Raw genomic sequence first — 61,265 nt, 5'->3', positions numbered from 1 at the left:
TTATTTTGTTATAGTAAATGTAAAAAATGATATATTTATTGAAATGATAAAAATGCCCTCAAAATTTAACGGTGTTAGTGGTCAGGGTATCAAAATGCTAACGGAATGAAACTTCTGGTACAAAAATGCAAGTTTTTGATAATTAGGTATGAAAATGAAAATAACATCATAGTTCAGGTGATGTTTTGTAATTAATCCTATGTAATGCTTTACTTTATCAAGCATAAAGTTCACTAAAATTCAGTACCAGTTGAGCAATGATGAAGGCTACTACAAGCAAAAGCCCTGGTCTTTCTGTGAATGACCATCCCCTGGACCGAGTAACAAATATCAACGCCTGGCTGATGGTGCTGATTTGGAGATACAAAGCAGAAGACAGCTTTTCTTTTACTGGAGTAGAAATAGAAGGATTTTTCATATCAAGCTTATGTTGATTGAAGTTTTCCACACCAAAATGTTTCTGCAAGGGAGAACGTCTGTGTCATAGATCAATAAAGTAACAGAAAACTTATCCAACCAATACAACTATGTCTGCATTAGTCTGAAAGGGCACCCTGCATTTTGTCGGCCAACGACAAAAATTAGAAGTCGATTTCTTTCTCTGTCAGGATCATTCTTGGTTTAAATTAGAAGCCATCTTTCTGTATGTTCTGCATGATTCTGCAAGACATGCCGGTTATAAACTTGTACACATAAATATCAAAGAATCTTCTTTCTTTTTCTTCTTAAAAAAAATAGTAATATTAATACAGACCACTGAGAGAACTTTTGCATAGAAAAGCAAAACAATACCATGTTTGAAATCTACTAAGTAAAGAAAGAAGAAAATTCACTGTCTATGTTTATTAATCAAACTAATATTTTGGTAACAAAAAGATATCTGTGCTTTTTTGAGTATATCGTGGAATTTCATTCTGTGCTAAAAAGCTATTCGGGGCCGGCTGCTTTGTGGAGTTGTATATGGTGAGACCTGAGCACTGAGCAGAAGGCTAATGTAAATCAGAATCCAAGACATGATCTCTCTGTTTGCCGCTACTGCTTCGAGTCGTATTCATAGGCATCGGACTCGTATTCATATTCAGAGTCATGGGATGCCTCGGGCTCATATTCATATTCATAGGATGCCTGGGGCTCATACAACTCAGTGGTGGACTGGTCTTGTTAGTCTTTGAACTGCGACCAAATGAGCTTTTTGGCGTGTGAACTTTCGAGGGTTGGGGTTTTGCTGATGGAAGTTTCGGGGAATAGAGTCTTGGTGATGAGAGCTTTGGTGTTGGAAGTTTAGGCAATGAAATTCTTGCTGTTGTTTGTGCATCTGATGAACCTGTGTGACCTGATCAACAAGTTACTCTGTCAGAATTGTTATTTGCAGAAGTACAGAACAGAAATGAACATGGGGAAAGCCATTGTTTACTGACCTGAGGCTTTTCTACCCCTCACTTCTGAACGCTTCTTTGCAGCTAGACTTCTCTTGGTTGGCGCCTCGGAGAAAACTGATCTCACATCATAAAGTGACCTTGCATCAGAGCAGAAAGACCTTGTATCATCTATAACGGTGAGACTGTCACTCATGGAAATATTGGCTTCTGCTTCAGCCTTACACATCGAAGCTGTTTCAGTCACAGAATCCAAACTCTTGACCCTGATCAGGCCTGGAGTCTTCTCCTTCTCTCCAAGTCTATAAGAAAACATTTGGAATGGAATTTGTGATACGGAGGCTGCATCAGCATGGCCTCCTGCCTTATACTGCTTCTGGAACCATGCCTCTATTTCACAATAGTCCGTGGGAGGGGACTGCAGTATTGGCTGATCAACATCAGGATTCATGGATAGGAATTTCTTGATGTAGCGCAAGATCCTGCAAATGGATGCGAAACTCAGGCGCTGAGAAGGGTCAGTCTGCCAGCACCTCTTGGTTAGATTTACAAGGTACTTTGGTGAAGGGAAGGGAAATAGAGGCCTCCCTCCTGCTCTTATAGTCTGACTCATCTTGTCCCCTTGGAGATGTGAATCTTCGAAAGGAATCTTCCCAGTCAAGAGCTCAAAGCAAAGCATCCCAAAGCTGTATACATCTGCGTTCTCTGTGAATTTGGAGCGGACATTGGTATTTCCTGTTTGTTCTTGCTCAGCTAGGACTTCCGGGGCACACCAAATCAGAGGGTCAATTTCATTTTTCTGCTGCTGTTGTTGCTGTGAGTTTCGATAGGTAGGTTTGTTTTGTAAAGATGACAAACCAAAACCTGAGACTTTTGCTTGAAAGAAACCTTCTGTGGAGCTCCTTGCCTTGAGAAAGATATTGAAGGGGTTCAAGTCTCCATGGTAGATCTTCCTGGAGTGGAGGTACTCCATGCCTCTTGCAATCTGAAGCATGATATCAACAACTACTGGGAGAGAGAACAAGATCTGCCTTCTTGCGCCGCAATTCTCCTTCATATAGCAGCGGAGATCCTTACTCATCAACTCCATAACAAGAAAGCATTCCTTCTTATCTTCGTCATAAAAGCCGCAAAGGTATTGCAGTACATTGGGGTGGGAGAGTGAGAGGAGAGTCGAAATCTCAGACCTCATAGGTTCAAGTTCCCCAAAGAAGTGTCTCATGGCAAAGTTGTGCCCCAACCAGTGGATTTCCTTGTACTGCCGTCCATTTCCTAACCGCCGCTTGATGTTGTACTCCTCAGCTCCTACTAATATTGAGCTCGGAAACAGTTTCCCACTTGAAAACTCTGCGCCGTGTAGTTTCTTGAGCAGCAAGTCTCCAAGCTGCTGCTCATTCTTTGTCAAACCACCTGCAATTTTCTTCTCATTTAGAGCTTCAACGAGCCTCCATCTATCTTCCCTGTAAGCACTCTCCAACCTTTTGCACATCGTCTTCGGCACCAAATACTGCTTCCCAAATCTCCACTGGAACAGTGTCGGATCATTCCACTCCGTATCATACTTCCTCTTAAGCACAATCCTCTTCTTCTTCATCTCATCCTGATCGAGCCCCGCAATCTCTCCAGCGTTCTCAATCGCCTCAATCACAGCCGGGAAGTAGCAGAACAAGTTGTGTATGTGAAATTCGACACAGTCCTTGTTCTGATAGAGGGCAATTGCTTTGCCCCACCAGTCTTTGGTATCCATGCAGTTCCTGATGTAAATCTCGCCTTCTCTGAAAACTGTGTAGAGCTCCCTCAAAGGCTGATCTAGACCCTTCCATTTGGTCTTTTTCTCCTCCAGTTTCAGGTTCATCCTGATCTCCTCCCCTATCGTCTCAAACGCCGACGTGAAAATATCAAGCAATAAACAGCACTGCCCTTGATTGATCTTGATACCATCTTGTAAGACCATCAGGGCCTTAATACTACCCAAAACCTCTCCAATATGCCGGAATTGTTCCATTCCGGCTCAAATATTGAAGTTTCTCTATCCCGTTACGTGTATAAATCAAGCACACAAATGCAACAATCGAAACGCTCAAGACAAAACGTCTGCCGAAACAACAAAAACAAAGCCTACATTAAGGAACGAGATCACACAACCTTGCTTCAATACACAAACTTCATTTGAAAACTTGGTTTCTTATGCCATAAATGAATGAACTTCATTGAAGGCATATTCACAAATAAAACAAACACATACCTGAAACGAAAATAAGATCTCAAAGATCCCAAGTGGCCACCCTATGACATTAACAAGAACACAGATCGATTCTCTTGCAACCTTTCACCAATCCTATCAGGATCAAGCTGCAGAAGTTCCAATATAGCCGACACAAACACACATCGATCAACAAAAGCAAAACAGAAGATGGAACAAAAATGAAATGTAGGTTTGACCAAAAACCAACAAAACAGAAACACCAGAAGAAACGAATGAAAGGTGGGTTTGACCAAAAAGGCATAATTTAAACCAGATGAAGATAGATGAAGAAGAAGAAGAAGAATAACATACCGGTATTCTGGAAGTAGAAGCTAGCTAGCTCCTCCTCCTCCTGGTCAGGTGGTTTATTACCTCCAGACACACACGTACAAAAACTGAAAAACGAATATGAAAAACTGAATTTACGAGGCAACGGTTTCGTCACCTTGTTGCATTATACACACATATTTTAATTTTAGCAAAAACTGAAGCGAATAATTGCCAACATCTAAGACAAACCAAGATGTGAAACAGTACGTTTCAATCTTGTTTTTCTTTTTAAGAAATGGAAAACAATTGTTACATGAATTAAACGATGGGGTGTCGGAAATGGAAACCAAAGCTGTTGAACAGCTCCGGTTTCTTTGGACTCTATTTATACTCAGTACCGCGATTTTCGTCCTAGTGAGATAGACCAAAAGAGACAACACAGAATATAGCTGGTTTTGAAATATACTGGGCAATAGGCTAATATATATAGCTGGACTGGGATGGACTATGATCATGAATTCTACATTTGTCTTATGTTTAGAAGCAACTTAGTTAGCAAATTAAGCCGGCTTTAGCAGATTAAACAGTTTGGATTCAAGAGAAAGTGAGTTGTGGTTTCTTATTAGCCTATTTGGTGTTCTAAGCATGCTCGAGCCAATTCCATGCATGGTTTAGGGATATGTCATGGCATGGGTTCGCGATCGAAATCATTATAGGAATACATGACTCCAATTAATATGCCATTTTTATTTAACTCATCCGTGTCCTTGGAATCAATGGAATGTTTCTCACGTTAAATCGACATTTCATCTCATTTGTGGAACTCTCTAACTTTACCAAATGACAAATCATCTCATTTATATTAATGTGATTTTTGACGTTCAAGGTTCAACATACCTACTACCTTCATACTTACTGATGATATGTACAAAAGTTTGACCCAAACTTTTCTCTTGAAGCTTTGATTGTAATTTGTATCTCTTTCACTTTCCTCCAAATAAACTAAATACATTGCATTCTCAAAAATAAAAATAAAAAATAAAAATAAAAATACATACATTCACCACAAGGTAATGACTTCTTAAAAACAATGTAGTTTTCTATGTTTAGAGGCATGTCAACAAGTTCCTTTTAAATATATGAGCACATTGAATTGAATGTTTCAAATTAATGATCAAACCATACTTTAATTAGGACAAGGGTGTGTACATCTTCAAGAACTTAATTAGGACATAAATTTCTCCTAGTTATTTCTTTCTTTCCTTTGTCTATCCGTCATCTTCAAGAAAATGTATGTCTCACATTATGAAAAAGACTCGAATTCGACATTGTCTATGTATCTTTCTTTGCCAAACATCCAAGTGGCTTCATGTGCATGACAATAACAAGTTTCTAAATTATAGGTGCTCGAGTTTTGACGGCAAATATATCAAACCAATATGGGCTTATGGGCTCATATGGATGTGGGCTGAATGGTCAGAGTTGGAAAAACCGACCCGGATCCATAGAAAGCACAGGGTAGGAAAATCAAGGAAGAAAAGCCAGTGCCTTTAGATTTCAGTCCGTAAAATCTGAACTGGTTTTGATTATAGTGAATGTAAATGGCGACCCAGCTACACAGTAATGCCCAAATCACTGTGCTACTTGTTCACTAAATCCCAATAAAGTCAGAGCCTTTATGCGACCCGAGTCACTTTGAAGAAGACGAAGACGACGATGCAGTGGTACTTTGTTGCCGCGCTACTCACAGTCCTCACCAGCTCTCAGGTTAGAAGAAGATTACCCTTTTGCAAATTTATGGTCTTTTTGTTGTTTTGAGTTTACATTAGATCTTTGTATGCTTTTAAAGTATGAATCCCGGTTCTAGTGTGATTGGATTTTTTGGACCCATGTTCTGAATTTGGAAAAGTTTTGATCTTTTAGCTTAAATTGATTCAGTGAAGCATTTGTGTAGTGACCCAGATAGTGCTTTACGGTTTTGGGTTACTGTTTATGGCGTATGTGACTTGCCCACAATAGGAAATGTGTGTAGGAGTGTCATAGTGTGTCGATTACATGTATTGATTCTGAATGAAAATGATGGAGAGAGGTCATTGGGTTGTAGTTTTGATTGTTTGTGTTGACTGATAGTGGCAAAGAGCTGGGGATGTAAAATGTGGCTAATGTACTTGAGCTGTGAAAAGTACAGTCATGGACATTATGTTTTTCGAGCTTTTGTTGGAAATAAGAAAATGTGAAGGGAAATGTTGTGCTTTCTCAGATTCCAAGTACTTGATAATATGATTAAATTGGAGAAAAAACTTACTGCTACCGACCCGTGTGTAGGTGACTTCTTTTCTTGAGTATTATGGATGGATACAATTGATGTTCAATTTAAGGCAATCTGTTGAATCCTCAAAAGTTGGAAACAAGATAATATGGGAGGAAATGTTGTGCTTTCTCGAATTCCAAGTACTTGATAGTATGACTAATTTAGAGCAAAAACATAATGCTAACTCATTGGTAAGACAATCGATGGAAGCCTTAAAAGTTGGTATTGTGAAGATCAGTAAAGGGTCTATGGTGTCTGATCTTGAAGCTACTATGTAACAAGCTACATCTATTAGTAACAAAAGGCAAGTTTCTGTTTTACAAAGTAATAACTGATCTCTTCTGGGCAGTGGTTGAACTAGTTCTAAATTGAAACCTGAGGCAATGCTTATTTGGTGATTTTTGATACACATTGATATCAATTTTTCCACTTCCTATGATGACCGGAAATTATGAACGTATATATATTGGGACTGTATTCCATTGCCTTTTGTATTTTAATGAGCGTTCTCTAAATAAAATTTTCTAGACACATTTCCCAGTTTATACATATCTGATCTTGTAATTGGAATTTCTGGTGGGGAAGAACTTTTGTTGTAAGTTTGTCTTATTCATGTTCTACTGGCGGAGGCCGATAGAATTGCTTTGTCAAGCATGTCAACTGATATCTATTTTGTAGTCTCCTAGCAGAAAATATTCATTCCTTCATGTTGTATTGTGCCAGGGTATCTTGACAACTCTCTCTCAAAGTAATGGCAAATATAAGTATGACTATGCAACTGTTCCGTTTCTTGCTGAAGTATTCAAGGTACTTCTTTTGAGCTCATTTGGCTTCTAACTCAACACTGATTTACCTAACTAAACCATCAAATAAAGACATTTGTCCACAATAATATTGACTATTATTTTCCAATAATATTTAGTGCCCTTTAAATTGTACTGATATGTTTCAGAATTTTTTCTTTACATTGCAGCTAGCAGTTTCCTGTGTACTTCTTTGGCGAGAGTGTCGCACATCCCCTTCTGTACGAATGACTACAGAATGGAAGAGCGTGCGCTTATATCCTATTCCTTCAATCATATATCTAGTTCATAACAATGTTCAGTTTGCAACTCTTGTTTATGTGGATACTTCCACATATCAGATAATGGGTAATCTGAAAATTGTTACCACAGGCATATTATTCAGGTGCCTACTATTTTTAGATTTCCTGGTCATAAAAACTTGAATTGTTTCATTTGGTTTTTGTTGTCTCTCTAAAACTTTATCCAATGCTATTTGATTCCTAACTGGTTGATTCATTTGTTCTTTGGAATGCTTTAGGCTATTTCTAAGAAGAAAGCTTTCTAATCTGCAATGGATGGCAATTGTTCTATTAGCTGTTGGAACGACGACAAGCCAGGTGATAATAAAAAAAAAATTATTCTGAAAGCTATATTTGTTCTAGTTAAAAAATAAAAATGGCTTGAACATAGATACGTGAAATGATATTAGCCTATTACCAAGTAGAATGGTTCAAAAGTTTGTCTATTTTAGGAAATTAATGGCCATTATATGATGGGTTTTTGTTCAAAAGATAATGTTGTCTGTAACCATTTTACTCCAGAAATATGAGACCTTTATCTGACCTCACAGGTTCAAGATAAAACTAGTTCGAGCTGTATGCTTATCTCCAGTGTGTTTATAATGGTTTATAATGGTCGTATGTTAATTTATTTGCTTTTAATCTTGTAGGTTAAAGGTTGTGGAGAAGCATCATGTGATTCATTGTTCTCAGCACCAATCCAAGGATATGTGCTGGGGATCCTATCTGCTTGTATGTCAGCATTAGCAGGTGTTTACACAGAGTTTCTTATGAAGAAGAACAATGATAGCTTATACTGGCAGAATGTACAATTGTATACGTAGGTATCTTTTTACCAAACCATGCCTTCATTTCTACGACAAGCATTTACTTGCTATGTATTATGTTTTCATTATCACTGCTTATGTGTCAAGGCCGGTTGAGGCACTTGCCATTTGTAGTTACTCAAAAGATTTGGTCACGCATATTAGATGCAGTTTTTTGCCTTTATTATGTATTACAATTTTCAACTTCTAATTAAGTAGTCATGCACTTCTGCTTCATCTTCTTATCTTTACCTCTGTCGAGTCATTTATTCATACAACATTAACAGTGTCTGTGATACTTCATTAATTACAATCTTCTTTTATGAGATAAATATCATGATAACCATAAGTTTTCTAAATATTACCAACTTACATTGGTGTAATGTTAATCCTTTTCAGGTTTGGTGTGATTTTCAATATGGCACGACTTGTCTTCGATGACTTCAGGGGTGGATTTGAGAATGGACCTTGGTGGCAACGCATTTTCAATGGATATAGTGTTACAACTTGGTTGGTGGTGTTAAATCTTGGGTCTACAGGCTTGCTAGTCTCATGGTTGATGAAGTATGCTGACAATATTGTGAAGGTAATGATTTAGACTAGTACCCATAGTTTCCTGGTGTAGATCTGAAAATACAAATCGTTTCAGAATCGATGCAACATGAATGATATTAGAATGATGTATGGAGGGTTGTATATAAGGTTTAGCATCAACTTAGTTCTATTTCCTCTGTAGAACATTAACTCTTTTGCTCTCTGATCACTCTTTTGGGCCTTTCAACTTCCTCTCTCATTTATTTGCTCTTTCAGGTGTATTCTACTTCAATGGCAATGCTGCTGACAATGGTCTTATCTGTATACCTTTTCACTTTCAAGCCCACAGTGCAGGTATGTTTTGGTGCACTTAGAAAAGTAGTTCTCTTTCACTCTGGAAGCCTAGTGAATAAAGATTAAATGATTTGTGAAATTGATATTCTCTTTCTTTATGTTCTTGCAGCTCTTTTTAGGTATTATTATCTGTATGATGTCACTACACATGTACTTTGCCCCTCCAAACACACTGGTAGACTTACCATTGCCTATAAAAGCTACCCCTGAGAGTATGAAAGAGGTTGCTGTTGTTGAATGAAGATCAGAGTCTCGATGCTTCTCTTGTTCAGGAAAACTAATGCTTTCGCAAGTTGCAGCTAATTGAAGAAACTAGAACATAGTACAATTGGCTCATAGACAAGTCTGAAACGAGAGCCTAGATTCTTCTTTGAACCAGCAATAGCTGTCAGAGAGGACAACTAAGTCTAGATGGGATTTTGCTGTTGACGTAGAAGTTGGAGAGAAACTGATTCGACCAGTTACTTAAACAAATTGATCATGTAGCTGAAATTTGTGTTATTTGTGCTGGATATACCTTATAGAAGCATGTATCTATTAGTAAATTTGAAATTCTTGTTCAATTGATTGTCTTCTCCTGATAAATGGGGATTGATATTACATATTAGCAAGGGAATGAAATTTACCACGCTATATTTACTGGTTGTGTTATATACTTGGGTTCTTATTAACCTTTTGTTTGAAACAGTATATATACATGCCAGATTGCCAGCATAGGAAAGCAATCTTCTCACTCAAGTTTCCCTTGTAGCGACTCAACTTGTTTGGACTTTGGACCCCAAAATATGAAAATTGGCGGTACAATATCGCCAACACTAGGAGTCGGATTGAATTGTTAGACTTCTGCTACAGGCCTATAACACTAAGCTAAAGACTTTTGCTGTATCATTACTGAACAGAGCTTTACCTCCCTATTCTGCAATGGAAAAGAGAAAGTACCCAGTTGGACATTATTTCTCAACTTTGCATTGAATTATCAATTGAAAGATCCAGAGAAATGGGTGGCTGATGATTCTTTTAGCTCAATTATAGAATCCTAATCATTCTACACATCTTTTGTGCATTTATATTAGGATAGATATGTTTCACTGTAAGATTTGTAGTACTGTGCATTGAATTGTAACTCTCCAACTCCAAGCTTGCCCACATAATCTGGTATGGGAACCATCATTAAATTCATAAAAAAAAAAACCTTCACTTTCAACACATTAAATTGCCTCTCATAACCTCTTGTCTTCGAGCACATACTGGAAAATTCCAACTCCTCTCTCTTGCTCTATAAAAGCCCTACTTTGCAACACCAAATAGCAGCAACTTTGCATGAAGATCATGAGTACTGCAAGCCATTTTTTCACTATGCCCCGGATGGGATCGAACAACCAGACGAGCAACAACAGCAAGATGTGTAGTTTCCAGATGCCGCTACACTACCCAAGGTACCAGAAGAGTGACTATGAGACCATGCCTGAGTGGAAGCTGGACTGCCTCTTGAAACAGTATGGCCTCCCAGTCATTGGAGATGTCAACCAAAAGAGGAAGTTTGCAATGGGGGCCTTCCTTTGGCCTTCACAGTATGAATGATCTGGTCTAGTACTGAGCTAAAGCATCATGTCATAACCTTCAGTGTCTGTATTCAGCTATGTATAATTTACTTTGTCTTTCGCCTTTTCTCAATGTAAACAAATAAGAGATGTAGCTAATAAAGTTTGTGTTATTATCTATTATGTTTGCTGCAGAAATATTCTCATTACACTTGACTTGTTTCATTTAAAAGACCAAAAAGAAAAGGGGCTACAAAGAAAGATTCTAAAGTTTATTTAAGAAGCTCAAATGGTTAGACACATCAATTAGAGATTTAGCTGCAAATCTCTATCATATTGGCTGCAAATAATTTGACTGCACTATATGCAACTTAAAGAAACTCTGCAACTGTCATCATTCTGCAAGTGATGTGCACTCTCTATAACACAGAAACACACCTCAGTATGCCTTTCTATCCTAGTATTGGCCTAGATCACTAAGTTATCTACACAGCATATATGAAATATTTAGCGAATTAGAAGATTATTGGAACAAAAGATTAGCTTCAAAACTAGCCATCCCCGGATGCAAAATAGTTTGACAGATGAGTTCTTCTGTTTATCCATCTGTAAATGATTATCATTTCTGTCACTTGCATTCAGTAATAGTAATATTGTTCAGTTATTATTATATAAGGGTTTATGCCTTGGCATCTTGATCCTTAGGAACAGACTCAATCAACGGCAAGATCTTTGGTCTTGATTAGAGAAAATTAAAGTTCTCACTCCTCATCATTGGATGTTAATTTGATGCCTACATCCTATATGGATAAAAGTTCTAGGACCTAAATAACATGGATAGCAGAAGTTATTAAAAAGAATTTAAGAAAACGGTCCTCTTCATCAATATGAATATGAAGAAGAATGTAAGAAATTAAATCTGATACAGGGTGTGCAATGAATTGTGTTTGCAGTTTGCTTCGTAGTAGGTCTCTCATAAATATGAAAACAACTCATGACCTCTCATCCAGGGCATACACAGTTCTGACAGAAGACAATGGGGAATTGAATTCCTTTATGTAGGCAGTACTATTAATCTTCCTACAATGTGACTAGCAATGCTTTGTTGAGATATTAATCCCACATCGGGAATATAGACCTTGCATATGAGTTTATAAGGGTTTGAGATACTCCATCCATTGTCAATTGGTTTTGGATCTAAACCCCATATTACTTTATCATGATATCAGAGCGGATTACTCACGTTCACGTGTGAAGCCCAAATGGCCACACGAACTTCACGTCACCCAAAAAAGTTGTCTACAAATTAGGCTTGAAAATTCGCCACACATGAGGCGTGTTAAGATATCAATCCCACATCGGGAATATGAGACCTTGCTTGTAGGTTTTTAAGAGTTTAGGCTACTCCATCCATTGTCAATGAGAACCCCAGACTACTTTATCATGCTACACCATGCATGTTTAACACCACACCTCCAAATCAAAGATGAACGATAAGACAATCGCTCGACACCAAAAACCACGTCCTTAGCTTCTAATTTAAAGGCAATTCGTCAAACATCTTGTCTTAATATGTTTGCACTTCCCTACCTATGTGTTATGCTTCAGCCTCTTTCACACATTTTCGCAAATATCTTGCATCCAAGCATATGAAGTAATCTCCCCTTAGTTTAATAGATTACCTGGTAAATGAGTCCCATCGATTCAACCCTAAACAATATATGTCAAGCTAACATCGTAGCTCTACTGCCACTTCTAAAACAATAGAGAAGTGAAAAATGGGATTAATTAGAAGTTTCAAAGTTGGCTTCCACAAGTTTAGGCTGCTAAAAATGAGTCAACATTGTATGCTATTAAGCTAATATATGATCCATAACCCTCTCCATGAGTACTAGAAAGTTCCAGCTGCATAATTTCGTGCCTAGAAACCCGTCTTTTCTTGTCTGATAGGCATAAATTAGTAGGGTCGATCTTTCTAAGGAACTCAACATGTCATCTAGTTCACTAAATATCTTGACTTTATTGTACTACTAAGTCTCGATCCCCACTTGTATTAGCATTATTTTGAATTAGTATCGTTCCGAGTTTTCTAGTGACAGACGATTCTCGATTCTGCGCAGCTTATCCTCGGCTCAAGTTGTTTTAAGATTGAGACAAATCCAGAAACGTAAAATCATATGAGCAACAAGAAACAAGAGGATGCAGATTATGGCTGTAAGGCCTCGAAGTCTATAATGAAATGAATGCAGATGGCTAAGACTAAGATGCATGGATGTGTTGTAATATGAGTTGCCGTTGCGCTTCATTTATTGTTTTGGGGTTCATAAGATGTTTGATCCACAAGTGTTGCACAGCATTAGCATCACTTTTATTGTTCACCTAAGTAGCTAGGCAAGCCATGGCAATCTTATCATTAAGCAACACATCCATCACCGCAGATCGATGAATCGATGGTGCGTGAGGACACACTCGACGACTCGAATTCTAGCCACAAAGAAAGGTAAGGGGCAAAGTGTTTTCACATCAGCACATAGCCAGACCTTATCTGATCAAACTTAGAGCCAAAACGTCTAGTATTTCGCTTGAAACGAGAAGGAATACTATTATTACGCTATGTACAAGTTGTCCAAAACGTCGATGGAATTGAAACGAGAAGGAATCAAGGTGAGAATGCATTGGTCTTGTTAAGCTGTTTACTAATTGTTTGTCAAAACAAGTTTTACCAACGAAGATGGATTTACTAATACACAATGGAAATTACCGGCATTACCGATATCCTCTCCAGACCTCAATATAGCATTTGTACATAAAACACACGTATATAGGACTGTGAAGTGCCGTAGCCCTCGTCGGTTCTTCCCTTGCCCCCAATCCCACAGACGCCTCTCAGGAGCCATTTTGCGGTGACTCCAGGAGAGACAGACGTGGGACTGTCTATTCTCATAACCCTTTCTTTACGTTTTGATTTGTCTTTGGTTAAAACCAAAGCCAAAGCTTAACAAGAGAGAAACAATAATGGCGTTTCCCAGGCTCAGGCTTTCTCAACGTCTTGTGGTTGTGGTTATTGTGGCTCTGTTTTGTGCTTTGGCCATTGATTACGTTGAGGGTAAGGAGTCTACACCAAAGGAAAAGAATTCAGCTTCTCCATCTCCATCATCATCTCCCTCTCCTGATAAAGCTCCGGCACCCGGCCCCAGCAGCGACGGTAATAACCTAACTCACCTTGAATCCTGTACTCTAAATGTAACTATGTTGGTGTACATATAGAATCAAAATAGGTTCGAACAAAAACCCATTTGGTCGGAGAGTAGAAGTTGATATTCATTTTGGTCACCAATGAGTTGTTTTCACTTTCTTTCTCTTCAGGGATTTTGATTGATCAAGGGATTGCATGTGTGCTGATGTTGCTAGCCTTGGTGCTTACATACCTCATCCATGATTCAGATCTTCCCAAGATAGAATGGATGAAGGAATAGATGCCAGTGAGGATCAGGAGATTTTGTTGATCGAAGCTGATGCCAGTTATAGCATTCTGACTATGGCTGTATCACCATGTTTCACTTAAAAGTCTAAAGCAAACATACCTTATTTTTGTTTTCAGGGCTTTACATTGCTGAATAAAACATTGCTAGTCATAATGCCAACTTCAGAAATTGCTTTCTATGGCATGATTGAAAACCGGGATTTCCTTTCAAAGGAGATCATAATAATACCACACCCTTCATTTCACGGGGTTGGAAGGGAATAATACCATCACTCTAATAATATCATCACTTTACCTTAAGGATATAAACTTAAGGCAAAGTTATACTGATATTCGAAAAAGCCAGCAATCCATCTAAACTGTGCCCAAGTACTTTACAAATAATATTGATATGGCCAGGGTTTCCAAATATCAGATACAAAAGGAGCAATTATGTAGTTATATTACCTCAACAGTTGTTAAACCACATCAATGGGCAGGATAACGAACGGATGTAGAGTCATTCATAGGAAAATACTTGGCCAAACAATCCTCTCAACACAAAATTCAATCAAGCTTTCTTGTAAGCTGGCTTTGCATCCTTTTTTTCCTGATCAGCTAGCGAAAACTTCTTCACCTTCTGCAAAAGAAAAAAAAATTCATAAGAATCATGCAAATGTTCGACTGCAGATTTAAGTGTTTGCTTGATTAGCTAGCTGAAATATGAATGAAAAATAGGCATAGAATAAGGACAAACATAACTAGGCCAAGGTTAGAGCCACATGGTCAAGATATGAGTAGCTTGAAATGAAGTTCCGTAATGAGGAGCTTCAATACCATAAGAAGCATAGGTAAATGTACAACTGAACATATACGTCTTTGCACGCTTAGTATCTTATATTAAAGAGAAACATCAGGGAAGGCCACACACTAATTCGCATAAGAGATTCATAATGAGAAGCTTGAACAAAATCAAAGTTTTCATGATCAATTCAACTTGGGAGATTTAACTGATCAATATAGATTAAAGAGCATTTGTAGGTTTGAGTTCTCAACATTTTCCATAACCTTAAAACGCAACAGAATCCAGGAAGCTCATTGCCTCTTTAGACACAGGATACCAAGTATGCATCCAAAGATCAATCAATTCACTGAATGAGAGAAATTATATCAATCAATTCACTAAACGAGAGAATTGTATCGCATTGGAACCAATAGTGTGAAGTCCTAGAGTTAAACTCGGTTGCCTATAAGACAGCATCAAGTCCATGTTAAGTTGTTAACATTGTTGACAACAGTTAAACATAGCTTCACCAAAATTAAGTACGAAAGAAACTGCCTTGAAGATCCATAATCCAAGTTAAGCAGCACATTAGACAGTAACAAACCGAAACCATTAAGCAATTGGTTTTAATCAGTATGGCAATACGCATATGTCTCATCAACTTCAAGAATCTAAACCAAGATTCAAACTTTCCAAGCATATAAAGCTGGCCTTAACCAAATCCCAATCTGGGTTTCACTCATATCACTTCTACAATCAAACTACACTAAATATATAAAAAGAAACCCAAGAACATACCCAATTCTGAGTCACTGGTTTCATCAAATTACTGGGTTTCTCATATAAACCAAGCCACATATTGCACGAAAGAACAAGAGTGGGGATTGAGAGAGAAAGAGGGAGTGGGTGACCTTGTTGAGGACGCATTCTCGCAGTGAAGTCATGAGGCGGAGGCATTTGTCTTGATCGTATGGAGATTGAGCGATGCAATTGAGCAGATCAAGAGCCTCCTGACCACACACCGCTTGACCTCGACCTCCCTCCATTGATTGATCTTGAAGCTTCTCTCAATGGTTTAGGGTTTTAGAGTCAAAAAGGTTAAACCTTCACCACTTTGTTTGGTTTCAGAAACGAATAGCAGCCCCCCGGATTAGGAAAACAGCGGCTTGTGTAAGAAAAGTCTGTTACTTTGTGCAACTGTGGACTGTGGTAGTGTCAAAGTTGGGTGAAGGTTTTTAATGACAAGTTTTTTTTTTTTTGGTTACAAAAAAATTTGGACCATTTCTCGATTTATGCGTGTCATCCTTGCGCAGGGGCCATGTTAATCTTCTTTGTATCGTTCCAATTTTATCGGATGTCCCCGAAGAGACTTGTCTCACTAATTTTGTACCTCGTAAATAAAATCTCTAATTTGTGATGACAAAATACCGAAAATTTCATGTCTTTTCGTTGAATTTATACATATGCACGATTAGACTATTACCTGTTAAAGTAGTAATGTGTATGCGCTGTAACATTATAGTCTTAGGAAATGCATCATTCCGACCAAATTTGTATCACATTTTAATAGTCATTTTCATAAATTACGTAGAAGACTTACACACGAAAAATCAAACGTGACAAGTTTGTTAGGTATCGAATGACTAGATTATTGATAATTATTAGTTAGAGAAAAGGTTTAGTGTGTCTATCATTAAAATACACGCTCACCCTAGAAGTCGAGTGTAGAAACCTATGAAAGTATGAAAACGTTGTTTAATATTGTTGATAAGTTTTTTTTCCACTCTGCATCACGTATAGTCCTTAAAATCAAGATGAAATCAACCATGCATATGCATTTTTTTTTTTCATTTTGAACAGTTGAATTTAAGTGTAGAGAACATGCGTAATTAAGAATATTTGGTGCAGGCTACTATGAAATCTAATCATAATGCTAAGTAAAAGAAAATTCCTTTGAACAATCGAGGGCTAATAATAGACACCGTCTAAAGAGCCTATGCCTTTCACATTTCAATCGGAAGTGAAATTTGTATTGTATTGGTCATGGTACAACACTTGAGTATTCATGAATATATGAACTTTGAAACTTGCTTAATATTGCTCTGTATATCAATTATCAAGGTTGGGAAAATGCTGTTTTGAACTAAAACACAGTAATCCGCACAATTCATAACAAAAACAGAACTCTCTTTTTTTGGGTTATTTAGGGAATGATTGGCTGTTTCCAATCTTACAATACTGAAACAAATTTCAAGTTCCATGACTCCAATAGATTAACGAATTTTAGGCTAAATAGAAAAAATAGATCAGCAAATCAGCTGTTACTTTCTTAAAATAGCCGAGACACTTCATATTTGATTGTGTGTTTCCACCTCAAAATTCCATGCCCGTTCTTCCTTGCGTGCTGAAATCACTCTTCTCCTTTGGAACACAGAGGTATAAAAATACCCATCACCTATTTCAAACCACAATAAACTAGCTGACCTTTTCAAAACCTAAAACTACCAAGCATTTCTCCCGGCCAAAACCAAAGCACATCCAAACACGTACCACCCCCTTCCAAGCCCAAAGCAATTTAATCGCAGGAACCACCTGCAGTGTCCAGCCTCGTGTGTTGAAGGAATAGAGAAGAAAACCCATAAAAAACCTAAGAGCACCTAATTAAAAGGCCATCCTTCAACACAGGGTCAAAGAGTTCTAGGGGAGCAACAAGGTGAGAATACGAGCAAAAGAGAAAGAATAAGAAAGTAAAACTATGACAATGGCTCGGGTCAGAATGTTGCTGTTTGCAGCAGCCACCTGCTGCTTCTGCTTGTTGATGGGATCAGCCAGTGCTCATGAAAATGCCACCGTCCCAATCAACCACATTGTTGGAGGAAGTTTCGGATGGCAATTACCTGAGAATAACAAAACCTTATACGAAGATTGGACAAGGAATAGAGTATTTGGCGTTGGCGATACCCTTAGTAAGTGCTTCCTTCCTTCCCCTTCAATTCGATTCGATTCTCTCTTCGTTCAAAACTATTGTATGTGTCAATATTCTCATGATATGGATGTGAGAGACCATTGTTATGTGATCAACTAATATTCTGCTAGTTAAATGTATGTTGTTATATGAAATAGTCACGCTAGGTGAACCACATTTTGCCATTCATATCTTAGGTATTTCGACGATCACTTATTGGCTGGTTACGTTTTGCAATTGCAGCGTTCCCATACAGGACCGGTGGCACTCTGATGCAGGTGGACAGGGAAAGCTACCATTCCTGCAAACTGCACAAAGTGCTGTGGATGTTCTTCAAAGGACCATCAAACTTCACCCTCAGAGGACCAGGAAGCTACTACTTTATTAACGCGTTGGGCAGGCACTGCGAGCAAGGCCAAAAGCTCCACGTCAGAGCTGAAGCAGGAAAGCAGGGATCTAGCGGAACGCATTTTTCATTCAAGATCACTCTCGGTGTTGACAGAAAGTCTACTCCCGGAGCTACTCTCGGAGCTGCTGCCGCCCCGAAGGCTGTGTCGCCAGCACCTACGGATGCAACTGCTGCTCCTGCTCCTGCTCCCAAGTCAGCTGCCACTAGCATTCAAAATGTTGGCATCGCTTCTGGCCTTTTCGCCATCCTATTTTCTTTGTTCATATAAATGTGTGAAGACTAATGATGGCCTTGCAATTGTATTCTTATGAGTATGTTATACACAATCAAAGGAGAAAAACCTGAGCTTATTTACACTATGATCTGTAACTATATTGGCCTGGTGATTTATAAGGCATTGTAAAAATAATATTAATATTGCACTAATATTTACGCATGTTTTGCTTACTGATAGTGAATTTGCATTCAAATTTGGAAAATCTTGGATTACAATTGAAGAATTTAATAGGTAGCTTGTTTGCCTTGGACAGGTTTTGGTATCTTTGGAAATTGATCAAAGTAAACAAACGTAGGATTCCATGTTTCAAAGGCGAAAGACGGCCAAGTTGAACCCAATCCAAACCATCAAATAACTAGGCGGAAAACTTCTAAAATTTTGCGGTAGAGGGCCTTCTATATGCACCCGAGTACCCAACAATTTAATCACTACACCCATTCCAGCACCTAGTATTTCTGTTTGAAATGTGATATAAAAAATACAAAATAAATAAATAAAGGAGACGGTCTACATGACCATACTGAATCTCAAGAGTTAGGTAGCGCGCAATGTTCTTGATGAATAAATCTAAACATCAAACTTAAAATCAATCGACAATAAACGCGTAGAAGTTCAAACTCAATGTAGTATTAGAATCCGATCCCAAATTTGAGATCTAAGCTGGGAACCCCAGCCTCGAATATCAACTAATTGCGAGCTTGAATCCCCTAGGGGACAGCAAGTTTCAAAATTTTGCTAGAGAAGATACAAACTAGACGTTGGGTGTGTACACTGTACAGTGCAGAATGGGACACTACTATTCAAAGATAAACCCAGCATGGAAGAATGTATGGCACAAATTAATCTCTACTTGCTAGGGAACCCCCAAAAACTGAGATTCAACAAGATTTTGCAGCCAATATTCACACACACACCTTGCGTGGATGAGAATGGAGCCTGATGTATTAAATTGTTCCGGCAAAATATTCATGAGAGATATCAATATCTGTAACTATCTCCCCAGAATCCGTATCTAACTGGAGACCCACAGCAAATAAGAGAAAATCTCACTCGATTTTATTTTTGGTGCGATTATTCATCATCGGTTTATCACTTTGCTGTCGGGTTGTTGCTCCCAACTTGACGCCCTCATCGACCCTACCTGCCGCTGCCTCATATATACTTTGCCACCCAGATTTCATGACTAGTGTTTAATGCGCGCACTCATCCTCTCCGGCAATTACTACGGCGCTGCTAATTGGTATGGAGTCGATTTGCTTCTGCTAGGTTGGGGATGGCTCTAGAATTTCAGTTCATCAGGACCAGCCTTGTCATGGTTACCAGGTACGCATCAGTCTCACCTCACTCCTGCGCCGACGGAATGAGATTTGCACCCGATCGGGTGTTGTAGCTAGCGCTAAGATAATGATGGGTTTCTTCTATTGATCAGTAGCTAGCTATCTAACTAACGAGGAAACAGTACGTAGTATCAAATAATGGCAACCCTAGAAGCTTTGAGCTGCACTCATTAGAACTCCATTGTCAAATGGCATCAGATAGAGAATGTTATAACATGGTTAGCTAATTGTGTTTAAAGCTCAAACACAAACATGTTCCTTTAATTACACGAGTAAATATATATAATCGTTCCTTCACATACTTCAGTGTACATACAACTCGCAGCATTAGATGTGTTATATATGAACTAATTATTAATATGTGAACAAGATCGAACACTAATTTCATTTTATTTTCAACAAAGTAATCGTTTAGTGTTTCAAAATGATAGTCACTTCATAATCGTTTAGTATTTCAAGATGATCGTCACATCATAGTCGTTTATTATTTTGAAATGATTGATATTAAAAGAATTAAATGTACGCGTTCTTATATTGCACTCCGCAAATGTAAAACTAAAATTATCTCTTTCTTTTAAATATAGAGGATGGGGCAATGGCATGATTCAAGTCACCCTAAACCCAAAAAGAGTACGTATCAAATATCCATCATGATCAAGCACACTCCTTGATCTTCCCCGACATGAAGCATCAAGCTAGATTATTTGAACTGCAAATAATAGAAAAACAACGACGGATAACATGAAAAATGTGAGGATGGCAATGGAAGCAACTCATACCACAGACAGTGGCGTAGCCACAATAGGGCCAAAGGGGTCAATTGACCCTTCTCAATTTTTTACCATGTTTCTCATTGGTTGAATTTTTTACATCTTATTATACATATTATCATAACACTATATATTTGACCCCTATGACACAAAGACAAAGATAGAAATATAAGCCAATCTATATTTATTTTCTTAAAACACTGAACTCAAAAATAATAGATGTCTTCTGCCAAACACTTACAAATCTAACCTAAAAGGCTAAACCCTATCATGTTATTTATTTTCTTTTCTTCATTTTTATTTTCAACTATCTATTTCTTATTTTTCTGTCTTAATATTCCAAGACTACGTACATCGTCGTCGCATGTCAGCCTTCGTCTCTATTCCATTTCGGCATTTCCCATAATTTAGCATTAGCTAAAATTGTTACTACCCATGCGAAATAAACTAAGATTATGGGACTAAGTTATACATGGGTTCAAATCTACTATAAATCTCAAGCCATGTTTTCTTTGTTGTTGAAATTTTTTCAAATTCCTTCCCAATAATAGCTCTAGAATGATTATTATGCCTAAGAAACCATTATCTAGAATTTTATGCGGTATATGAAAAGTTATATATCTAAAATTTGACCCTCTTGTAAAAAGTTTCTAGCTACGCCACTGACCACAGAATCAAATAACATACGCGGAGAACAGAAATCTCACTCAACAAAATCCCTAGCCTACAAATCAAGAAGAGAACAAACCAACTCGAGTGTTTCGCCAATCTTCTTCAACTTGCAACAAGATCCAAACAAACAAAAAAACATTGCTCTTAAACCCAAAAAAAAAAAAAACCAATGTCATCGAAACGTGAATGAGAGTAGGACCGCAATCGCGATCACAATCCACATGGCTCCGGGCACAGAGAGGCCTGAGCTGGACCGGACGACGGGGGACCATCGGCGACGGGCCCAAAGGCCAAAGCAAAAGACTAGCTAGGTCAGTCGCACACTTGCACTGCTCGAGGCGGTGGAAACCGTTAGCCTGACATGACGTGTACGGCCATGATTGATCGGAGAGGCGGGGGTTGATGATGATTAGATGAAGATCTTCTCTGGGCGCCACTAGGGTGAATCTGGCCAAAGGTTTTGGAGGTTTGCATGGCTCTGGAGAACACAGTGGGGCTAACAATTCGCTTAACTTGTGCTTGTGAACTCCTTCCCTTCAATTCAATCCTCGTCCTCCTCCTCCTAAGTCAGTGCTCTCCTACATTGTTATGGTTCAGACAGTACAGACCTCCAGTTGGCCTAGCCAGTTCTGGCCAGGACTAGTCGAAATCTCAAAACAGTCCTGTGGGGTATTTTAACCTAGCAGATAAAAACCGTGCATGTCCTCTTGATGAGGTGAAAAACTTGCTCGTATTCTGGAGTCTGGACTCGGGAGTTCGTTAGTACTTGAAAGTTTGGTTAAGTTTGCATTATGTTTCATTTTTATGAGGTTGATGTATACCCGACTGCGGAAATGAAACAAGGTCCATGCATCCAGGGACTATTTATGACGGACGGAATTAGAATTGGTGAGGGATCTATTTTGTTGGATTTATTACGACAAAGATCCTGTCACATATATTTTCACAATATTATGTGATAGCAACTTTCATCGACCGACGAGATTGAGGCTTTGTTCGTATTCTTTCAACTTGGAACAAGCTGCTAATGATGTGATGCATACTTGCATTCGCTTACCGGATAAGTCGACAGACACTAGCTAGATATCGACGTCGGATTGCAATATGAACCAAAATCTTGAAGAAAAACTTAGTGCATGTCTTTACCCTTTGATATCTATAGGGTGATCGAGAGGACATACATTACTCATTACCTAACACAAATGCAAAGAAAAACATGCGTTTCTATTTCGGTTATTGCAGTACCTGTTAGTAGATCGGATTATTATGAGTGTGAAGGTGTTGGGGAACCAGCACATTCATACTCATAAGAACCAGAGGCGTGATTACAATGGTAGGGGACCGAAGATTTCAATTCCAAGAAGAAACCGAGCTTTCTGCAGCCTCTCAATTGGGCCATAAAGCTCTGGTAAAATCTCACACTAGGTCTAGCTTTGCCATGCATAGATCTGCTTCTGCTTCGTATCAGAAACCTAATCTTCACTATTCTCCATTATTACACAGAACCAGCTTCTTTAGCTTAGCTAGACTAGGTATCTGCAACACTTGAAGAACCTCATGATCTACCAGAAAATGACACCTCGGTTCTCCCCCATCAATACAATTCGATCATTCACGCAACTTCAACATGCATATGCATGCCTGGAATTCGTCACAGAAAGTTTGGCATGGTAAAATAGTAATACGAGACGAGTAGCAAACAGATGAAAGAGACATAAGCAACGAAACAGAGGATGAGACGAAGAGGGCATGTTTGTCATCACGTTAGGTATGTATGGATGAAGCAAGGTAGCAAATGCAGGCAAAACTAAGGTGGTGGTTTCTTCAGGTTCACACCAAACTTATTTAATAGTGTTTTTTGGCGCTTGTTTGAGGAATAAGGTAGAGCCCCAGGTTTGGCATCTAATATATTTGCCCATTTGGAACATAGTTTTCTTCGATCTGCTGCAGTGGGGCGCAGAGAGTCAGTGGTGTGACGAAAAATATCTTTGCTTTCCAGGTCATGTTCAGGACCACTGGATTGGATTACTCACCACCCTGACCGTTGATTATTTTGGTCAGTGATTCAGCCCCAACCAAGTCAAGTCCCTTTTGTTCCATGAATTCTGTGAGAAATTTTCACTCATCGTATGATTTTGTATGATACTGCATTGTATCTATCTATTGGTATATATAACGGTAAATCCGTCAAACAAATAACTTCAATCGTAATGTATTTAAAAAATTTGACACAAAATTAGAGAATAAAACAAACAAAAATGAAGTGTCGAACCCCAAATAAGTTTTTGGGGTTTAGTCTAGTAGAAACATGGTAGGTTGCAAATGGGGCTGATGCTGCAAATATCACTCATGGTAATAGGAGTTCCTTGGTTCGAACTCCAACTTGTGAAAAACATCTTTTAAGGAGGGGTCATACCTTAAATTGCTCAACAGTCCAGAGTGGTAGCTCATTCAGTCATCATTTTTGTAAAAATAAAATAAAATAAAATAAAAAAACGAAGTGTAAAACTCCAAAAAACAAGACTAACTGGGAGGGCTTCTTCAGTGTAGTATAGTACTAGGGATGGAAACTGGTAAGTTAATTAGCATCTTCCGACTAATGCAACTGGTGAAGGTGTGATTGAGCAACTTATAGTGTTGCCCTTAACATAATAGAAGAGCTAAACAAGAAGCAGAGTAACTGAATAAGTATCACATTTCCAACAAACAAGAGTACTACAAATCATGTTCAGTAAGGATTGAAGCTAGTGATTAAGCCAGATGCATAAAACTCGTGTAACTAGAACCGAGCCGGTCAGTAACTGATCATCAACTAAATTAACTCAGCTCATTCGATCATCACTAAACTTGATCGATCTTCCTGCATTGCATCAAAGGTAAGAATAACCATTTGTGCTTCATCCTCTTCAATCCTAATGGACTCCGCATCAAGACCAAATTTGAATATGTGAATCAGCGCCATTGAGACCAATAGTACTATTTACTTTTGTATCTTTTACTTTTACTAAATAAGTAAAGTCAATTGGAAGAGATTGACTATGAGCTGATCATATACAGTATGTACTTTTCAGAAGGACATCTCTTGGTCTCCCATTTCAAACTACATATGATGATCTTCACATTTAACAGAATTTACCAAATCTCACCAACAGACAAGCACAAAGACTGGCCCCTAAACACCATGCCAGTCACACCAGTAACACAAGAATGACCCCATACAATGGCATTCCTTCTGTAAACTGTTCAATAAACTTGTCTTTCATGTAAAAGATAGAGACTCTACAATAATTGGCTTCCTTTTGCAATCTGGCTTTTACAGCAAATTATTTTCTTTCATTGTGCCAAAATAAAGACAAGGGAAGCTTTTAAGTTTTAACCCAAGAAAGCTTTTAGTTTCCACAATGAAAAATATTCACATTCCAATTGCTGGGTTTTGGTCTCACTTGCTCCACTAGCAAATTATATGCATATATATCCAAGTGTCTATGTGTGCTAATCTTAAAGCCTCTAAATGTGCATGAAAAAATGGATAAAAAACCAAGTCACCAAAAAGAAAGACTAGGTCGCCAATTTGCAATATTGAATACTAAGTCTTCAACTAATTAAATCCTCCATAACCAATATGGCTACGAACATGGTAGTCACTCCCTCGATTCCATTAGAGCTCGCCACATGTTTATTTTTGGATTCTCTCGCAGAATTCCACTTATATTTCGAGTCATTTCATATTTTTTTCATGATAAAGTAATATTAGTATGTCATATCTTTCTTTTTTTTATCCTTGAATTAGTCTGTGTGGTTTTAAAAATTTATACACTGAAAACTAATTATTCATGCAACGATATAGGAAAGTCTAATTTCACCTCGTACATTACTGTTCATAAGTCACAAGCAGTGGCGAAACCAGGATTAAGAGTTACATCCTACGTATCGGGGGTCCAAATATGAAACTCATTTTCTTGTCATCATAAGCATAAAAATTGAAATATAAATGAACATTAAAATAAGGATCAAATTTCCATGTTTGATATATATTGTACAAAATTGAATATTAATCAAGCTTCGAAGCTAAGATGGAAGGAATTCATTTGTTTCGATATCATATTAAAAGAGAAATGATCTCCCAATTATCATATTATTACAAGAGAAAGAATCTCCCAAATTTTACTTGGGGGGGGGGGGGGGGGAATAATTAAGGTAATCAAGTTAACTAATGAATGACATATTCAAAAGCTGGCAGGGGTCTGAACCCTCACATACCCAAGCACAGTTCCGTCACTGGTCACAAGTAATGACGATATGAAAGGATACGTTTTGTAATAATAGTCAACATGAGGACTGGGTGAGGCAACCGTTTCAAGCTCGATTTGTTATTCTTTTTTGAACTGTTCACACACATAACGAACTGGGTTGGAGAAAACATTTAACCTTCGTATGGAGAGTCAACCTTCGTGAGGATGAAACAGTTTCAACTTTCAAGTTATAACTTTTTCTCTTTCGATTGAGGATCAAGACGAAATAAGGTGACCGACTTGGATTTCAGGTTTTTAAAAATTTAGTTTCAATAACTAGATTTTGGAAAGTTTTACAACATTATTCAAAAGGGTTAATTTATATCCAAAGTTCGAGTTGGAGAACCAAAATGGAACAGTTGTCCAAGATCTCAAATTTTCAAAAACTTACCCTCTTGAGGAGGATAAAAATTAAACAGCTGTTTTGAATATCAAACTTTCAGAAATAACCTTTGTAACTTAGGTACAAAATGATCACAATTGTAATGTCATTCACATCTACATGGTAATGTATAGCTGAAAATAGAAGCCCACAAAGTGATTATGAAGGGGTTCTGCTACCTGTTAATGACCTGGTTTTCGATTTAATTACAACTGTTTAAGCTAATTAAACCAATCACAATCACTAATCCTAAACACCAACCTTTTAGTTGGAGACAGAGAGCTTAACTTGGTAAACCCCTGGGAGGTTCATTATCACTTAACTTTTCGGTGAGACACCAAATTAAAGCAGTGATTAACGTCTTAAACCGGTCAAATATGATTAATGTGGTCAAAATTTAATATTCTATTTCCTTCAGAAAAAATCACCTTTATTAGAGAAAGTGATAAATTCATAGATACTACTGGGACTGACAGCACGTGTAGCGCTGTGAACGTGTCCCATAAAAATAACCGGGGAACGGTTCACGGTTTTACATTTTAAACGGACACTGTACTGTCAATCACGTGCTCGGGGCACGTGAGCAATTAAAAAGACAAAACCAAAAGAACACAGAAACACCGTACCGTTTTAGCCGAACTCGTTCTCATTTCACCGTTAATAAATATAAATAATTAATACATCCGAAATTACAAATTAATAATTTAATTAAATAAAAAGAAACCACCGATATTTTTCATTCCCGCCGATACACAAAATTTGCCGACAAACCGGCAACAACCGAGAACAGAAGAAACAGCGGTGGGAGAGGAGATAGCTATTTATTATTATTACAGACTCACAGAGCAACAAGAGGGTCGGAGGCAAAGAGGTCGCCGATGTCTTGGAAGTAGTCACAGGTTGTGCTGCCGGAGGATCCGAACCCGAAATCCATAGCTGATTCGGTGAAGATGTCGCCGAAATTTCCGAAATCGCAGAAGCTGTTGTTGTTTTCTTTGAAAACACTCGTCTCTTCGAAGAAATCTGGTATTGTAGTCTGGAAATCGAATATGTCGTCCGAGATGAAGCTCTCGAAGCTGGTGTGGTCCGAGAGCTCCGAGAAGTTCTCGGAAACACAAGAGTCTTCTTGGACATCTTGGACTTGTTGGAGTTGTTGTTCTTGTTTGGGTTGCAGGTGTTTCGGGCTCGGCGACGACGAGACGTCTTCGTTTGACGGCGAGGGACAGCGGAGCACGGAGGTTGGGGAGCAGATGGTGTTGTGTGACTCCTCGCCGGAATTGTAGCCGTAACTGATGACCGGTTTGACGTCGGACATAATGTCGGCATCGGGCTCGTCAGTGACCGCCGGAGGAGAGTGGAAGTTGGTGAGCGCGTGAGGTCCACGCAGCTGAATGGCCGCGTTGTCGTACACCATAGCTGCTTCCTCAGCCGTGTCGTACGTGCCTAACCACAGCCGTACTCGCCTGAACGGGTCTCTGATTTCGGCAGCCCATTTCCCCCACGGCCGCTGCCTCACTCCCCGGAACTTCTTCCCGGGCGCGGGCTTCAAGGTCCGGTGAGTCACCGGAGCCACGGTTTTTCCGGCGGTCTTCTTCCTCACCGTCCTGGACGTCCTGCTCTTACAAACCGCCGCCTCCTCCTCAGCCTCTCTTGAACACGACTCAATCGAAATCTCATTCACATACTTCTTCACTCTCTGCCGCCCAAAGAACGTCTCCGGCTCGTCGTCGCTGGAGGAATCGGTAGCGTCGCCGTCAGTGACAGAAATCCTCACAATCCTCGGCCGAACACCCTCGGCTTCGGAATTAGAGACCAGTTTGGTGTGGTTCCGGTGCTGCGAAAACTTAACGGCTGGATTCATGGCTCAAAGAAGTACTCTTTTCTCTTCAGATTCTCACAGTAGAGCAGCTGATTCGCATTGAAAGCGAGATGGGTGCGTCACAGAAGCCCCCAGTGGGAGCGTGAAATAGCTTGAAACTGGAAAAAGGTGGATTCTTTGGGTGAAGAGAATAAAGAAGAAGATAAAAAGGAAAGCCTGAGGGGATGACTCAGGAGGAACACGTTAAAGAGAAGCCTTGAAACGGAGAGAAGAGCTTAAAAATCTTTGAGGGAGAGGAATTAAATAGTGACCAGCAGAAAAAGCTCCATCAAAGGAAGAGAAATTTCTCGGAAAGTTTAAAGAGCGTGACCGTGAAAACCTTACCCCTTAGCAACCAGACCGAAAAGCGAGAGAGATAGGAGTGACTGAGTGGGGTGGCTTTTAACCGGAAAGGGAAAGGGAATCAATGTCCGGAATCGGCCTCCTAAAGACTACGATTTTTGGGTTTTGGCTTTTGGGTAAGGGGAGGAGGACTGAGATAGAGTACTGGGTTTTTGGTTAGTACCAAGAATGAGTGAGCGAGTGAGAGAGAAAATGTGAGAGTGAGGAGATGAGTCTTTGAAGATAGATAACACAACACACAAGGAGAAAGAGAGAGAAAGAAGCACAGTATTCGCTGGATACCAAAACTACCTACTTTTATAGGATCCCAACAGCCGAAATCGGTAAACCCGGTTCATGAGCCACATTTAAAATTTCATTTTAAAATTTCAACTATTTTTGCTTCTCTGTTTCTCTTTCTCAATTCCTATTTTACTTTCTATATTAACTAAATAAGCCGGGTGGGGGCCATCTTCCCGGTGGGGAGGTCCCTCCGGCGAGAGAGTCCGACATATTTTACAAGGCGCCGCGTAAGTCGGGCAAGCGAGTGCGACACGTGTCGGGGTGGGGTCGGTAAGAGAAGGAGTTCCAATGAGAAGCCCGGGACGGGGTTTGTTTGCTTGCTCCCTGGTGTGGGGCCGACAAGGGAGGAGCCTGGAGCTGAGTCAGCTAGTGTGAAAAATAAAAAAAGGAATGGAAAAAAAAACTGATATTTTCATTCTCGGAATCTGGGATTCAGGTCACGTGAGACGACACATGGGTAGGTTTGACTGGGGAGAGCGAGGATTTCCTTAATGAGGTAATGAGGTTAATCACCCGTTGAATGGAAACTAATTACTTCTTAACCTACCGTTATGGAAATACGTACTCGGGGTAGTTTCGTCTTTGCACTTGAATTACAACTTGGAGTGACTCTGGACTCTGAGGCTGTGGTGGGTGGTCTTGCTGGTACTGTTTGGGGGTTATTTTATTTACCATATATAAAAAAATTTCACCTCTGCTTCCTGCTTATCTTTTTACAGCTAAGTTTAACGTGGCAGGCAGCCTCGAATTTTGTGGTCATTTTTTATAATTACGTTTATATTTCCTTAACCATGCACTGCCTAGCTACTCCTCTTTCATGAATCATGACACGTGTCGCGACACGGTAGGGCCAAGTCATTGATCGTATCCCCGGGAAGGAATCATCTTTGCTTGGAGCTCAAGTAGTAGTGACCCCAAAAGAAAATCAGATTTTGATTTTTGTTTGTTTTGGGTATTTTCTTTTGGGGCGAGGCATGCGTTTCTTGGGCAGTAAATAATTGGCCCCAGCTGGAGAAATCTGGGTGCGTTGAACAATGTAGGCGTTGGATCATAAAGATGGTGTTTTTGTTTCCAAGTGTGTTAGATGGTGGAGCTTAAAAAGGATGTGGTAGAATTGAATGTGACCAAATTAAAGAGGGTAAAGGGAAGGGTCACATGTAAATTATCCCATAATGTTTTTGGCCTTTTTAGTCATGTCTTAGTTTGTGCTATTATTATGGGGGGTGTATTGCAAACAAGTTCATATTGTAGTGTAGTTTTGGTTGTTATATGGGTTCATGGTCTAAAATAATCTTTACATGTTTCATCGGAAAAAATAATCTTACATGTACAAACGACATATCATTCTAGTTTGGTATCCATATTGTATTAGGCTTAATTATCTCTTTATGATTGTCAGAGATGACTAAATAGTTAGCCGACCCACATTTTATATTGCGTGTATGAGTTTGCACAATTATTGAATTGTTTGTTCTAATATAGTAAGTAGATTTGTAATTGTGTAACTCTGGTAATCTAAGATTTTTTTTATTTATCTTTTTTTTTTCAAAGGAAAGCTCCCAATAAAGTGCGTAAGAAGAATCAGGACAAGTATTTGAAATTTTGAATGGTAGAATATATGGAATAGAAATTGGAGCAGAGCTGGCTTTGTACTAGTTTGGGAAAATCAATCATGGAGTCTGGAGAGCGTTTTATAGATCGGTAAATATTTGGTAGCTCATAAATGGCTCCGGTGTACGGTATATATGTTACTCATTAGCTAGTAGAGTGAGATATACTTTGAATAAAATGAATGTATTAGGTGAGGTGCTGTCATTTTCTATCAGAAGGTAGGCACTATAAGCATAAACATTAATGAAAATCTGTCAGCCTCTCGTGACAATTTGTTTCCTCTCATATTCCACATGCATATACAAAGAGAGTGATTTCGTATGACAAGTCTTTCTTATTTTGATTAAATTTGTAAAGTCATCACGTCTCTTCCATATTACTCTAATCTTTTTTTACTTTCACAAGTAAGTTTGTCGGGTGAAAATGATAATTTTTTCATTCATGCCAATTATGGAATGATAAAAAATAAGAAAGAAACTTGTGAAAATGTTAGTAAATTCACAAAAGTAGAAATACAATATTTACCTATTTAAATTGCATGTATAGGTAGCCTACAGTTTTACCAACTCAAATTAAGTAACTTTTGAATCATGTCGTTAATGTCTATTATCCTTACTATGTAATTTTTCAAACACACTGTCTTCTCGAAATGTATGATGTATCAAGGACAAGATGAAATTTGTGTGAAGCCACTCTGTCACATGATTGATGATCATATCCAAACACGATGCTCATTGATTTTACGGCATTATCAAGTAGACATTTTTTTTTATCAAATAAACAACTGAAATGCTACAACGAGTATATTGTGAGTCGAACTCATAACCTCTCACTTACAAATGAGAGACTCATACAGCTAGACCAGATGGTACTAGGGCATTTTAGTTAGCAAATGTTTTTTATGTATCAATATTTAAACATCTTTCTCATTTACAAAATGGAGACTGATGCCGTTACACAAAATGATACTGGGACATTTTAGTTAGCAAATGTTTTTCATGTACCAATATTTACACATCTTTTTTATTATATTATTGCTCTCAAAGTAATAATGGCTAGGCACAAGGGCAGTATAGTCATACATCCCTCACAAGAAACTGGGCTGGTAGCAGAAGTGGTAGCATGGGCCAACTAGCCCATATTGCGAGATTTTTGCTGCCACCCGGCGACCTCGAACAACGTGTCAGACAACCAGAACCGTCCTGCTTGTTTCTTTTGTAATTTTATATCCTATATTTTAATTCCAGGAAATTTAATTATTTTGGTTCTGAGTGAGGCTTCCCATGCATATTACTACTAGTTGCTCCTGCGCTGAGAACAAATTTAGCAGTCTTATTATGGGGCTTTCTTTACTATTTGTTTTTGCAACGAGTATCGTTCATGTCGGATTTAAGGTTCTGGTCGTGAGAGAGCTCCAAAATCTTATTTACTTCGGTAAAATTTAGTGATAGTAAACTTATTTACAGTGAAAGTAAGTATTTCATGAATTAACTAGAGTAGTTTTGACGGTTGCGATTAGCAAACTAGAGACATTCGAGTGTCATACATGAGTACTTGAGCTGGTTAGTTAAAGTAACTATCATGTCCGACTTTCAATTGAAACCGGTTTTCAAACACTATATCATTATATTATAAATTTGGAACATGATTAATTTTCATAATTTATAGTTTGATAACGTTATAAGTGTATGAATTGACACTCGGAAAAATAACAGTAATTACCTTTATTACATTTCAATGTACTTCGTCACTAATCATTTGATAGTTGGATCATCACAACCATCATGCGAGGCTCTTCTTCATAGATTTATGTCAAAGGAATTTCAAAGCACGAAAATGGAATGGAAATTCGTCATTTTGCAATAATTTTGCCGCTTTGTTGCACAACCAGATTTGGATTACTTCCCAACTCCTAGTGATTTAGATTTTGCCTTAATGTAGTCACTTCCAATTATGATGGATAGCAACATTGTTGTAATGATGTGATCAAAAAAAGAATACAAAATCAGTGGGTGCTAATCAGCATGAAGGAATTGAACAGGTCCAAATTTGCAATATACATTAACAAAGAAATACCTGGAAGATTGGCAACCACAGTAGGAATTTGGATTTTGGGTAACTAAGCAAAACTGTTAGGAATTTTGTCTCAACAATATAGACATAAATTTGGTGCATAAACTATGATACATATAGAGTATATACCCAACTTCACAATCAAAACAAATGTAGACGAGTTGCTATGGCGGCAGATTATTCTATACTACTATTTTTATGGTCAGGTCCCATTTTTGTCACTACTTACTTACTTAGTGATCCCATTATGCTATCTATGAAAACGATATCATGTAAAAATACTCCAGAACATGTAAAAGGAAATGTCACTAATTATGTGAACACTACTTTACTTTAGAAACCTATTTGATCCTAAAACAAATATGCATAGTTTTCATGGCAAAGAAAAATTTGTAGAACTATTTCAAGGATGATGGAAGTGAAGTTTCGTAGACTGTAGTACATGTAAATTAAGTTGTTATCTTTCATGGGGTTGTTATATAAGATAACCTCGTCACGATTGTAGAGTTCATTTGTTTAGACGTTAATTATAGAAAGTACTAGATTTTGTTATTTGATCGTACGTTTACCATGCAATTTTTCCGGCCAAAATCTGAATCAGAGTAATACTTTGTGCAGCCATTGTTATTATGAAGAATATTACTCCATCAACAAAATTTGTTTTCGATACAACATAAAGGGATTAAGGCAGCCTTTCACTACCACCCCGACGTGGTTAATTATAGTGACGATGATTGTTTTACAATTGTGAGAATATAGTGCATCTTCAACTTGCATTCTTGCAAGAGCCAGACAAGCATAGACAATATAAGAAATTTTGTACTTCAACCTCAAATACTCCTGAATTATAGGTGCATATATAGTATACAAATTAATCACACTAATGATATCTTGAAATTCGAATTCACATATATAATAAAAGGGATTCCTGTAAATCTTATTCATTTTCTTCCCACTAATATTGAAACTTGTGTTTTGAGATCCCATGGATGCTTAACATAAAAAGAGAAAATGGGGGCATTTGGATTCGCAAAAAAAGAAGCAAAAACAAAAGCTGTAGTAGCTTTCTTGGAGGGATGGCTTCAGTAGTGCCTTGGTTTAAGCTTTGCTTAATTAGGAGAAGAAGAAGGCCGTATGCAACCACTCATAAAAAAACAATTAGCAAACACTACATGGGATTCGACAAATCCATCAGAGAGGTCCTGGTCTCTGAGCTATACACATATATTAACAAAACAAAACCAAACAAAAACAAATCATATTCATGTTCTAATTTTGTTTTGGCTTCTCAAACCACTAAAATTAAACACTTTGTTATTTGATCATATTGTGCTGTTGCTTAACCTCGAGAGAGATAGACAAGTCAATCAGCATCATCGATCACCATCTCCTAGATATATATTTTCTAGCTAGTTGGGGTTGTGCTGCATTCTTTGAGCCACGAAAAACTTGGAGAGAATTCCCAGTTTTAGTATTAATGTTATCAGATTTTGGTGCATTGCGAATTAACCTATCCCTATGTTCTTATGCAAGTCAATTAATCAAGCACTTATACCTATATGCATGTACTTTTACTCGGTTTCGAGTTATTGTTATTCCACAATCATGATGTTTATGAAACATGAGAAAATATATATCAATCCCCCTCCTCCCCAAACAGAAAAGTTGATGTTTTTTAGGGATAGAAATTTCCATTACAAATTGATGTAAATTATTATTTTATTTAATTTATTACTTTTGCAATCACACAAGGTGTAAAATATTCACTAAATCTGATGGTAGTAACATAATAATTAAGGATCTAATAATCAAACATATTGTATCTGAAGCCATTTGTGACGTAGTGATAACTTGGTGTGTGGTGCTATGACTTATATATTTCTTCTTGTCGACGATTACAGGCGGCAGTTTGCAGCAATTTGTTCGGCTTGTTTTTCTTTTCTTTGGTTGTAATGCTTGTTTATGTATAATGGTATGAGGCCGTTAAGAGGATACTATCACTCTCATACTATACACAATCGATACTTTATACCGTCGCTCTAGCTTATATGTACCATATATCAGCATTAGATATCTTCACATCACCTCAAAAAATTGGCTAGCTCCCTACCATATTGTGCACCGTACCTTTTATAGCTAATGAAAAACTAAATGAGTTTTATGAGGCAAACATGGTTGTATTGAAAAAAAAAAAAAAAAAAAAAAAACTAACTAACTTGTTTGAAAAGATCGAATACTAGAAGTAAATTCCTTCTTGCTGCTATAACAATAACAGTTGGACATCAACGTCAAGTGAAAGACATTACGAGTATATTGTATTAACTAAGGATACCAACTTCCTACTCTTCCTTCGTTTCTCTTTGGAACAGCAATGTTTTAAACCCAGAAATTGAGGGTTTTAATGGTGTAGGACTGTAGGTGGGAATAAATGGAACAAAATCAGGGTTGGAAATTGAAACAATACAAGCATGGTGATCGAACTTGTGCCTTTTAGGTTTATCATAAATAAAACATCACCAACTTCACTTTTGGACCACGATTATTGACACTGTTCTTTCCTAATTTCCGACCATCCTTTCTATCCAGCCCCCGAAAGTATTAATACAAGTCGTAAGGAAACAATTTGTTGACTTAGATCGCAAGTTGTCTGTTTTATTATCGTGTCATTGTCTATATGATTACATTACATGCATCTTTGGTACCAACCATAGTTCGGAACAGAATAAGAACAATATCATCTCTTTAATGCCTGCACGTTCACTACTAAATTGCAGTGTCACGCACACTCGAGTGTTTTTGCTTTCCATGAACATGCTCTGATATATACTTTTCGTGTGTGAAGAACAACTTGCTATAGTTACGAGTTATATGTATCGATTGATTATGAGTTATTATTGGGATATAATGAGTTAAAGGAACTCTACTCTCACAAATACTTTGAATTTGAAACACCTAAATATCCAGTTTATATTTTATGATCGCTTTTAAGTTACTATTCAGATGTAACGAGTTAGAGGATTTCTAATCTCGCAAATACTTCGAATTTGAAAGACTTGATGAATATCTAGTTTATACTTTATTCTAACTTTTCCTTTATCCAGTTAATATATCTCTGCACCTTCCACATGCTTTGTATGTGTTTATAGAAGTTTCGGTTTGTATATCTATAGTTTATGACTAAGTAACTCGAAAGCGATTGATCTAGGAATGATTAGCACTACTAAAGGTTACACGATCAGACCTAAAGAATACTTGGCACTAATATATCATTAGGTGATTAGGTAACAAGCAATACAAAGTGATGTAAAGATCGAGCTGCTACTAATTATATATGTACTTAAACCAAAAATTTTACAGGTCAAGTAGTCCACTTCATCAAACGGCATGAAGTCCATGAAAATGGCGACCGAGCTCGACAATGGCCGCAACTTATGATTTGGTGGGGATCAAAGCAGGTAGAGATCATCACTCGTTGTCCTCGGTAGAGACAATTAGCCCCCAGAAAGATCACTACTATAATCACAATTATAGTAGCAATTATCGGCCAGATTTTCTGGGGCCAGGGTCCTTTACAACTCCTGTGCACGACTCACTGTTTGAAAATCTGGAAATTTTGCTTCCCTTTTCTGCATTAAGCTTTCCACGTGCAGTTCAAGTTAAATAATCTGAGTGTGACCAAGATTAAAGAAGTTGGTCAATCGCGATTTAACTAGTGCAAGTGCAAAGTTTGCTAGAGACATAGAAAAGACATGGATCACTGTGTACCATATATATAATGTAAGATGAACTATAGCCTAAGATCCAACTAATCAATCTAATTCATTTTGTTTTATGGGGAAGAAGACCTTATTGAATACGATTGTCGACAGGGGGCACAGGCCTCAGTTCTTGACTCCATGGTTTCTGGTTCTTGAGGTTTAGGTAGTAGTCGCTTTAACTTGGATATTTTCTATTTTTAATTAATTTCCTGTCACAAATTGGGTTTGAACTTTGTTGGCTTCATGCACTGCAACCTGTCTAGATAAATTGAGCTTATGACGAATTGTTATTCAAATTTATACTAATTAGTGTTGTTTCGTGAGATTATGATATATATATATATATATATATATATATTTTGTTTGAAGTATTCAATCAAATTTTTTTTATGTATCTATCCGACGTTATATCTTCTTATAATCTATTTGCATTTTTAACAGGAGAACCCATATAGTTTGGTCGTAAGCATGTTAGATCGCAAGTTTCTGTCTATCCAACACTCTATCTTCATACAACTTTCTTTTCTTAAACACGTTAATGTAGGATTAGTTTCGCTAGCAATAAGATTTGGGAAATATCTTCCATGCAACATATATGTTTCATTTTTTTTTTCTTTCTCAAATTTGTAGTTAACAAACCTACACGTATGATTTAGCTACTCATTTTTCTCTCAACCATAAGTCCTCAATAGTATAATTCGTAGTTGAACATTGTACATGAACCTTGGCATTTGGTATGGTCGACATAGTATATCTGAGACACCATTCAATAGTTTTGCAGGCCAAGTTCATCGAGCACGAGCAAACTTGATATGGTCATGTGATATGGCATATCATACGTGCCATTTCCATGCTGGCCGGTCACTGCCACCACCGCCCAAGATTTGGTCCAATAGATACTCAGATGTTCTTCAAAGCTTGCCTCTACGTTTTGACTTTGAAACCCTAAAAATTCCACATCCATATGTAAAAGCAAATTCCAAGCTTCATGTGGGAAGAAGAGGTAGAAGAAGAGCATCACAGATGACTTTTCAATACCACAAAGGGTGAAAAAAAGCCAGGCCAAGGCCAAAGCCCTAAAAGTTAAAGCTACAGATCGAACCATACATTGTCTCCGAGCAAAGAAAGCGATATCAGAGAGCCTCCGCAGCCCACCATAACAACTAGCTAAGAATATATGCCCCTGTTAAAGACACTAGCTATGGTTAAAAAGAAGCAAAGAGGTAAAAAGGTTATGGCTGTAGCTGTAGGATACTGTCTCTTTTAGGGTTCTGGCCTAGGTTTGTAGCCCTACGTTTGTTTCTTCTCCCGGAAGAGTGTTGTCTCTGTGCGAGTGGATATCAGAAATGATATACATGTCGACAAGAGCTCGATTTTTTACCCATGTCCTATTCAGCCACTTGGGTTCTGGTTCTCCCCACAGCGAGAGAGAGAGAGGGTAATTCAAAAGAGGTTCAGTTTTTTGTGGGTGGTTTTTACTTTTTACCACAGAGGCACAGACCACTTGCTATCACTTTGGCTGCAGGCCTCAGTAACTGCAGAGTCCTAAGTACTAATGGTCTGCTTCTTCCAAAGCAGCTTTTTGGGTTTCTACATACGAGATACGACTGCATGGCTATCAGAGAAAGGAGATGATGTTTTTCTTGGATAATGGAGGTGATATTGTGGTGGAAGGTTAAAAGATGTGCTAGCTAGCTTTACCACGTACTGTCATTTCTCAGTGTTTTTTCACTTTGCCAAGGAAATCTTCAAAAGGGTTCTAGACCTGTACCCCTATGAATGATATTGTTCGTGGAAAAAGTAGATCGAGATTTTGTAATCCCATCTCAACCCAGCAGTTTTCAACTCAGGACGTCTAGATCTTGAGTGTGACATGACTTACAGATGTGCAAGCATGTCTGGGTATAAGGGATTTGGACTTGGGTCCTTGCAGAGTTGCAGTGATGCCCGTTGTCACTTAATTAGACAATTAGTAGTGTATGGCCAGGAAAATCGTACAAAAGTAGGGAAGTATGGAACCGTTTAAGAATGAAATGCCGTATGGGTTTTGCACATATAACCATATATATCGGAAGTTCAGAATTGAAGTGAAACTGTGAAAGTATGAAGCTAGAAACAGATGGATCAATGAAAATTTACAAGGCGTCTGTACTTGGAAGTTTTGCAAGTTAATTTTACACTAGTAGAACCTGAAACCGAAGTTCATAAGTTCAGTTCTCGACCACCTTGACTAGGACTACACAGGTACATATCGAGTATAACATAACTTTTTGGTTTCAAGCAATGTTTTAGGTGAAATATATTTCAACCGAAGTTTTTGACTGTGAAGAAAATGTTCTTAGTCACTAGACTGAGTAGAGATACTTTTGTCTCCTCGTTCTTATGTATCTCTTCCTCACCCACACCATAATATGTATTTGGGGTTGATCAAAGGTTGCTCCAATGATTTCGATCTACTTATGATGTAACAATAAATTAAACAAACGCGACATGAACAAATGAACAAGAACAAATACAGTGCAGAATCAAAACATAAGAGTATCAAATAGATGAAGTGATTATGGCATCGTCTCCATGACACTGATCTTGCTAGTCTCCTCTTCTGATTTCTTATCTGTACATGGTTCAAAATCCTCTTCGTTTTAGAAGAAATTCAACAATTTAGTCCATGCATCATGTGTTATTCTGACCCCGAATTCAAACCTCAATGTTCCAACATATAAACCTTTCGGAGTCGTGGTTATTGGTAATTGAGAGGAACTCAATTTTCGCTGGACCTTCTCCATTGTCATTACTACACTTCCCATCTGCAGGTAGATGAAGAGGGGATATGGAAGCCACTGGAATTCCATCTGCGTGGTAAAATGTTAGTCAGGTTACGAAGTAGAGGTCAGTGACTACCATCTGCGTGGGCGTTCAAACTTTCTTCCTCTCTTTCAGCTTCATTAAGGCTAGCACCATGCCAGATTGAACGAGAGGAAGAAAGTTTGTTAACCAGTATCACCGAATGATGGCAACAAAAAAGGTAAAACTCCATGCCAGATTGTCTAAGTATTTAGACCGGAATACCACCAGCTTTAGCTCTCAATCAAATTGTTGACAGGCACCCACAAGTGAGCCCTCATTATGTAAACTGCAAAGGCCACATACGTTATCTATGTTTTACCACATTTCTATGATCATTTTGAATAGAATATCAGACAACGATAGATGTGATTTCATTTTAGAGAGTAGAGAGTATCAGACACAAGGGATGGATGTGTTTCATAGTCATAACTTAAAAATTTTGCATAACAATTCAAAGCAATTGTGTTCCGAGGGCAGAAATCTTTCCCTTTTGGTCCCATTTATGTGAAGAACAGATCACAACAATACCATTCATACGTCTGATCAAACGATCAATGCCAAAGGGAAGGAAGCCCTCCTCACACTGTCCCTAGCAGCGCACTAGCCCATGGCATACTTCTGGGTCCAGCTCCTTGCAGTGGTCTCATACTTGTTCTTGTCAGTCTTGTACATATGGGCAATCTCGGGCACCAAAGGATCATCAGGATTTGGGTCTGTCAACAGTGAGCAAATCGAAAGCAATACCTGGAGGAAAAACATAAAGAGCGAAATACTTCAGTAATACAAATAATAGCAGCACATGGTTCTGTTTCTTTTCAGTATTTACTCCATAGGAGATATTGATAATCTTGTTGTCACACACTCAAAAGAAAGAAATTAAACATTTACCTTCGATATGGTCAGGGCAGGGCTCCACTGTTCCTTCAAAATGTCAAGGCAAATGCTGCCATTGCTATTAATGTTTGGGTGAAACACCTTTGTCCTGAATGCAACCTGCATATAACATAAAAACAAGTAGAACAGACATCAGAGAAGTAGCAAAGACCATGAGAGAGACACTAGGAAACAAAATACTTAAAACTCCATGCCATATTCTTTTTAACCAGTATCACCATATGAAGGCAGACAGTATGCAGAAGTTCACTTGTTAACAATTGGCATTTTCTCGACTTCAGACTAAATCTACAAGCTAAAAGGGCAATTGCTTCTATTTAACAATGATACGTACATAGCAGGCATTCATTAAAGGTCATAACTATTACAGTAAACCAAATCAATAAGTTGTACTGTGCAAATTGTACAGTATATGCTTGAATGAGGAGTTCACAAATTGAGTAAATACTGGCCATAGCTTTTTACACCAGATCTATGGAGAGATACTTATGGGAAAAAAAGAGAGAATGTAAACACAGGAGCAATGAAGTAAGGGAGTCCTAAGTAAACAGCAAAACAATTTGAGGTGAAATTAATAGGATATTAGGATGTACCTTTGGTGGCTTAAAAGGATAGTCCGGTGGAAAGTGTATGGTGACAAGAAACACTCCACCTGCATATGGACTGTCTGCAGGACCCATGATTGTCGCCTGCCAGTGAAACATGTCTTCAGCAACTGGGCCTGAAGATACATAGAAGAAAAAGACAGTTGCATTGAATATAGAACAATTGTTATAAGATTCTTATCAGCAGTGTTTCATTGAGCATAATTCTCCGACAAAGGAAAGGCAAGCAAGTCATTAAGTTACCAATGAATTGATTCTTATCAGCAGTGTTTCATTGAGCATAATTCTCCGACAAAGGAAAGGCAAGCAAGTCATTAAGTTACCAATGAATTGACAACAATAAATAGTACAAAATTTCCTCGAGAACTTGAAGTCTTGCACTTCACATAATTTCAGTGCATACAGCATGTCTATATGCTGTTTCCATGAATAGGTGACACTTCGGTCCATATTCTCCTCCAAAGAATGCTTCTTGCAGTCATTACATAATTGTGATGCTATTCTTCATATTATAGTATTATACTGGTAATGAATAGCATTATACAGTAAACAACTAATGACATAGCACCTACAGTAGAATTTAAATTTCACATCTATTGCACCTACCCAGCCAAGTAGAGTCATCTGAAGAAGGGGAGAAACTACTACAATTTACTCCAAGGAGTAAAACAGAGTCAGATTATGCAAATTCGAGAACAAAAAGAAAACAAAGGCTTCAAACTCCACTAGCAGAGCAAGCCATTTTGAAAATCAATGAGCACAAAATAGTTGATCACGAACCTTAGAACACAAATTCTTCCTAAGGACCAGCATAAAGCAGGATATTATCTCATCGGCAGATTCCCAATTTCCCGTTTTACTCCTAGACAGCCACAACCTCCCTCATACCAACTCCCTCCCAAAATGTTAGCTTAATGTTGGCTTATCACTAGTGACTTCCAACACCCCCACTTCATTCACTCAGAATGACAATCACCTCTAGGCTAACGGGTGACTGTAATCTGAAGAGAAAGTCGTCATTGGAACTTCATGGACCCTGCTAATGGGTCCCAAAATACCTGACAATCTCCTCCAATCCAAATTCTATACTTGTTTGGCTTTGACAAAAAAAAAAAAACACCTAGTTTTGATCAGGTCTGAAGGCCCCTTTTCAATCTAAATGCCCTACTTCCCTGCCCACATTTCTTTCTTGGTCCCTCTTCTTCTACCTCAGCCGGCTTAAAATCGACACCCCATTATCCTGATTCGTCGACTCTTCCATACTATTGGGATTACACGTTTTATTGCTATTTCTGGGTATAGTCCAGAACACCGCTGGCCAAATACACCACCTTCCTTCAAAAAGGTAGCACCTTTACTAAACCATGCGATTCAATCCAACCAAAAATAACAAATACAATCTTTCATACACATAATGATCACAAATCAATACAAAATAAAACAAATCAACGCAAACCTAATCAGCCTGAAAATAAAACCCAAAATTAAGCATCAACCCAAGCTCAAATCAGACCCAAACCACGCAAAGATTCAAACTTTGAGATCAATATCCACCAAAACAAACAACCCAAATCCAAAAATCTCAACAGCAATCTGAAAACTAAAACGAAAACGAAAAGGAGGAGATCGGGAAATACCAGCGCTGCAAGAGGTAGGAGGATCTTTCTGGAGATCCTTGAGCTCCTTCAAGATCCGCTTCGACGCCATCGCCTTCAAAACCAAAAACCAACAGAAACCCTAGATTGATTGATTGATTGATCACCCCCAAAACCAAAACACACACACTCAATAATAATATGACTCCCTTTTCTTCTGCAACTAGCACAAGGCGAGAGAGGTGGAGATTTACCTGAAAGACCCTCCTGCTTTTATTACGGGCTCTGGCTTTTCGGTCTTTTCGCCTCTTGTTTCTTGTTTATGTTTTTTTGTGTGAAGGTGGGTGCAGCTCTCCTCAACCACCACTCACGAATGAGTTTTTATATTGTACGCTTCTGGAAGGATAAGATTGTAAATTTACTCCTCGCCACATGGAGTCATCATGTCGACATGTCGTTTCTTTTGTCCCCCGTTCAAGATAGGTTAAAATAGGTTCGGATAGTTACTATTGATCCTTATAGTAACAATGATTCGAGTGTTCTTGTCTACTTGGGTGTGTTAGATATTCTGATGACCTTTGTTCCGTGTTAGAGCAACTGTGTGTGACCATGGAGAGAGAGAGAGAGAGAGAGAGAGAGAGAGAGAGAGAGAGAGAGAGAGAGAGAAGAGAAGAAGAACAACGAACGAACGTAACGTAACGTNTAGTACGTACGTAACGTAACGTAACGTAACGTTAACCGCCGTCCGTACTACGTACTACGTACGTAGTACGTACGTACGTACGTACGTACGTACGTAGTAGTAGTAGTAGTAGTAGTAGTAGTACGTAGTACGTACGTACGTACGTACGTACGTACGTACGTAACGTACGTACGTAGTACGTACGTACGTAGTACGTACGTACGTACGTACGTACGTACGTACGTACGTACGTACGTAGTACGTACGTAACGTAACGTAAGTAACGTACGTACGTAGTAAGTACGTAACGTAGTTAGTAGTTAGGTAAGTAGTAAGGTAAGTAGTAGTAGTTAGGTAGTAAGTACGTAACGTAACGTACGTACGTAGANGATGATATANAGTAGAGANNAGNANGAGAGAGAGAGAGATTAAGAAAGCACCCAAAAGAGACGTCATTTGAGCATCAATAGTCACTAATACACCGATACATATGTGACCTAACTCTACCTAAATGGAATCAATTGAGTTGATAAAGTAGAAAAAGAAAAATCACAAACGTGTGTTCATTAACTGGAGCAAGACTGACATTTTGAGGTAAAATGAGATTCATGACCAGATGAGAAAAATGGCGAATGGCGAATGGCTTCACTCTTGAGAGGTTGATTGTGGAGTTCCAACTACTGGTGGTGGTGGTGTTGATCCGAGGGGTGTTGAGCTTTCTGATCTGTTTTCAGAAGATGGACGATTGTCATTGTCCATGTGCCGCACATTTTCTATCATCTTCACTACATCCAGCATCTTAGGTCTCTGATCCGGCATCCTTGCCACACAAGACATTGCTATCTGTAACATCTCCACCATTTCTTCCTCTATGCCTGGATACCTCATCAGTTCTAAGTCAAATACTTCTGCTGTCCACTCCTCACGAACAACTGAATGAACCCACCTGACCAAGTGCACAATCTCATCACCAGCAGTTGTATGGATGGGGGATTTTCCAGTGAGGAGTTCAAGTAACATAACCCCAAAGCTGTAGACATCAGCAGGCTGTGCTGCTTTCCGGGTGTCTGTCACTTCTGGTGCTCGATAACCAGAAGCACGGGAGATAGGTGCGGCCAGTGAGCTCATTATTGTTGTCAGACCAATATCAGAAACACAACCATACTGTTGTGTATTGAGAAAGATGTTTGAGGCTTTGACATTTCCATGGACAAGCTTCCCACCATTCTCTGTATGTATATGAGCAATTCCTCTTGCTGCTCCAATAGCTATTCTTAGTCGTGTATCCCAATCTAAAGGGATTCTATCCTCGCCTCTTCTACCTGAAAATGGAAAGAGCGTTTAGCAGTGCAGTATAGCAAAGGGCTGCAACCAAATTCAAATGAAATTTGTACTACAAGACATGTCAATACTAAGATATACATATTTTCTTTTTTTATAAGATTGAGTCCCACTCAATTACCAACCACAACTTGAAAAGGTTTATTGATATGAACAGGGCATGCTGGAGATAAAATGAGGGGTTCACAACAGATATTTCAGGGAATGTATTTCTGATGCAGCACATGGTTAACAAACAAGCTTGGAATGGAAAATACTGATGCCTATTTTTGGAATGGATTATTCTAGTTTCAATTCTATTTCTTGGTAAAATATATTTAAGTCTCGTATAAGTCTCAGGAAAAAAAATATTGTGTGAGTGCACATACTCATAAAGTTACTTTTTCCTTGATGGCCAAAGCAGTATGGGATACCATAAACTTCATACCGTCTGGATATGAAACAAGCGTGTGAGTTCAAAACAGAAACCACTTTCCCTTGCGGATGAGGCAAAGCATAAGACTTCATACCCTGTTGCTACCTTCTAATATTTTCATGCAGTTATGTGGACACAAAAGCAGTCCTTACTGGTTTTGCTCAAGTCATGGTTAACCTTCACAATTCAAAATTCAAGTTTGGAAAGATTCTAAGCCAGTAGAATATAGCACTTTAAGCAGGAAAGAAGTAAAGTAAATTCTAAAAAGTCTAGAGGACCAGGATCTTATCAAACCAGTAATACATCCAGACATCGAAGACAGTCATATCTGACACATCAAAAACCATTCAAAACAGCTATTGAGCAAAGCTTCATAGCATTCCTCTAGGTTTTGGGTTTGTTCCAAAGGGCATCTATCACATTCTCAAGATAGATCCGCTAAATTGTAAACCATCAAGATTCTTTTTAAGCGTTGCCTATCCAATTAATACTTCACCAAAGCTACAGCAATGTACTGATACAAAGACAACCTCTATGATGCATACCAAACTAAAATTGCAGCAATAAGCTAATTGCATTCAACAAATTTCAATAGAAAGATTCATCAACGAATGAAGACAGCAGACGTACCATGTAACATAGCGGAGAAGCTTCCCTGAGTGTGGTAGTCATATACCATCAGCTTCTCATCTTTGGAATAATAATATGCCTTAAGTTCAACCACATTTTCATGCTTGATATTGCCAACAATCTCCATATGCTGCTCAAAGTCCTTCTTCCCCACATTAACATCCTTCAACCTCTTCACCACCACAACCGTTGCATCCTCCAATATCGCCTTATAAGCTGTACCAAACGTCCCCTTCCCAAGTACCTCAGCTGAAGCCCTCAACAAATCCTCCAGATCAAATGCATAATGACAACCCTCAAAGAAAACCAGCCTATTATTCGCATCCTGACTCCTGGATATCACCTTCTCCGGTGACATTCCCCCCTTCTGCAACTTCCCCGAAACCCCATCTTCCATTTTCCTTCTTAAGCACACAACAAGTATCAGAGCCGCAAATGCCACAATCCCCAAAACAACAGCAGCAACAATAATTGCAAGCAATGCTGTCTCACCAAGCTTCCCACCATTACTAGACTTCTTAGAGGGTGGAGCAGGAACAACAGGAGGAACCTCAGCCGGAAAGTTAGCGAAAGAAAGGTTGCTGTTACCCCCAAACACTGCCCTGGAAAACCTCTGTAACGATTTCGGCACACTCCCACTCAGATTGTTGTTGCACAAATTGAGCTGCTGCAGCCTAGGCACTTCAAGATCAGGGATTTCACCCGAAAGAGAGTTGTTGGCAAGATTCAAAGCTGAAAGCTGCGTAAGATTGGAAATCGACTCAGGAATGCTGCCATTGAAATGATTGTTGGCCAGGTTGACAATGGTGAGGTTGTTCCAAGCTGAAAACTCAGGCAATGGCCCATAGAAGTTGTTGAACTGAAGATACAAAAAAGACAGGTTCTTTAGCTTGGAGAAATCAGAAGGGAACGGCCCATTAATGACATTGGATCTAAGGCTCAGAATCTCAAGCCCTGAAACCCTGCTGAGAGTATTGGGTGGTATTGGACCGCTCAATCCGATCCCGGGCAATCTGACGGCTATGACATGGGACTTGTCTGCACTGCAAGTCACTCCAGTCCAGTGGTCACAGACAGGAGTGTTGCTGTCCCAATTGAGAGAGCGAGAGTGAGGGTGGTTGTTCAGAAAGTCAAGAAGAGCTTGCTTATCTTCAACTGGGTCTGCATTTCCATGGTTCAAGAAAACCAAACCCAGCAAGAAAAACCAATGCACAATGCAAAGACCTCTCATCTCTTTTTTTCCCTCAAAAAACAAGAACCCAAAACACTCCTTATTCAAGAAGAGAATGAGCTGTTTCTTCTGCACATTGCTCTGTGGTTCTTGGCTGTGGAGATGAAGCAAAAACAAGTATAGTGAAAAAAGAGAGTGAATTTTGAGTTCAAACAAAAGACAGAATGTAAAGGGAAAAGAGAAAGGGGGGAAAACTGATCAGATTCCAAGGCAATTGTCTAGAAACAGTAGAGGTGACTGAGAGAAACCTAAGCTGTAAAAAAATTTAAGCTTGCTGGTTGCAGGCTTTGAATAATGTGTAGAGAGTCAAAAAGGTGCTTGTTTTATAAGGCAATAAAGCAAAGTCTGTAGTCTGTACTACCACCAAACCAAGCTTCTGTTTTTGTAGTTTAAATTTTCAAAATATCACAACCCAATGCCAAAATTCCTACTCAGGAAATTCCATAGTTTTTAACTCAGCAGAAATGGATAGAAAGTTAAAAAAAAAAACCAAGTACCCAGAAGAGCTCAGCTTACCTAGCTAAAGAGGAAACACCCTCCCTTCGTTCCTATCAGTTCTCCAGATCTGACCCAAGAAAGTCCTCTGGATTTGGAAGGGTATACCAACCCAAGTCTAATGACCTGTGCACAACTCTGCCTCTGTGACCAAAACAAAGCCGAAGAAAGAAGCACTATTCAGAAGCAGAGCCAAACAAAATGTGAAGCATTGAGTAAGTACTTGCACCAAAACACCAAAACTGTGTTTGGACACATTGAGCAGTAGGAAACGTACAAGTAATGATGATGGACTCAGTGAAACTGTAGCTTTGGCTAAACGAGTTACGAATCTTTTGGAAAGCGTGGTTTGAGATAGACTTTGAGATGAATGAGAAGGTTGAAGGCTGAAGCTTCTGTCTTGGGGCTTTTGCCGTGAAAACGAGGAGCCTAATATGGCGGAGGAGTTTTGGGGCGGTTATTAAGGAAAGGGAGGTCGTGACGGAGCGCCGTTACTGTGAGATAGCGACGTGGCTGCCGCCGTTTAGTGGCGGACATGTGGGGTTTGGTTATTAATTTCTTTGATAATAACGAGACGTTTTGGGGTGACGGTGACGGCGAGGGTTTGCGATTGATTGTGGCCGTTGATTTGGGCGGGGGGATTGGGTAGGTGGTAGGGGATCGTTTGATTGGATGACGGCGGATCTTTGAGTTTTTTTCTTTGTTTCAATATTCGTGTAAAAGATAAGGGGTTTAATTAAGGAGATTAGTTATGGGTTGTTAGAGATTTTCATCCTATTGATTTGTACCCTAGATTGATTACCAAAAGAAACAGTAAATTATTTTGCTACATTTAGTAGTTAGTTATCTGATATTGAATCTTGGAAGAATATGAAAGATTGATTTTGAATTTGCCGAGTAATTTAAATTTTGACTAGCTTATCGGAAAAATTTGAAATTTGCGGATTTCATTTCTTTATTTTTCAATCAAACGACTACATTTCATGTCTTTGAGATGACACGGTTAGTCGGTTACTATAACATTTTTATTGACGAAAAACAAAAGCAAAACATACCTCATGAAAAATAGTATGAATTGAAATATCAATAGAATTTCAAAGACCAACTCGATTGGGAAGTTGTTACCAATGTTACGTATGTGTAGATTAAGTTGACCCTAAACTAGTGTTATTCTTTTGTCTCAACTCTCAACCTATTGCAAATAAGATACATCTCAATCATGTGTAATACTCTAGAAGTAACTTTGTTTTGTTATCATGTGTAGAGAACAATCAACTTGTTCGTGGTCCAAATATAGTACAATTGTTTTTCTTTTCCATAGTAGCACCATACATCTATTTTCATTTGTTCTAAAACGGTCATATATACTCCATTTCCACAACTTGGTATTTTGCATCTTTTGTTTAAGGGGGAGATGATAGAAGCAATTCTCACTCTAATTTGTTTTGATTGCCAGTCACAATCCTTTTCTAAGACAAACATATGACAAACAAGAACTCTGAGAAAAAATATATTGCATTCTCCTGATTTTCTGAAAGTAATTAGCAGATCAGTTCCTTACTATAATCATTACTGGAAATGATGAACAATGTCAAAACTACAGGAATCTACTATCAACCTCTTCTTTTTCATAGAATTGGGTGTTATGTCTTATAAGTCAATGCACTCACTATGTGTGTTTCAACCAGCTAAGCTTCCATCACCCAAAAGTCCCTTCTTTGTGGTCTATCCCAGCACCTGATACTGTTACCACTCTAAGCAATGGTCCCATTTCATCATTATCAAATCATAACTGTATAATAATTACATCCACTTAAATCTATATCCACCATAGCCAACCACCACTGTGACAACCATCAGTTCCTGATGTTGAAGAAGAAGCTGAAACAATTAATCAGAAAAGCATTTAGCTAACTCTTTCCCCTTGAAAACATTAAGCAACAAAAAGAAAAAACCAGTTCACAAAGCATCAATCTCTCACTATCTTCCTGGTCTCTCTTGTTCTTATTCATTTGTTTCCTTGCTCATTTTCTTCTCATTGATTCCCACAGCTTATATTAGTTGGAATAGTATATACTAAGTTAAACACAGACCATTATTTGATTTTGAGACTTAATCTAGGTTCTTAACAGTATAATCATGTGCATATGCAGATATATAATAGTACACTCTTAAATCTGAATAATTTGATTCTGAATTTTCTACTCTAGGAACACAACCACCCTTGTCTTAATGCATGTCCTTTAAACTTAATAGCTTCAACCAACTATGAACTACCATTTCTTTTTCAATCACAAATGCTCATGTCTCCATTGGCCATTGTTAATGTCCATACTGGGTTGGTGCATAATGCTTAGTCTGTGGTTCAGTTTTAAAGCTTAGCTATAGTGTGGTGGGCACCCATTTCACTCAATGAATCATGCACCTAGATTATGCATAGTCCAAGAGCTCTGCTCTCATTTATTTGAGGCCCTTTTATCCTAAAAAAAGAGATTCCAATTATTAAAGCAAACTGGGTTCATGTAGTGATCGGAAGTTTGCATAATATGATCCAATAGTACCTAAACCTTTTGTTTGTGCTTTGATTTGGGTTGCATTCCTCTTGTAGTGTTGGGATTGCTTGAAGATATAGATCATAATTATGCAGCTGTGTAATTCATGTTTAGCCTTTTGGTTTGCTAAATCTGGCTTCATATGTGTTGGATTGGGAATATTTATGGAATATGTATATACATAACACTTATATCTAGCTATTCAGTAAGTAGAACTGTGAGAGTGAGACACTAGCTTGAGCTTCTTTGGATTAGGTTGAGTGAAATTTGACCTCTTTTAAGACTTATATAAGTTGTAGTCTTGTAGAATGCATTGATAACTTATAACTATTAATCTGGTCTCACCTGGTATATAGATTAGAGGTATTGGAAGAGAGAAAAATAATTTCCTTCTATGTTTAACCTTAAGAAAAAGAGCATACTTAAGAAAATGATGGTCAAAATGAGAGAAAATTGAAACCCTTTAACCTATTTGGGTTTATTTATCTCATTTTAGAGAAACTGAGTCATTCTTAATTTTCTTATATCAAACCAACCGAAACTCAATCAAACAATGGATGGTTTAATTTGTTCCTCTTGTCTGTTTCGTCCGAATCGATTAGACAATTGACTAAACTGCAAATACCTGTGGAGTTTTGTAACTTGGAAGACAGACAAATCAAACATTATTGTTCTCTGGCAACTTGAAACCGCACAATGCCAAGACTATCAATCACTTATGCAGTAGTCTTTCATTTTTCATTATTTGCTTAGGTCTTGGCTAAAAAAAACACTCGGGGGATTACTACGTTTTATACAAAGCAGATGATAATAGCCATGAGAGTTTCAATCGCATTAACTATCTCATGTCAATTAGAATTTCATCTTGTTTCAAATTGTTTGACAGAGTTGCAAGTTGACTAGAGCCATATATCTTTACGTCTTGATAAGACAGAATTGTTATCCCAGAGAATTCTCAGTCCCTTGGCTTTGATTCTAGGTAGTTGAAGCAAGAATAGCAGACACCGATCGACTGGGTTTGATTATGAATAGCTTAACTTTTAGGTCTTACATGGTGAATGAAATATGAAGCACACAAACAATCCCACATCGGTAAAAAGCGTCAAGCCGTGGCGTTTATATTCAAACGAATTGCTGACGTGCGTGTTGAGCCCGGTCACGTGGGCTTGTGACTCAAGAGCGGCATTAAAAGTTTGCTCCCCCACCAATTTCTCCCCACCCTTTTAGATGAATACCAAGTGTTATTTTCACTTAAAATGGTGGCGAGCAAATTTGTTTTCATGCGTGGGTACCCTGGAGCAAATTTGTTTCCATGCGTGGGGTACCCTAGGGCGTTGCAGGCCCTCCGGGATATAGGTGGGCCCCGCTGGAAGCGGTGCGTTGTGACCAGTTTAAACAGCTCGCCGGACGTGGGCTTCGCCTCTCAGCTCCGACCATCCCTTAGACAGGAAATTCTCTCAGGTTTTCGGCGATGAGCTTCAAGAAGGCTAGGGTTTCGCTTTAACTCCAAAATGAGTTTCAGGGAGGGACCTCATGGTTGTACCCTCATTGAGACCAACTTTTTTCATTGATTAAATTAGGACTGAAGTGAGTTGTTGAGGATGCTTTTCATTGTTCCTCTTAATCCCCAGACTAACACATCAAGGTTGCTTTCATCTTCATCAGAATGTTGGAGCACATCTGCACATTGTCCTCAACCATTATCCATTTTTGCGACTACATTGATTCTCTGTACGTTATTTTTTTTCCTTCTTGTTGTTGCAACTCAATTGATGATTCTAGTCGAAAGTATATAAATGAAACACAAGGTGTCTATTGTGCAATGTCATCGCAATTTCTGAGGTTGGTTTTGGTTTCTTATTTGTTTCACCGACAACTTCAGACCATCTCTTTGGTCATTGCATTTTGTTGTAGTTGCAATTTCTGGCTTTCTGCAAATGAGTTTTAACAGATATATAGGACTTTGTTAATAAAATAACCAACAAATCAGAGTGGCGCAGCGGAAGCGTGGTGGGCCCATAACCCACAGGTCCCTGGATCGAAACCAGGCTCTGATAAAAAAAATTAATTTTTTTTTCAAGGGTTTCATATTGGAATGGTGCTTGAAATAACAACATGAATAATTTTATTACTGCCCCTGCAGTTCAATATACACTTTCAATATGTAGGAATATTTCCCATGTAGGTTTTAGATTACAGCTACAATGGGGGAGAAACTAAAAACATCTCCCATTTGCTGAATATATAGCAAGCCAAGCATCACCAAATTAAAAAAGAAAGGTGATCATGCTGTTATTCACCTTCTTGTTGCAAAATCTTAACAAGAGGGTCCAGCAATTTGATGATTAACTTGAAGGCACAACAGAGAGCTCCAATCGGCCAGTCCATTCCTCACCTGGCTTCAAGGTGATTGGCTTCTCAATTGCTGCTCCATCAACACAAAGCATCTGTTTGTACTCTTCATCTCCAAGATCAACTATGGATTTGGATTTCTTATCCCAGGGGTTCCATACCGCTAAGAACAAGTAAAGTTGAAATACAAAAAAGATATTAGTTGATAAGTGGTTGTTTAAACTGTTTAAGTGCCAATTGAACTTCCTCAAACTAGTATGAAGTTAATGACAAAGAGTGTTGTAGTTCCTGCCTTCCTGGGGAACCTAAAAGTTGCAGATAACAATTCCTGAATCTAAGGCATGAATCTTACCAACATCTGGAAGTCCCTCCTTTCGTACAACAAATGTCCTCTTTTTTTCATGATCAAAAACAGCTACTGCACCTGAAGAACTAAGGTAAGCTCGGTCCACCTGTCCAAGAATGTAGACTTCATAAGGGGACCATTTGGCTTCACTAACAAGTTGAGAAGGTGTTGGAAATCATTATTTACCTCTGATTCAAATGTTAAGGCATCCCCTTGTTCTGTAAAGCGCTCCTTTTCACACAGATTGTCTAGGTAGTCAAGAGTCTCCAGGCCTTCGATCCTCACTTCACTGTCAGTTCAGATCATACTAATTTCATTACTCATTTATGTAAAATTACAATCATCTACTGCTTTCATTAGCACACAAGGTGAACAAAGCTTATGCTGTAGTTTATTCTAAATCACCCGAAAGTATGATACCACTTGCTCCTTTCTGATTGGACTGGTATCTGACATTAATCATGATGTGATCTGTATAACTTTTGTTTCTGACCTACTTGACATATATGTAACAAAGCAAAATAATGATTATCATTCCAATGTTTCATATTTTCAGATTCCTCTTCTTTCTTTGTTTGTGAAATAAGTTAGAGGAATATATCAACTGCAAGAGATTAGTTAGTACACTACCTAGTAGCTAGATGGGATAAGAGACTTACAACCAGAATAACATGGACATTGTTTAGAGCTTTAAACCAATAGTTGAACCTCATTTTGGTGTAATTGTGTGGACATAAGGCCTACTATGGTCTACCATCTACCAAATCTATAGAGGGGCAAAGATGAGATAACTAGCACTATAGCTAGTTCTGGCTTTTGGTTTGCTTATAAGTTTTAAACTCTTGATTATGTACCTGATATCAGAAATGGAGAAATATGTATGAAAGGCAATCGAAAAACTGAAAGGCTTGCAATTGATGTTCCTGATGCGTGATATCAGGGTTAGATGCCCTTCTGCTGCCAGTGAGACCCTAAGACGAAACTCGAAGCTGAAAAACATGATTTAAAAATCATCTTTTCAGAAAGAACATATATTGTTATAAAGCATATGCCAAATCTATCATACTAGGATACTTTCAGGATTCAAGCTCAAACCTATGTGGCCAAATCTTTAAATCATCCTCAGATGGTTTGAGTAGCAAGTCAATGTAGGCCTTGCCATTAGAGTCAAAAGGATTTAGAGATGGAGGTTCATTGTCGATTACCCAAATCCTGTTCCTAGCAAATCCATTCTGCTCCAATGATCCATTTCCAAACTAAAGCACAAATCTCATAAGACCGAATTTACCAAAATTTCCTATGTTATAATAGGCATAGGAAGTTAAACAGATGTGTGTGTATACCTGTGGAAAACAGATTGGAATTCCTCCTCTCACTGCTTTTGGTGGCTTAAAGATTGCCTAACATAAATCGGGGAGTTTGACAGAATTAGTCTTTTGTAATTTGCAACAAGAAAGAATAGTCCATATTGTTCCTGTTCTGTATGATACACAAATTAAACAATGAAAAGGCAGAAAACTTTGAAGATCTTTACCTTACTACTGATGAACAACAATTCTTCCCCACGCTCACTCCTCCAGGACAAAACCTGGCCTCCATGTAAGCTAACCTGGATCGAATTCACATAACATAATCAAATTGTATGTAAACAACAAGAATATAAAAAAGGTGGATCAAAGAGTCTGGTTTACCCTGGCAGAAGCTCCTCGAGGATTTTGAAGGATAACTTGATCGATTCCATTCTTGTCTTTTGTAACTTCAACTACTGCTGCTCCAGAATGACTCATTTCAAATTTTCAACAAAACAGTAAGCACATCAATTTGAATAAACAAGAAGAAGAAGAAAGAGGAAGCTCTTTCTCTATCTTTCTCAACTCAAAACAAGACCTTGAAGGCTTCAGAGAAAAGTAGTATACAAGTTGGATCAGCAAGGCATTTAATCAAACAGTTGAGGATTCACAAGAACTTTTCCATGCTCTTTTCCTGTGACAACAAACCAATCTTCCCGTGAACTTGAAAATAAATCCCAACCACCTATTCAACTAACGCAAATCTTTCTTCAGCAACAAGCTCATCACCAACAAACACAGACCCAAGAAATCTCAAATAAACTAATGAAAAACCCAACTTCAGCTTTCAAACAGATCCAACTTTTGGCGAAGAAAACCAGTACAAAGATCAAATCTTTGTGCAGCCAAAATGACCAAAAAACGTGAGAGGAGATTCCACAATTTGGACCAAGTAGTCCAAAAACACCCAAATGGCGGTTTCAAACAAGAAAACAAAAGGGATTTCTGATTGAAACAGTTCTTTGTCGACCAAAAAGAAGGAAGAAAATTTGGAACTAAAAGAACAGAAGAAGTTGACAAATGACTAGACCTTTTCCAGAAGAAAGAATCAAAGATGAATCTGTATTTGAATCAAATATAATGGTAATCAAAAAGAAAAAAAGATTGAAGGGTCAGAAATTAGAGATGGATATATAGAAGAAATAAATTAGTACCACTTGCATAGGGAAGCTTAAGAATTAAAGGTTGTTTTTTTATGTGTAATTTACGTATAAGACATATAGCAACCAGCTAGCCATGACCATGAAGAATATGAAACACTGCAGCTGGGTTTCCACACGTGATATAGACAAATCTGAAGTAACAAACGTGCCACCCTCGTTAACAGAATTAACTAACCCATTTGAAAAAAGAAAAAGAAAAAAGGATGAAATAAAAATAAAATAGTTAAATTTGAAGTTTCCCCACTAGAGATTCCTCATTTCTACTGTTGCCCCCCAAAATGTTTGAAAGATTCTATCTTTTCAAGCTTCAAGTTCTGAGTTCACAATGTATGTGCTTGATCATCATTTGAAATTTCAAGAACTTCACGTACTTGACATTATTAGTGTAGAAGAGCGTGTGAATAGAAATAAACAAATAGTTATACTTGATGGTTTGCTAAACGTAGTCAATATGGTTTGCACTATTAGAGTTTGAGTTGAACCATTAGAAACAATCACATTTTATGCATCAAATGACATGGGCCAATGAAGAGAGGAAAACTGATGATGAATATATAATTAAGGGGAGCTTATTCATAGACGTTGAATAATGAATAAAAAAATTCATTTGAATGATATACGAATTTGTGTTCTTTATAAATTTTGGTATATTAAGTTTTAAAAATATGAGATTGGTATCTCATGTTTCCATCCCGACCTAATATTGGTATATATAGCCATTAAGATGACTATTTACCCTCAGATAAAAAAAGATGACCAATTTACCCTTAATTTTTTTTTCTTCTTTGTTTTCATATTCCAAATTTCCAATTTTCTTTTTTTGGCTTTTTATATTTTTAAGAACGTAGAGAAAAAATTCATCGTCATTGTCTCTTTGTTAATAATCAGTTATTCATCTCAATCATTTTTGAATGTCAACGGTAACAACAAGATCCTTGAGTGTCAGCAGAAACAACAAAGATTGAACTTCTATATGTTTCCCCTCTTCAATATTCTTCAAGTTTATAAAGGCCAACCCAAATTATCAAATTCCAAAACCTCTTCTAATATTTTTAGAATATGAACAAATAAAAAAAAACCTAAGAAAAAAAAACTTAAGGGTAAATTGGTCATCTTAATGATTATATATATCAATCTTAGGTCGGGATAAAAACATAAGATACCGTTATGATATTTTTAAAATTTGATATACTAAAGTTTATAAAGAGCAAAAGTTCGTATACCATTCAGACGGATTTCTCTAATGAATATGAAACATTGTCCGTAGGGATCATTGAGTGTCATGTTGCCAAATAGTCTAAATACACAGGCAAAAGATTCTCCAGAGAGCTCATTTTGATGTCTACGGACTGATATACCGTGAAGACAATGACAGAAAATGAGGAAAAATGGTTCAAGTGTGTCTTGATAAGATTCCATGTTGGAGAAGAAACAAGAAAGCATGAAGCAGGTTATACACAAAAGTCTATGGTCTATTCTTAGTAATAGTTGGGCAATTTTTTTGTTTCTTACTTTTGGGCGCCACCAAGAATGGATGAACTAATATGGGTTGTATTATAAAGACTCAACATGGTGAAGAAGAAAATTAAAGACTTGGCTGCAATGAAATACCAAGAATTCTTTCAACAAGGCAGGTTGAAAGGTCTTTGGTGGCTTTGCTTGAAAGTGCAATAGAAAAAAGAAAAGAAAAAGAATATACAGCTTGAAAGCTAAACGTATCACATAAGTCATAACTTAACTAAATAAGGTCTGCAGAATTACATATATCTTGGTACTTTTCAATCCTACCTAATCCTCTGGCTACAGAGATGCCATTCTCTGCCTAGCCTATCCATACAGGTACATTTTCCAGGAAAACCTAAAATGAAAGAAGGCAATCTAGTGAGCAATGGCTATTTGTCACTGTCCAGCTACAAAATTCCAGTCTGCAGCCTGCTAGTCGTAAGTGAAAATTAAGTTAATTTGCCTTCCAGTTCACTGTCAAAACTGAAAAATTAAATCAGGTGTCCATGTACGCCTACAGGCAGATACCGCTTCATGATCATCTAGCAGCAACAGCGTCAGTCCTAGAACTTGATTCCAACAACTGATTGAGCCGGGTAATTGTTTCAGAGTTAGAAGTTTCATGTGTCTCGCAGTCCAGCTGAGCGTTACTGTTTACGGTACCCAAATTGCTAAGTATGTCCTTACCATCATTTGGCAGGGTGACGTTGCCTTCAGTCTTAGGGGAACCATTCCCTCCTTCCTGCAGTATCTGTGCGTTTTTCAGCTGCTCCTGTACCATAAAACTCATGTCAGACCCAACTGCTGATCTACAGGCTGCTTTTTAAACTACAAATAAACATGGACCAAATCAACCTTTCATTTATTTTACAAGTCATCTTAGCTAAGTAACAACTGTTACAAACATATTTGAACAAAAGTCAAGCCAAAACATATTCATGCCTGGATTGATATATACCTAGGTTCCCACACGCAGATCAAGGGCTCAAAGCATTAGTAAAATAGTAAACAATCTGTGAGAAAGTACCTTTAATGCAGCATTTTCAAGCCTCAGTTTTTCCGCTGCCACTTTCACTTGATCTAGTTCAGATTTAAGGTCCATCTGTTCTGTGCTTAAAGAATCACAACTTTTGACCAGCTCCTCATATTCAGTCTGCTTCCTCATCCTAGATCTCCTTGCAGATTCTCTGTTGGCCTGTTTTCTTTTCTCTCGTTTCAACTGCTTTTCATCCTGAGGAAGCGAACATGTATAAGCAATTGTGTTTATAAAAGACTATTTCCATAGTTATCTTAGAAACCAAACATCCAAGATCAGTCCAAACTCAAAAGTTATTCAAAACTCAAGAATGTAACACAATTTTAGAATAACTGTCCTGCAGAACCTCAAGATGGGCTCTGAGGAAATTTCAAATCCATATTCTTTCTCAATCCCGTGGTTTCGATTCAAACCGCTGAGAGTTGTTCGAAACAAACAAATAGATCGTATCAAGGCCGCAAGTGTTTGAAGAGATGGTCTAACTTGAATACAAATTGAAGTACATAAGCATAAACTTGCAAACATATGAGTAAGACTGACAACAATTCATAAATATCAGCATACCAGAGCCATTGCATCAAAAGGCAACCTTTCACCAGCAGAAGGAGAGAAAATAGCTGTGCTAGTTCCGATGTTCTCATAGAGAGAACCAATAGGTACTGGCACAATGTGAAATTCCTATTTGTATCCCCTTCATAGTTTGGATGGACTTGGACATCAGTATCTGTCATCAAATTAGAAAACAAACGAGTCAGCATGAAGTAAATGGTCATATTTAATCCTTCCAAAACAAAAAAACAGCAGAAGGATGAGCGACAAAAATAAGCCACAAATGCTAAAACCATACCAGCAGATCGTAAGCTCTCAGACCCCTTTTCCCCTTGCGTGTGGTGGTCTGCCTGATAAACAAACCCACACGAAACAATTTCAATCACGAACATCCAATCATCAAATACAATGACAATACAAACACCAAAAAAACTCGAGAGTTTCCATCAGCTCCACCTGTCAAATCATCCTCAACCACCAATTCAACTAACTCAAATCTTTCTTCAGCAACAAGCTCATCACCAACAAACACAGTCCCAAGAAATCTCAAATAAACTAATGAAAAACCCAACTCCAGCTTTCAAACAGATCCAACTTTTGGTGAAGAAAACAAGTACAAAGATCAAATCTTTGTGCAGCCAAAATGACCAAAAAACGTGAGAGGATATTTCACAATTTGGACCAAATAGTCCAAAATGGCGGTTTCATACAAGAAAACAAAAGGGATTTATGATTGAAACAGTTCTTTGTCCTAAAACAATAGAGGATTACCACTGTACATTCAACCGGTAAAAACACTGTATTGCCCCAGGTTCGTATGGACACCTGTGGGCATGTGCTGCTGATACGTGTCTGGGTCATTGACGTGTCGTCAGAGAGAGAGAAGGGTTATTCGTGAAGCGAAAATCTGCATTGCCATTGTCAATCAAATCGTCGAGGTATGGACTTTGCTCTGTATATGATTGATTTTGGGTTTTTGTTTCATCTGTCCCGATCCTTTGTTTTGATTCCAATTTGCCTATACTTTCATCAATTCGCAAAGTCTGGGTTTTTAAACGGCAGTGGTCTGGCGGACTTTGTGTGGGTTCATTCTTTTATCACAAGTTTTGTGTTCGGTGTTGGTTTGCATGTTGTCGGTTTCGTCGATAGCCGTAAGTTCTCTCTTAATCCAAGTTTCTGTTGTGTGGTATTGCTCTGATGGGGGTTTGTTTTTGGCCTAATTTTTGATTATGCTTAGATGGCGATCGTTTTTCTCACAAAATAAGGTATTTAGTTGTTTGGTTAGTTGTATATGTAGTGTAGGTGGTGTTTTTTATAATTGGGATCTGAATTTGTCTCATGAAATTAGTTATAGGAAATGGGTGTTTCAGACCATAAGCATTGTGTTGCATCACCATTATAGTTGAAGATGTCCAATCATTTTCTACAGGTAGAAAGTAAATCCATGTCTTTTAACATCAGTTTTCTGTCCAATTCAATCCATAGTTGAATTGTTAAGGTCAAAAGCTTTAAGAAAAGCAAGGGAAAAAAAGAGCAAAACAAAAATAAAGAATATTGTTACAAGTTGGCAATTAGTGATTCAATCATCATTAACAAACAGCTCCTCTTCTCATCTATCACATGTATATTATCGTTATATATCAGTTTCAGACATTCAGCAACCTTTGAACATACATATTGTTTACATTTTTTTATTATATAATAATTTGGTAGCCATACATGGTTTGGTTACACAAGAGTTAAGTAAAGAAAACTAACCCAAACTGCTCAATTATCAAGATTAGATCAAGATAGAGAAAAACAAACAGATGGAGATGCTTCTAGGTTGTATATATATATACAGCGGGTTTGTATATATATATATAAAAAGAGGGTTTGCATGAATCTTTGTTGTCCATAATGCGTCCATGATGTCTTTCGACCTAAAATCTTTGTTGTCAATCTTATACATGGTTACATAACAAAAAAGAGACAGTGTGAAATACCTGATGTGTTACCTATGTGCAAAGCTAATTACCAGATTTTGATGGGATTCACCAAGATATATTTAATTTTTATCAAATATATTTTAAAGTTTACTGTATATACAAAGCTAATTACCAGATTTTCAATTGTTACAAGTATGTATTTTAACGCTCAGTGTTTTTGTAAAATATTTTAACCTATGTTTAGGTTACCTGTATCACATTATGAGAATTGGTTCATTCCTTATACTTTTATAACAATGTGTGATGACTTTATCATTAGTAATTCACATGTGTAATGACTGAAAATAGGGAAATAAAAACAGCTGAGATGCAGCAATAACAATGTGTGAAATGGCTCAGTTCCTTTTGCTTGGTTTAGATCTTGCATGCATTCATTCTGTGAGGAAATGGAAGTTCCGAGGAAAGATAGTAGTGTGAGTTGGTCTTGATCTCATTTTGTGGTAAGGGATTTTTTTTTTTTTTTTTTGCTGATGTTTTTTGTGTGGTTGTCAGATCTATGTCAATGGCATCTGTTGAGATTGGCAGGTTTGTGCAGTGTGGGATATTGCATGGCTGCAAGTTTTGTTCGCAGGTTGGTTTTTGTGTTTGCAGGTTTTACTGTTTTCATTTACTTTGGTGTTTCCCTTTGGTGTTGTTTCATTTCAAATAGATGTGTGTGTCATTAGTAATGCAAACAGGGATGATGTCTTTTTGATAAATGAAAGTTTTTGATGTTCTTTGTTACAATCTAAATCCAAGCAAACGCTTTTGAGGTACTATGAAAAATCTCGGCCAAATTTTTTTCCCTTATGTTATGATTCTATAGTTTCTATAAATTAATATGGTCTTATGTTGTTTGGCTCACTACTTATACATTTATACACGTGCAGCGAGTGTGGATCAATTACTTTAGTGAGTGATTTAGTTTGTGAATAAGAAAGGTGTCATGTTACCAAGATTGCATCAATAAGCCGGCATAATGTTTCCAAGGTGTGGATCAATTAGTTTAGCTAATGTATTTTTTTGCTGCGAGGAAGATGTGTAATTCATTAAGGCAATATTGGAAGAAAAAAAAACCTTATGAAACTTTGATTACTGATTGAATGCGGTGTGGTGAATGTGATGTAAACATAGGTCGAGGCACAACTCGGATTTGCATCAATAAGCTGACATAGTGTTTTCAAGGTGTGGATCAATTAGTTTAGCAAATGTTTTTTTTTGCTGTGAGCAAGATGTGTAATTCATTGAGGCAATATTGGAAGAAAACACCTTATGAAAATTTGATTACTGATTGAATGCGGTGTCATGAATGTGATGTAAACATATGAGGACATAGGTTGAGGCACAACTGGGATTGATTTGTTATAAGATATTATTTTGTGCAGGAACAATTATTAGTGAAATTTAGGATCAAACTGTGAGATAGTGATTATGAGAAACAGAAAAATAAAATAATCAAAGCTGCACATGTCCAGTGTTGTCCAGTCATTGGGTATGTTATTGTGGCATTTTAATAGAGCTGTTTGTGGTATTATGTGCAAAATGAATCACATCCGAGTTGTTATGCTGGTGTAGGAACATACGTTGCATAAACATTGTCTAGGGAACATTAGATTTAGATTGAAACCATGTTACCTCACACTGATGGTTTGTGACTGGTGGGTGATGTGGATTCGATAACAATGAAGTTATCTGTTTTTGACAAAACCTGTGATGATGGTATTTGTAGTAGTAACATTTTCATGAATTATTGATTCTTCAAATTCTCTGGAAACAGTAGTAAATATGATTTTGTTTTTAGAAAGCCATTTTAGCGAAGATGAGAGTAGTTATTTGAAGGCTTATACTACTGTAACTTTTATCAAGTGTACAGCTTATACTCTACAAAGAAACTCT

General features: G+C 37.9%; 10 protein-coding genes and 1 non-coding gene across 13 annotated transcripts in view; 4 read left to right on the top strand and 7 right to left on the bottom strand.

Annotated features, from left to right (window-relative positions):
• The window catches only part of LOC101304004, a 4,784-nt gene extending 1,403 nt beyond the window's left edge, over positions 1 to 3,381 (bottom strand). The window contains exons 1-4 of the mRNA XM_004300805.1: positions 1,642 to 3,381; positions 1,419 to 1,596; positions 1,126 to 1,333; positions 248 to 476 (exon numbers count right to left, since the gene is read on the bottom strand). Of these exons, the coding sequence (XP_004300853.1) occupies positions 248 to 476; positions 1,126 to 1,333; positions 1,419 to 1,596; positions 1,642 to 3,381 (2,355 nt within the window). The remainder of the gene's footprint in view (positions 1 to 247; positions 477 to 1,125; positions 1,334 to 1,418; positions 1,597 to 1,641) is intronic.
• A 2,113-nt stretch (positions 3,382 to 5,494) lies between these two features.
• On the top strand, positions 5,495 to 9,609 carry LOC101305556 (CMP-sialic acid transporter 1-like). Its single transcript, XM_004298827.1, has 8 exons — positions 5,495 to 5,658; positions 6,926 to 7,009; positions 7,176 to 7,390; positions 7,526 to 7,604; positions 7,937 to 8,106; positions 8,492 to 8,678; positions 8,903 to 8,980; positions 9,090 to 9,609. The coding sequence occupies exons 1-8, from the start codon at positions 5,608 to 5,610 to the stop codon at positions 9,219 to 9,221; spliced, it is 996 nt and encodes a 331-aa protein (XP_004298875.1). The 5' UTR covers positions 5,495 to 5,607; the 3' UTR covers positions 9,222 to 9,609.
• A 3,927-nt stretch (positions 9,610 to 13,536) lies between these two features.
• LOC101303711 lies at positions 13,537 to 14,117 on the top strand. Its single transcript, XM_004300804.1, has 2 exons — positions 13,537 to 13,726; positions 13,888 to 14,117. The coding sequence occupies exons 1-2, from the start codon at positions 13,537 to 13,539 to the stop codon at positions 13,995 to 13,997; spliced, it is 300 nt and encodes a 99-aa protein (XP_004300852.1). The 3' UTR covers positions 13,998 to 14,117.
• On the bottom strand, positions 13,668 to 15,976 carry LOC101305262. Its single transcript, XM_004298826.1, has 2 exons — positions 15,680 to 15,976; positions 13,668 to 14,624 (listed from the first exon to the last, which is right to left on the bottom strand). Exons 1-2 carry the CDS (start codon positions 15,812 to 15,814, stop codon positions 14,556 to 14,558), a joined length of 204 nt encoding a protein of 67 aa, XP_004298874.1. The 5' UTR covers positions 15,815 to 15,976; the 3' UTR covers positions 13,668 to 14,555.
• Positions 15,977 to 17,306: 1,330 nt separating this feature from the next.
• LOC101304966 lies at positions 17,307 to 18,589 on the top strand. Its single transcript, XM_004298825.1, has 2 exons — positions 17,307 to 17,734; positions 17,977 to 18,589. The coding sequence occupies exons 1-2, from the start codon at positions 17,524 to 17,526 to the stop codon at positions 18,408 to 18,410; spliced, it is 645 nt and encodes a 214-aa protein (XP_004298873.1). The 5' UTR covers positions 17,307 to 17,523; the 3' UTR covers positions 18,411 to 18,589.
• An 8,121-nt stretch (positions 18,590 to 26,710) lies between these two features.
• On the bottom strand, positions 26,711 to 27,745 carry LOC101304672 (ethylene-responsive transcription factor CRF2-like). Its single transcript, XM_004298824.1, has one exon. It carries the CDS (start codon positions 27,731 to 27,733, stop codon positions 26,711 to 26,713), a length of 1,023 nt encoding a protein of 340 aa, XP_004298872.1. The 5' UTR covers positions 27,734 to 27,745.
• An 11,262-nt stretch (positions 27,746 to 39,007) lies between these two features.
• LOC101304186 (ubiquitin-conjugating enzyme E2 10-like) lies at positions 39,008 to 42,090 on the bottom strand. Of its 2 annotated transcripts, XM_004298822.1 has the most exons (5): positions 42,013 to 42,090; positions 41,801 to 41,873; positions 40,152 to 40,279; positions 39,553 to 39,657; positions 39,008 to 39,408 (listed from the first exon to the last, which is right to left on the bottom strand). In XM_004298822.1, the coding sequence occupies exons 2-5, from the start codon at positions 41,868 to 41,870 to the stop codon at positions 39,265 to 39,267; spliced, it is 447 nt and encodes a 148-aa protein (XP_004298870.1). In that variant the 5' UTR covers positions 41,871 to 41,873; positions 42,013 to 42,090; the 3' UTR covers positions 39,008 to 39,264. The 2 variants fall into 2 exon arrangements, with proteins under 2 accessions (XP_004298870.1, XP_004298871.1); XM_004298823.1 differs by lacking the exons at positions 41,801 to 41,873; positions 42,013 to 42,090 and adding an exon at positions 40,407 to 40,450 and having other exon boundaries at positions 39,014 to 39,408.
• Positions 42,091 to 43,085: 995 nt separating this feature from the next.
• LOC101303427 (probable inactive receptor kinase At4g23740-like) lies at positions 43,086 to 46,696 on the bottom strand. Its single transcript, XM_004300803.1, has 3 exons — positions 46,574 to 46,696; positions 44,827 to 46,151; positions 43,086 to 43,762 (listed from the first exon to the last, which is right to left on the bottom strand). Exons 2-3 carry the CDS (start codon positions 46,055 to 46,057, stop codon positions 43,086 to 43,088), a joined length of 1,908 nt encoding a protein of 635 aa, XP_004300851.1. The 5' UTR covers positions 46,058 to 46,151; positions 46,574 to 46,696.
• Positions 46,697 to 51,089: 4,393 nt separating this feature from the next.
• On the top strand, positions 51,090 to 51,161 carry TRNAM-CAU. The gene has a single exon. It is a non-coding gene; the product is annotated as a tRNA-Met (tRNA).
• Positions 51,162 to 51,208: 47 nt separating this feature from the next.
• Positions 51,209 to 54,222, bottom strand: LOC101303703 (putative glucose-6-phosphate 1-epimerase-like). 2 transcript variants are annotated; one of them, XM_004298820.1, is made up of 8 exons: positions 53,494 to 54,222; positions 53,322 to 53,411; positions 53,146 to 53,190; positions 52,898 to 53,058; positions 52,657 to 52,791; positions 51,989 to 52,091; positions 51,809 to 51,908; positions 51,209 to 51,619 (listed from the first exon to the last, which is right to left on the bottom strand). In XM_004298820.1, exons 1-8 carry the CDS (start codon positions 53,587 to 53,589, stop codon positions 51,450 to 51,452), a joined length of 900 nt encoding a protein of 299 aa, XP_004298868.1. In that variant the 5' UTR covers positions 53,590 to 54,222; the 3' UTR covers positions 51,209 to 51,449. The 2 variants fall into 2 exon arrangements, with proteins under 2 accessions (XP_004298868.1, XP_004298869.1); XM_004298821.1 differs by having other exon boundaries at positions 53,146 to 53,202; positions 53,337 to 53,411.
• Positions 54,223 to 56,019: 1,797 nt separating this feature from the next.
• On the bottom strand, positions 56,020 to 57,900 carry LOC101303420 (common plant regulatory factor 1-like). The gene is made up of 5 exons (XM_004298819.1): positions 57,859 to 57,900; positions 57,701 to 57,752; positions 57,418 to 57,577; positions 56,845 to 57,048; positions 56,020 to 56,589 (listed from the first exon to the last, which is right to left on the bottom strand). Exons 3-5 carry the CDS (start codon positions 57,424 to 57,426, stop codon positions 56,356 to 56,358), a joined length of 447 nt encoding a protein of 148 aa, XP_004298867.1. The 5' UTR covers positions 57,427 to 57,577; positions 57,701 to 57,752; positions 57,859 to 57,900; the 3' UTR covers positions 56,020 to 56,355.
• Between the last annotated feature and the right edge of the window lie 3,365 nt (positions 57,901 to 61,265).

This window comes from Fragaria vesca, linkage group LG5, assembly GCF_000184155.1.
Source record: "Fragaria vesca subsp. vesca linkage group LG5, FraVesHawaii_1.0, whole genome shotgun sequence".
NCBI classification, from domain to species: Eukaryota; Viridiplantae; Streptophyta; class Magnoliopsida; order Rosales; family Rosaceae; genus Fragaria; species Fragaria vesca.
The sequence above is the reverse complement of the archived record's forward strand: the minus strand, read 5'-3'. Positions and strand labels throughout refer to the sequence as shown.

Bases quoted from the DNA above. Each gene is read 5' to 3' on its own strand.
- LOC101305556 (XM_004298827.1), top strand. From the start codon at position 5,608: ATGCAGTGGTACTTTGTTGCCGCGCTACTCACAGTCCTCACCAGCTCT. The intron at 7,605-7,936 runs GTGATAATAAAA...TTAATCTTGTAG, and splicing joins TTGGAACGACGACAAGCCAG to GTTAAAGGTTGTGGAGAAGC. The intron at 8,981-9,089 runs GTATGTTTTGGT...ATGTTCTTGCAG, and splicing joins CTTTCAAGCCCACAGTGCAG to CTCTTTTTAGGTATTATTAT.
- LOC101303711 (XM_004300804.1), top strand. From the start codon at position 13,537: ATGGCGTTTCCCAGGCTCAGGCTTTCTCAACGTCTTGTGGTTGTGGTT. The intron at 13,727-13,887 runs GTAATAACCTAA...CTTTCTCTTCAG, and splicing joins ACCCGGCCCCAGCAGCGACG to GGATTTTGATTGATCAAGGG.
- LOC101305262 (XM_004298826.1), bottom strand. From the start codon at position 15,814: ATGGAGGGAGGTCGAGGTCAAGCGGTGTGTGGTCAGGAGGCTCTTGAT. The intron at 14,625-15,679 runs GTCACCCACTCC...TTTCTTTTGCAG, and splicing joins GAGAATGCGTCCTCAACAAG to AAGGTGAAGAAGTTTTCGCT.
- LOC101304966 (XM_004298825.1), top strand. From the start codon at position 17,524: ATGACAATGGCTCGGGTCAGAATGTTGCTGTTTGCAGCAGCCACCTGC. The intron at 17,735-17,976 runs GTAAGTGCTTCC...TTGCAATTGCAG, and splicing joins TGGCGTTGGCGATACCCTTA to CGTTCCCATACAGGACCGGT.
- LOC101304672 (XM_004298824.1), bottom strand. From the start codon at position 27,733: ATGAATCCAGCCGTTAAGTTTTCGCAGCACCGGAACCACACCAAACTG.
- LOC101304186 (XM_004298822.1), bottom strand. From the start codon at position 41,870: ATGGCGTCGAAGCGGATCTTGAAGGAGCTCAAGGATCTCCAGAAAGAT. The intron at 40,280-41,800 runs GTATTTCCCGAT...ATGTATCTTCAG, and splicing joins TCCTACCTCTTGCAGCGCTG to GCCCAGTTGCTGAAGACATG. The intron at 39,658-40,151 runs GTACATCCTAAT...TGTTATATGCAG, and splicing joins ATCCTTTTAAGCCACCAAAG to GTTGCATTCAGGACAAAGGT.
- LOC101303427 (XM_004300803.1), bottom strand. From the start codon at position 46,057: ATGAGAGGTCTTTGCATTGTGCATTGGTTTTTCTTGCTGGGTTTGGTT. The intron at 43,763-44,826 runs GTACGTCTGCTG...TTCCATTTTCAG, and splicing joins CTTCTCCGCTATGTTACATG to GTAGAAGAGGCGAGGATAGA.
- LOC101303703 (XM_004298820.1), bottom strand. From the start codon at position 53,589: ATGAGTCATTCTGGAGCAGCAGTAGTTGAAGTTACAAAAGACAAGAAT. The intron at 53,412-53,493 runs GTAAACCAGACT...AATTCGATCCAG, and splicing joins CTCGAGGAGCTTCTGCCAGG to GTTAGCTTACATGGAGGCCA. The intron at 51,620-51,808 runs GTAAGATTCATG...ACTTGTTCTTAG, and splicing joins GGAGGGACTTCCAGATGTTG to CGGTATGGAACCCCTGGGAT.
- LOC101303420 (XM_004298819.1), bottom strand. The intron at 56,590-56,844 runs GTACTTTCTCAC...TTTATGGTACAG, and splicing joins TTGAAAATGCTGCATTAAAG to GAGCAGCTGAAAAACGCACA.